The 61,285-nt window shown below is 39.8% G+C and overlaps 1 protein-coding gene and 1 non-coding gene across 2 annotated transcripts; both read left to right on the top strand.

The window, feature by feature from the left end:
• Nucleotides 1-33,765: 33,765 nt before the first annotated feature.
• ddx54 (DEAD (Asp-Glu-Ala-Asp) box polypeptide 54) lies at nt 33,766-59,166 on the top strand. The gene is made up of 20 exons (XM_057819566.1): nt 33,766-34,055; nt 35,355-35,481; nt 41,304-41,374; nt 41,465-41,653; nt 41,723-41,772; nt 41,854-41,895; nt 41,977-42,072; nt 42,157-42,278; nt 43,493-43,554; nt 43,639-43,770; nt 43,850-44,060; nt 44,589-44,720; nt 44,793-45,014; nt 45,089-45,162; nt 48,429-48,626; nt 53,413-53,564; nt 53,639-53,752; nt 57,690-57,800; nt 57,920-58,014; nt 58,094-59,166. The coding sequence occupies exons 1-20, from the start codon at nt 33,936-33,938 to the stop codon at nt 58,342-58,344; spliced, it is 2,571 nt and encodes an 856-aa protein (XP_057675549.1). The 5' UTR covers nt 33,766-33,935; the 3' UTR covers nt 58,345-59,166.
• trnac-gca (transfer RNA cysteine (anticodon GCA)) lies at nt 34,167-34,238 on the top strand. Its single transcript has one exon. It is a non-coding gene; the product is annotated as a tRNA-Cys (tRNA).
• Nucleotides 59,167-61,285: the final 2,119 nt, after the last annotated feature.

The raw sequence follows: 61,285 nt of genomic DNA, 5'->3' as shown, positions 1-61,285 counted from the left end.
CAACTCTTGTTGCCCTGACAAAAGTAACGTCGAAACCCTCCTGCCCAATCCACCCAGAGAATAATCCTAAGCAATGCCCAAACACACCCTTCTTCCGGACCACAGGCCACCTCACCAGAGCCTTTAAAAGACTGACTATTTAACTAATTGTTTTCATTTTTCTTGGGAATCTTTTGTTAACTTGTGATATGGTGACCCTGGATCCAGTTTGCTTCCTCGCCTGGGTCGCTCTGTGCTGTCTGATTGCTTACGACTTGGAATAAATTGACAACTTGTTTTTCGAAGCTTTTTTCCAGCTATTAAAATGCAGTTAGTGGTGTGCTGTGCAGGTTGGGGGGCTGCAGCTGTGTCTCGTGGGCCGGGTGGGTGGGGGTGCAGGGGGGGGCTGGCGGTGCGTCCCATCCCTGAGGGCCGGTTGACAGGAGCACGGGTGGCCTGGGGGACTACCCTGGATCCCGGGGGTTGACGATGGCTCCATTGCTGGGCTGCGGGAGGAGGGATGGCCTGCGCTGCTCCCCCCAAACCGCCCTCCCTCCCCTGGCTGGCTGGGTGGGAGCCGTGGCCCTGGGCTGGCGCCCGCGCGGCGCCTCTGCTCATCTGCATGGCTGTCGCGTGTTTGGTGGGGTTCACGTGCGGCTGGATGTGATTGGGCGCGCCCGGGTAGGGGGTCCCGGTGCCGGGATTGGCGGTTGGGCGGCATAGGGTCGGTTGCCAAAGGGCTTACACTCACAAGGGATTCATAAAATTACTGGGTTCTAGATCACAGAGTTGATTTGTGTACACTCTACCCCTTCCAATCACTTAGCTTTGAGACTTCCACCCCCCCCTCCCCTTCTTTCCCTGGTCAACAGGCCCCCCACATGGTGTCAACCGGAAATACATCTAGGTGACGATAGCACCAACATATTAATAGTTACTGTAGGCGTTCAATGTATTCCTTGTTGTTGTTTGTGTTTCTTTTCTTTCTTTTCTTGTGTTTCTTTTCTTCTGTTCCCCCATAACCCCTTCCTGTTCGCTGCTTTGTCATAATAAACCAGGTATGTTGAATGATCACGATGGGAGTATGTCATACTCTCAATGTGAAACATTAAAACAGTTCAGACCAACCGGACACTTAGACTTCCATTCTCCGTGTCAAACAGCTATACAGGACAGGTTAAAAATGAATAAATAAAATGGAGTTGGTACAAGGGGTTAAAACGCATGGAGTCTGGTCTTTTGGCCGGGTGGTCGTGCTTCCGCCGGCCCGGTTCGTTGGAATTGCGCTCCTGCGGTTCCGGCAGTTCGGCTGGCGTGATTCCGGCAGTCTGGCCGAGAGGTCAGATTCCCTCATCTAAAACTTCAGATTTGAAAAATGTGTCACCGTAGTTCCTTTAGTTCCGCCGGGTTGCGAATTTGATATAGAGAAAAGATTCTCTTTGCTGAGAGTAATGTGTATAGATACACTGCTAAACTCTCAGCAACCCCTCAGTCAAAATAAATTACTATTGGGTGCAGAAAATGTGAGTCAAGTAAATAGTTAAAAAGTAAGTGCGGTTTGATCTCCCTGCAATAGAATAACAAGAAATAAATCCTCTCATTAAGAAGATGAAAAGTATGAGGAAAACACACATCCATTAGGATTAATTCCTGATTGATAATCTATTGCTACTAACAATAGCCCCTATTGGACAATGTGTTAAAAGCCTCGCCTTCAAATGGGATTGCATGCGTGTCTGTGTGTGTGAGACTTTCAAACAAATACTCTATTATCTTGTGTATCGACACGCTTGAACACTGTGGAGGGACTTCCATCTAATCAAGAATTAAAAAGTAAATCCTTTCTAAGAGACTGTAATGCCGGCGGATAAGGCAGGGCTTTGTGCTAAGCTCCCTCCACAAGCAAAAACGGCCCGTCCACAGACCTCGCGCAGACTAGTTTGACCTCCATATGTTTGTATGTTGATGATGTTCCTTATTACAGACGATAGCAGCCAATCAGAGGCCTGCGCTCTGGAGCTTCGTCCTCATTTCGCTCGTGCGCAGCTGACGTCTTGTGTGCTCTCTACTGGTGAGTCACTTTTTTGTGTGAACGGGGGGAACGCGGTGAGTTATGCCAGCAGTGGGAAGCATATGGCGGATAGCTCCTGTTGATGCTAGATGGCACCTCACGAGCAATCGCTATCAGATTGCATATAACACACACACGCCCGAACATACATACACTCAATCAGGCATATTGTATTTTTTTATCCTGTTTTCTTTTTACTTTTATTTGCAAACATTAAAATTGTTTATGTTTACAGTTCATCTTCAAATTATGAGGATGTTAAAAAAAACAGCTTAATTTCTGATACCAACGATGAGTAATATTATGGCTATTGTTCTTAGTGTTACTCAAACTAAGCTTGCAGTGACCCTCAGTGCTTCCTGCTATGTTCTTGCACAACATTGGCAATAATGTGGATTTAAACTTCATTTTGTTTAGTACAATATTCACTAGGGGTGTAACGGTACACAGAAATCTCGGTTCGGTACGTTCCTCGGTTTTGAGGTCACGGTTCGGTTCATTTTCGGTACAGTAAGAAAACAAAATGCAACATATAAATGTGCAAGTTGTTTATTACACACCTTTGTGCTTTCAACAATAGGAACATTAGCCTATATAAAGCTAGAATTCTGCTCAAAAAGTAGCAGGTATTTAAAGATAATTCAACAACAATTTGCCTTTCAGACCCCGCGTATTGGTCAGCTTTCTTTCTGAAAGAAAAGAAAAAAGAAGTCCTGTGCTAAAGAGAGAAGCAATCCTAATGATAAAGATTTTAACATGTATTTTACAAATGAAATGCCTCAATGAATCATTTTTTCTTCTTATGAACGGTTTTCAAAAGCTTTATTGGTGGATTTTCTCAAGTTAAAGCGCCACACAGAAATGAATAAATTTAATTGTGTAAGCAGGATCTGTGTATTATTCTTATTATTTTAGCTAGTTTTAGCTAGCTAGTTTTAGTATTAGTTTTAGCTCATTTAAATTTTTTTAAATGGACTGTTATTTATTTTGGTATGTGTTTATATTTTACAAATGTGATGTAATATTCATTTATATAGTATATTTTATGTTGTATAACTTTAGTTCCTATGTGAATATTAGTTCCTACTTGTTTTGTTGTGGTAGGAGGGTTTGTATTGAACATGGGGCCGTGTTGGTTATTATTATGGCAGAGAAGACAGCAGTAAATCAACAAAGACAAGTCAACTGTACCCCGATCTACCACTCAAGAAATCTGATGGACTCAAAAAGTAGGTTATGACTGCATATTACAGTAGTTGAAAATCGACCGGATCCACCGTATTTTTACACGAGTGACATCCAGTCCGCCAGATCCTAGCTACCGGTAGTAGTATTGACGCAGGAGGGTTGCGTCTCGCGCGAAATAATAAACGATGCTGTTGTTTTCGCGTGAGTCGTGTTGAGCCGCTTCTGGGACGCGTCTAACACGCGCCCGCACTGCGACTGGTGTGGATTGACTGATTGACTTTAACACCAGCGTTTCACTGCGTTCTCGCGGCAGCCACGTTGTCGCGCTGTTGACGTTTCTGGGTTATACTGTCCTACCGTGTTGGTCCTCATTATAGTAGAGACGACGGAGTAAATATAATCTACACAAAGAAACTGTAACCCGATCGACTCAAAGCCTCAAAAAGTAATGGTTACATTACGTCAGAAACTCGTTCGGAACCGAGCACCACGTACCGAAACGTATCATTACACCCTTAATATTCACCAAAAATCATGAGCAGTCTAACTCCTGTAGCTCCTTCTTTGTGCAGTTTGGGTCTCAACTGTGTTTTTTTTTTTCCCTCTTTCTTCCTTCCCCCCACGGTGTAGCAGTGCTTATTTATACGATATTATATATTTATATAGTTCAGAGCCGCTCCATCCAGCCTTTGAGTGATGAAGCCGGTGAAAGAGCTCATAAGACGAGAGGAAGGATGGAGATTTGGAGGCGGTGAGGAAAAGGAGGAGGGTCCAGTGGTGCTCCGGTGATGAAAGTGAGTCTTCCCCGAGAAGCCGGCGGCTTATCTTGACGCACAATAGCCACTCTAAATTTCTCTCCTCTGCTATTTGGCGAGTGCATATACTGAGAATGACAAGAAGGGGAGAGAGCGGGGTTTTAAATTCTTGATGGAATTGCAATTAAAACAGCTAAGCAAAGAGAAGAAGAAGCAAGCCGGCAGCTATACAAGCAAGCAACAACGTGGTGTGGAGGAAATACATGAAAAGTTAATTTTGCTCTTTGGGCCTCCCTTCGTGTCATCGCACATAACCTTCCACTGCAAGTGTAGAGGGCATGATATTAAACACTGGTGTATTTCAACCTGCAAGTCATAATTAGCAGAGACTCTGTTTGACCACAATATTCGAAATTCAGGCTGTTTCATGAAAACAAAATGCATGTTGGAGACATATATCCTTAATGCTGCCACAAGCTGCACGACTGATGGTAAAAAGCAGCAGTGCTATTAAGTCATTGTGTGTTTGTACACCCGTTTGCAGTTTTTTCTCCTTACACAGCATGCAGGTCTGAGCTTTACTGGTGAAATGGTAATAAGCCATTCTGCCTTTATTGCTCTTAAAGGAGTAGACAACACATTTATCATGTACATACCAGCAGGAAGAATCTTAGTTAGTGAATTGAAGAAACAGAATTTAATTATTCTTATATGGAATAGTGGGGAAAAAAACTGTACAAAGTAAATAAAAGCCAGTTTTTCCCAGAAATGACCATCAAACCGTGAAGAAAATTAGTATTTGAACACCCTGCTATTTTGCGAGTTCGCCCACTTAGAAATCATGGAGAGGTCTTACATTTTCATTGTTGGTGCATGTCCACTGTGAGAGAGATAATCTAAAAAGAAAAATCCAAAAATCACAATGTATGATTTTTTTTTAAACAATTTTATTTGTTTGATACAGCTGCAAATAAGTATTTGAACACCTGAGAAAACAAATGGTCATTTTTGGTACAGTAGCCTTTGTTTGCAATTACAGAGGTCAAACGTTTCCTGTAGATTTTCACCAGGTTTGCACACACTGTAGGAGGGATCTTGGCCCACCCATCAGTCAGGTTTCTGGGCTGTCGCTGAGAAACACGAAGTTTGAGCTCCCGCCAAAGGTTTTCTATTGGGTTTAGGTCTGGAGACCGTCTAGGCCATGCTAGATCTTGTGATGCTTCTTAGGGGCCGTTTACATGGTGACTCTCCGAGAAGATGAAAAATTTCACGTTTGCATTTATATGGTTCCGTCTCCATTCGAACAATGTCGAAATTCTGCATGAAAACGATGTAGTATGCATGCCAGGCCCTAGGGGGCAGTGCAGATTTACAAGGCGACAGCGAATGGTGCACTTTGACCTCCTCAGCCCGGAAGACAACATGCCCACCCACTCCAAGCAATGGCATTTTCTTTTGTGCAAAAAGGCACAAAAATGGAAACAGTCAACATATTTAAGTTAAAAATATTATAAAAACAGTAAATTAAAGCTGACGTTTCGCCATATTTGCTGTTTTTAATGTTTAATAGCATATGAGTGCTGATGTTATCGGCGCGGTCCCGCGCCGCGGGAGCTTTTGGTATGCATGTGGAGCAATCCCCCCTCAAACCCTGCAATCGAATTATTCTACTTTGGAGGCAGGATTCCAAGGTTTGCGTCTTTGCCGACACCATATGAACGCGAGGCCACTCCGCAACACAGTCATTGCGTCTTCGTGTCGCAGAGTCGCCATGTAAACTGCCCCTTACGGAGCCGCTCCTTGGTTTTCCTGGCTGTGTGCTCCATTGTCATATTGGAAGACCCAGGCACGACAAATCTTCAATGCTCTGACTAAAGGAAGAAGATTGTTCCCTAAAATCTCACAATACTGGGCCCCAGTCATCCTCTCTTTAATGCATTGGTTTCGCCCTGTCCCATTCGAAGATTAACACCCCCAAAGCATAATGCTACCACCCCCATGCTTCACAGTAGGGATGGTGTTCTTGAGATAGTACTCATCATTCCTGTTCCTCCAAACACGGTTAGTGGAATTATGACCAAAAAGTTCTATTTTACTCTCATCGGACCAATAAAAATTGCTTCCATGACTCCTCTGCATCATCCAAATGGTCATTGGCAAACTTAAGACTGGCGTTGACATGTGCTGGTTTAAGCAGGGGAATCTTCCATGCCATGCATGATTTCAAACCATGACGTCCAGTGTATTACAGTAACCTTGGAAACGGTGGTCCCAACTCTTTTCAGGTCATTGACCAACTCCTGTTGTGTAGTTCTGGGCTGATTCCTTCTTTCTTAGGATCATTGAGACCCCACGAGGTGATATCTTACATGGGGATCCACCCCGATTGAGATTGACCGTCATGTTTAGCTTCTTGCATTTTCTAATAATTGCTTCAACAGTGGAACTTTTTTCACCAAGGTGCTTGGCAATTGCTCCGTAGCCCTTTCCAGCCTTGTGGAGGTGAACAATATTGTCTCTGGTGTCTTTGGACAGCTCTATGGTCTTGACTATGTTTCACGTTTGAGTCTTACAGATTGTATGGGGTGGACAGTTGTCTTTATGCTGCCATCGACCTCAAACAAGTGCATCTGATTTAGGCCTGTCGCGATAACAAATTTTAGTGTGCGGTAATTTATTTCATAAATTATTGCGATATGTGATATTATTGCACCCCCCCATTAAAAAAAAAAAATACAATAACACTGTGAGAATACAGTATATATTAATAGATCATGTACACCCATTTAAACGCAATAAATGTTTGCTCTTAAATTCAAAAATACTTTTTAGGAAATCACAACTAAAAACAATAGACCATGCCTCTTTTAAGTGAAAGACAACAATATTAATACTGCACAGAAACACAGAAGAAATAAAATGTGTTTTTTAAGAAAAATGAAATTCCACTTAATAATTTAAGCATCTAGGCCAGTGCTTCTCAATTATTTTCTGTCACGCCCCCCCAAGGAAGACGTAAATGTTTCGCGCCCCCCCAAACTTTCTGCCGCCACTGTAAATAGTATCATTTGTCTATAAAATTACTATTATAAATACGCATCTGCCTAACATTTTGTCTGTTTTTTTTTCTAATAAAGAAAAAAAGTAACATAGATCAACTTATAATAAAGTATAACTTTATTAACATTGTTTTGTTTGTAACAGAGAAGACTTGAGTGCATCAATTTGCCTGAATTAAAAAAAAAAGTCACAGCCAAACTGTAAAAAATACACTCAAGGTACATTTTTGACCATTTGATACAGAAAAATAAAATGTAATAAAATCAGTAAATAATAACAAATTAAAATTGATTAGAAACATTCACTCATGAGGACAATATGCCAAAAAAATTGACCGAAAAAACAAAACTGAATAAAAGAAAAAAAAAAGAGTGTCCTTGGACAGGACCGTTTTTATTTTTGCTGCTCACATTATTTACCTCCTTTGCAATGGTGTGGAGTTATTTTTCAATGAGCATGCTCACAATGCTCACTGGTTTACTGATAGAACACTGACAAAGCAGGACGATTGTTGGCAATATTCGGCACGTTTTCACTGAAAAACAATCAAGCGGATTATCAATGAGATTGGGGTCTAATGTCTTTAAGTGGCGTCTTAATTGATTTGGCTTCTGGCTGTCTGCTATAATTATTTTTAGACAAAGTAAACAGTGGTCTTTCATCATCACCCACTGTATTAAAAGTCAAAGCTAAAAGGCAAACGGCACGAAAAAAGCGCATTCTGGGCGGCCGAGGTAGAACCGTAGGTGAGGGCGGTCGTCGTGACGATCCCAAGCCGATAATGGCACTTCTCGAGCGGCGACGTGAGAACCGGACAAGACAGTGGGTCGCTGCGTGAGTGAGTCCGGTCGGAAAACGGCTTTCGAAAATGGCGGTGGCACACTTCTCTTCATATCTGTTTTCTGTGTGTGCTGAGTGCTCTTCCTTAGTTCAAAAATACTGCGCGCACTCTGAAAATGAGAGCGCCACTGCCACCTACTGAGTGGATGTGCAAGTACACTTTATTCCAGTACGGCAAAAAACAACAAAAAAAAGCATGTTCCCCGGGGTCACATGCGCCCCCCCGGCATCGCTCTGCGCCCCCCCAGGGGGGCGCGCCCCACTATTTGAGAAGTACTGATCTAGGCAAATGAAAACGTTTCCCCTCATAGCTTCTGCTATGGCGTTCCATGTGTAATACAGTGGTACCTCTACATACGAAGTTAATTTGTTCCAGGAGCTTGTTTGTAAGTCGAAATGGTCGTATGTCGAGCAGAATTTGCCCATAAGAATACATTATAATTCCAATAATTCGTTCCACAGCCCAAAAACCCACACTAGATCCTTAATAAATACTGCTGTTACTATTGCAAATAGCAATTACAAAGAGCAAAACAAAAAAAATATGAATAAAAATCAGAATAACAATAATATATTAATAGCAATAATAACAATAATAAAGTACAGTACCTGTAATAATGTAACGAATCGGCTTCTAATGTGGCGGACTTTTTTTGCTGTACCTGAAAGCACCGCGGGGCTGATGGTGAGCAGGAGAGCGCTATTTTACTTTGTTTCGATCCTGGCGTCAACAGCAGTGGACACTCGGCGAGTTGATGGAATAAATAATTTGAAACCTGACGAAGCTGGCAATTTCTCAGGCGATGTTACCACGATAAGAAGTGTCACCTTAACTTATAAAGACTGGCGAACGGAGGGGGACCGCCGGCCGAGATCGGCATTCTACGACCCAGTTCATGGATGCACACACCATGCTTATATTTTGCTATCATTCACATCTTCGTTTCAATGGTAAGTGTCACCTTTTCTTTTTTTCCTCCACCTGCACTAAACTTAAACTGCACTAAACTAAAAACAGAACTAAAATGCATTTTGAGTAGTTGGTAACAAGGAAGCCGAACTTTTAACAGCACGTCAGCCGCACGCGCACACGCAGGTGCACGCGAAGCGATGAATCGCAGCGGAAAAATTATCGCCTTCATTTTTATTTACCGTGCGATAAATGGAATTATTGCATATTTCGACAGGCTTAATCTGATTCAATACATAATACATGGAGTGGAGGTGGACTTTTAATAGGCGGACTAACAGGTCTTTCTGGGTCAGAATTCTAGCTGATAGACAAGTTTTCAAATACTTATTTGTGTGTGATCTTAGTCATGTTAAGTGGGATTGAATGTGGGGGTGTACTAATTTATTCATCAACAGAAATTGCATTTATTTAAAATGACATTTTACAGAAAGTAATAAAATATCTTTTTTTTTCAGTTTTAATTGTTTAGTTCTATTACTTGAATCTCTCAAGATTGTTAAAATATTAAATATCCATATGACCATATATGTTAGAAAACACACAGGCTTCCATAGGGGGTCCTTGTTATCGTCATTCCATCTATTAGCTTTGTAGTAAAACAAATGCAATGTGGTATACAGTGTAGTGTTGACATTTTTAATTTAATATTTTCAAAGTCTTTAATTTTTGGGGAGATTGGAATAACTGCCACAACAAGCGCACACGTGTGATGTGACCAGCATTAAGAATAATATAATCAAGTAGTAATACATAAAATATGTTGGTATATATAAAATCTAGGGCTGTCAAATTTATCGCGTTAACGGGCGGTAATTAATTTTTTAAATTAATCACGTTAAAATATTTAACGCATGCGCGGAACGACCCTACGCATGCATTGCCGTAAACAGACTACAATGGTGCCATCTTATGTATTTTAAGAGCTAAGAGGCAGAGATAATCAAGTGGAATGGACACAGGCATTCATTGGGCCCCCGCTATTTATTGGCACAAGGTTTGGGTTCTCTTCCACAACAATTGTAACTATTGTTGCAAGCAACGTGGGTAAGAATGACATGAGATGAGTTTTTCTTTACTCCCTGTATTGAACACAACGCAGAGAAGATATACCATTTGCAGCCACCACTGACAGTCATGGTTGCCCAACTTCCCAACATGCATTTGGGCGGAACAGTTAAGTTGCTACAGTATCATTTACTGAAAACACAACAAAAATAATATTCCTATCGCTCAAAAAAAACAAGTTTCACAAAAAGAAAAGCGCTCAATGCAAAGAGAACTGGCATTCCCAATCAAAATAGCTATGCAAAATAATACTCAGACTTTGTTCAAACTCTATTTAAACATTCCGTTTAACTCAGCAAATACACCAGATGGCAATATTTGGTCACGATATACAAACTATCAGAGGTCTCGTACGTTGTGAAGTCAACACTCAAATGAACGTAAGGTAAAATGCACCCGGAAACTACGGTGTCAGTCGATGGGCAAAACGCACTAGAAAAACTTGGCTAGATCTCTCATTAATTTAAAACTCGCCCTTGACACCTTGTGGTGTATTTCAATCAGTACCTTCCACAATGGCGACCTATTAATTTATTTTTTGATTGAAAAATTTACAAATTTTATTAAAACGAAAACATACAGAGGGGTTTTAATATAAAATTACTATAACTTGTACTTACATTTATATTTTAAGAATTACAAGTCTTTCTATCTGTGGATCCTTTTCGCAGAAAGAATGTTAATGTTAATGCCATCTTGTGGATTTATTGTTATAATAAACAAATACAGAACTTATGTACAGTATGTTGAATGTATATTTCCGTCTTGTCTAATCTTTCCATTTCAACAATAATTTACAGAAAAATATGGCATATTTTAGAGATGGTTTGAATTGCGATTAATTACGATTAATTATTTTTTAAGCTGCTAAAAATTTTAATCGTTTGACAGCCCTAATAAAATCAGCTTTTTAGTATCTTGTGTTTGCAAATGGCATCTGAAGACGGAATCAGTGGCCACATATTTTGTGCATGGCTGCTTTCTTTTTGTGCCCGGGGTCTCAGGGGTCCTGTCAACATCTGCCGCTGTCACTGAGGGTGGTCACATCACATTGACATAGTGTCATGGCCTTAACTTAGCGGGTTTCTGATCAAGAAGTATATTTAACACATGGTTAATTGTGTGCACCTGTATAAATTTATATCAAATATATACCGTATTTTCCGGACTTTAAGTCACATTTTTTTTTCATAGTTTGGCCGGGGGTATAATTTATACTCTGGAGCGACTTATGTTATTAACACATGACCATATCATTTCACATGTTATTTTCACACGAAACCCCAAGAAGGCCTGTGTTTAAACATTGGCAGTAACTTATAAAACCAATAAAAACAACTGAGAAAATCATATTCTGCAGATTAAAAGCTGCAAGTAATGAAATATGCCCCTGAAAACCGGCACTGATGGTTTGGTAAAATTGTTGGCATGTTCTTTATGCTATAGTTGTCTGAAAAACTAATAATGGCTACATTACGTTAACGTACCGTGCACGTTCTCAGTTCGTTGTTTATGCGTTTATGCGTTATGTAACATTAGCATACCGTACACTTGTTCAGCCTGTTATTCTCTATTTTTATTTAAAATTGCCTTTCAAGATGACATGTCTGTTCTTGGTGTTGGATTTTGTCAAATGAATGTCCCCCAAAAATGCGACTTATTCTCCGGTGCGACTGTTTTTTTTCCTCTTCATTGCGCATTTTTGGTCTGGTGCGACTTATACTCATGTACGACTTATTGTCCGAAAAAATACTGTAGAAATAAGTTGGATTTTCTTTAAGACCTGTTTTACGGAATCTCAAACATATGTAATTTGTAGAGTTTTTTAGTGCTGCCTGGACATATTTCCACTGTTATCTTTGAGTTTGCTATCTGAACTCTGCTGAGTACAAAGAAAGTGAAACTTGTGTCTTCAGATAGATATTTTTAAAGACCCTGTGAAATAGATTGTATTTTGCATCTTGCAGAAATGGCTGCTCATTCAAGGCTCATCTGACATTTTTCACAAAAGGTCACAACTGCTTAATGAGATTTGCAGCTCCAATAAATTGATATCTCCTCCCGCGAATCCATACTAAACGTTATGCAGAGCTGTATCAGATGTCTGGCTTTTATAAGCCCCTCAGACGACGCAGCGTCTGTCGTAGGGATGGGAATATTTGACAAGTTGCTTCGCTTTGGCAATGAGGGAGCAGCTTTAAAATCAGGTCAGTTGAAATTGTTTTTTTGGAAAATATATAAAAATAGCTCAATATTAGAAAAACAGTTAATGCTCATTCTAAAGGTGTAAAGCAGGGGTGTCCAAACCGGTCCTCAATGGCCAATGTGGGTCCCTGTTGTTGTTCCTACCGATCGAGCAATAACCATTTAACCAATGAGGTTTCTGCTAAAATAGGCAGCACTTAACTACAATCAACTGATTACACTTGTAAAACACCAGATTGGTGCAAAGGTGTCATCCTGTTTTGTTGGAAAGAAATCCAGCACCCACTGCGGCCCGATGTGGAATAGTTTGTGCATCTCTGGTGTAAAATGTGGAGCCCCTATGGTGACATGGAACAAGAAGAAAAAAAAAACAACAAAATGTCAAAACAAAAAAAAAACCCTAATTCTGCTATTTTTAAGCATTTGTTATGTACAGTGGGGCAAATAAGTATTTAGTCAACCACCAATTGTGCAAGTTCTCCTACTTTAAAAGATTAGAGAGGCCTGTAATTGTCCATCCATCCATCCATCCATCCATCCATCCATCCATCCATCCATCCATCCATCCATCCATCCATCCATCCATCCATCCATCCATCCATCCATCCATCCATCCATCCATCCATCCATCCATCCATCCATCCATCCATCCATCCATCCATCCATCCATCCATCCATCCATCCATCCATCCATCCATCCATCCATCCATCCAGATCCCGCATACAAGCGGCCGAAATGAGTTTCCTCCGCAGGGTGTCCGGGCTCTCCCTTAGAGATAGGGTGAGAAGCCGGGTCATCCGGGAGGGGCTTGGTGTTGAGCCGCTACTCCTCCGCGTTGAGAGGAGCCAGTTGAGGTGGCTCGGGCATCTGGTTCGGATGCCTCCTGGACGCCTCCCTGGAGAGGTGTTCCGGGCATGTCCCACCGGTGGGAGGCCCCGGGGTCGACCCAGGACACGCTGGAGAGACTATGTTGCTCGGCTGGCCTGGGAACGCCTTGGAATCCCGCCAGAGGAGCTGGCTGAAGTGGCTGGGGAGAGGGAAGTCTGGGCTTCCCTGCTAAAGCTGCTGCCCCCGCGACCCGACCCAGGACTAAGCGGAAGATAATGGATGGATGGATGGATGAGAGACAGAATGTGGAAGAAAAAACAGAAAATCACATTCTTTGATTTTTAAAGAATTTATGTCCAAATTACAGTGGAAAATAGGTATTTGGGCACCTACAAACAAGCAAGATTTCTGGCTGTCAAAGAGGTCTAACTTCTTCTAACGAGGTCTAACGAGGCTACACTCGTAACCTGTATTGATGGCGCCTGTTATAACTCATTATCGGTATAAACCTGTCCACAATCTTAGTCAGTCACATTCCAAACTCCACTACGGCCAAGACCAAAGAGTTGTCGAAGGACACCAGACACAAAATTGTAGCACTACACCAGGCTGGGAAGACTGAATCTGCAATAGGTAAAACGCTTGGTGTAAAGAAATCAACTGTGAGAACAATTATTAGAATATGGAAGACATACAAGACCACTGATAATCTCCCGCGATCTGAGGCTCCATGCAAGATCTCACCCCGTGGCGTCAAAATGATAACAAGAACGTTGAGCAAAAATCCCAGAACCACACGGGTGGACCTAGTGAATGACCAACAGAGACCTGGGACCACAGTAACAAAGGCTACTATCAGTAACACAATGCGCTGCCAGGGACTCAAATCCTGCACTGCCAGACTTGTCCCCATGCTGGAGAAAGTACACGTCCAGGCCCGTCTGCGGTTCGCTAGAGAGCATTTGGATGATCCAGAAGAGGACTGGGAGAATGTGTTATGGTCAGATGAAACCAAAATAGAACTTTTTGGTAGAAACACAGGTTCTCGTGTTTGGAAGAGAAAGAATACTGAATTGCATCCGAAGAACACCATACCCACTGTGAAGCATGGGGGTGGAAACATCATGCTTTGGGGCTGCTTTTCTGCAAAGGGACCAGGACGAATGATCTGTGTAAAGGAACGACTGAATGGGCCCATGTATCGAGAGATTTTGAGTGAAAGTCTCCTTCCATCAGCAAGGGCATTGAAGATGAGACATGGCTGGGTCTTTCAGCATGACAATGATCCCAAACACACAGCCAGGGCAACAAAGGAGTGGCTTCGTAAAAAGCATTTCAAGGTGCTGGAGTGGCCTAGCCAGTCTCCAGATCTCAACCCCATAGAAAATCTGTGGAGGGAGTTGAAAGTCCGTGTTGCCCAACGACAGCCCGAAAACATCACTGCTCTAGAGGAGATCTGCATGGAGGAATGGGCCAAAATACCAGCAACAGTGTGTGAAAAGCTTGTGAAGAATTACAGAAAACGTTTGGCCTCCGTTATTGCCAATAAAGAGTACATAACATAGTATTGAGATGAACTTTTGGGATTGACCAAAGACTTATTTTCCACCATGGTTTGCAAATAAATTCTTTAAAAATCAAACAATGTGATTTTCAGTTTTTTTTTTTGGTGTCTCTCATGGTTGAGGTTTACCCATGTTGACAATTACAGGCCTCTCTAATATTTTCAAGTGGGAGAACTTGCACAATTAGTGGTTCACTAAATACTTATTTCCCCCGCTGTACTTGTGGCTAAATTTCCAGGTAAACAATGGCAACCGTGGAGCTTTTTCTCCCGTGGGGTAGGTAAATTGAGTTTGACATTCGCCTAAAATATGATGACATAGGATCAATTATTGATATCAGACACGTGAGGAATATCTCCACATGAAGGATATCTCTTGACAGCAAGAACCATTCGTCCTCCATGACTCTCTTCGACTTCTAAAACTTCTGCTTAATTAGCATTAAAGAGTGGATATGTTGCGGTGTCCAGACTGACCAGGAGGCACAATTACCACACACTTTTTTTTTTTTGCTTCAACAGAAAAAAATATATTCTGCACTCTTTTTCTTCTTCAACTTCAACTTTTTTCCAATGTCTTTTTTTATTCTTCCTTAAGGTCCCCTTAGTGGCTCCATAGTAAAGTAATGCATTATTTAATGAAAACAAAAATCTTCAATGTTCTGTATGTGTACATTTTTGTCAAATGATAGAACAGTGATCCCTCGCTACTTCGCGCATCCAGTCCATCGCGGATTTTTTTTCAATTAAAAAAAAAAAAAATACAGATGAGCTGTCCCGAGCCGATCGCGTAGTCTCACTCTCCCTCCCTCCCTCTCCCTGCTCTTTGTTCGTCAGGCGTGCACTGGAGTTGCTTATTAAAGTTAACTATGGTTGACAGATGTTTGGGTTTGATGTCGCCAGAGACTCGAATGTCAAAGGGCCGCATGCGTCAATCATCGTATAACTTGTTAAACAGTTGCTGTGGCAACTCATTGTGTGTAAGTGAGCAGTTTGAGCGGATTTGAGTGGACGCACTCAATGAAGCATTTAATAAAACCAAGCGTTTTTCTACTACTTTATTCTTGTTGAGAAATAATTCGGTGGGACACTGACATGTTTAAAACTTACCTCAGTTAACTCATAATTATTACATATGAAGTGCTTAAAAAACATTTGTAATATATATATATATATATTAGTGCTGTCAAATTTATCGCGTTAACGGACGCTAATTTATTTTTTAAATTAATCACGTTAAAATATTTGATGCAACTAACCCGTTCATGCGTTGCCTCAAACAGTTTACAATGACGCCGTTTTATCAAATTGAGAGCGAAAAGGCAGAGAACTGCGAGTGGATACAGGCGTTCATTGGACCGTGCCTTTTATTGGTTTAAGCTTTGGCAAGTCTTTCATACATAGGGAAGAACGACAGGAGACGATCTTTTCCTTAACACGCTTAATTGAACACAACACAGATCATACTGTATACTGTTTGCAGCCACCACTGACAGTCATGGTTGCCCAACTTCCCATTATGCATTTGAGCAGAACAGTTAAGTCGCTACTCTATCATTTAGTTAAAGCACAACAAAAATAATATTCCTATCTCTCACAAGAGACGATCTTTTCATTAACGCGCTTAATTGAACACAACGCAGAACATCCTATATACCATTTGCAGCCACCACTGACAGTCATAGTTGCCAAACTTCCCATCATCCATTTCGGCAGAACAGTTAAGTCGCTACAGTATCATTTAGTGAAATCAAAACAAAAATAATATTCCTCTCTCTCAAAAAATGTTCACAAAAAGAAAAGCGCTCAATGCAAAGAGAGCTGGCATTCCCAATCAAAATAGCTATGCAAAATACACATAAAACTTCCTCAGACTTTGCCGTGGCTAGATTAATTTCACCTTGTGGTGTATTTCAATCACTACCTTAAGCAGTTAAAGACACTGTGGAAGAACGGCAAGTGACGTCCCGCTCGGCGACATCAACAATGGTGAGCTATTAGTTTATTTTTTGATTGAAAATTTTACAAATTTTATTAAAACAAAAACATTAAGGGGGGTTTTAATATAAAATTACTATAACTTGTACTTACATTTATCTTTTAAGAAGTACAAGTCTTTCTATCCGTGGATCCCTTTTACAGAAAGAATGTTAATAATGTTAATGCCGTCTTGTGGATTTATTGTTATTATAATAAACAAATACAGTACTTATGTACAGTATGTTGAATATTTATGTCCGTCTTGTGTCTTACCTTTCCATTCCAACAATAATTTACATAAAAATTTGGCATATTTTAGCGATTGCGATTAATTACGATTAATTAATTTTTAAGCTGTGATTAACTCGATTAAAAATTTTAATCGTTTGACAGCCTTAATATATATATATATATATATATATATATATATATATATATACAGTGGGGCAAATAAGTATTTAGTCAACCACCAACTGTGCAAGTTCTCCTACTTGAAAAGATTAGAGAGGCCTGTAATTGTCAACATGGGTGAACCTCAGCAAGATTTCTGGCTGTCAAAGAGGTCTAACTTCTTCTAACGAGGTTGACGAGGCTCCACTCGTTACCTGTATTTTGCCTCAAAACTGTATTTTAAGCCAAAAGAACTGTTGTGTTTGATGGAATAATATATTTATATGCTGTCATAGCAGATTCATGGCGCATTAAGCCCCCGAACCATTTTTAATTTGTCCGTTTTACCCTGGAAACCCCAGTTTACAGACGTCGCGCAACCGATTTTGTTTCAATCAAGCCATAAAACGAAGGTAATTAATTATATTTATACTACAGAAAATTTGAGGTGTTCAATAAACATCCCATGCCTGTTTTTGGAATGTGGAGGGAAACCAGACTACCAGAGAAAACCCACACAGGCAGAAGGAGAACCTGCACACTCCACAAAGGAATAACACAGCCCAGGGTTAAGCCCTTGATCTCAGAACTAAGAGGCTGAGGAATAAGTGTGGACAAAGGAAAGAAAAATGTGTCTTCCTCCGATGAGAGCAAGATTGTTTTGTTACCTCAGTGTGCATTACTTTCAAGCATTTTTCTAACTGATTCCTCATATGTTCTGAGCTACTTCCTAGTTTTTGTTCTCTAGTTTTTTTCCTGCTGATTTTGTACCCCTACTTGATTTTTTTTTTTTTTTTAAATCTTCTTTGTACTGAATACCTTTTTTGATTAAATGGACCGAACTTACCTTATACATGGCAATTGTGAACGATTTACAGTGTTCCCTTGTTTTTCGCAGTTAATGGTTGACAGGGAGAGGCGTGTGAGCCTTTTTGGGTTTCAGAAAGTTCCCCTTCACCCCGAGATCGGCCAAAACAAGCCCTACTAATGTTGGACCATTGGACTGACGAGGAAGTGAGTAGACATCGTGTTTTGTATTATGTCAAATACTGGGATCATAGTACATGGAGGTGGCTTACTTACATTTTGTGGCTGACATGCGACTTGTAAACTGAGAATGCCACTCTGCCAACGACCGACGGATTGTCGCACATCCCCCCGCAGGGACAGCGCTATACTCTGTTTATTGCCCTCTTCGTGTGCCCGGAGTTCTGTCAAATTTTCCACCCGATCAGAAATTGCAACTTTGTGTTCAAAATGGCCGCGAATAGAGCGATTACAAAGTAAACACTACAAACTTTCTCTAAATAAAGGATTATTTACTTACGTTTGATCATGGACGAACATGTAGAAACGTTCTCAGACACATTCTGCCATGTTAGCTGCACATCAACTGCACGCCGTGTCTTCACCGTGTAGTTAAGCATTAGTTTATGCCATATTTGTGCTGACCATGTAGCAGCTACGTGCTTCTCTGACGTCGGCCAGTTTGTCTTGCGGTAATTCTCTAGCTGCTTCCCCGGCAAACATGCTCTCCTGCCCGGAGCAGGGGAGGAGCTCCAACTTGCTCGCCGCCAGGCGGGTTGCCGATCGGCAAAGACAATCGACAACCCCGCCCCCGTGTGATATGATCCCGGGTAGTTTTGAGTGATTTTTTTGCTTGGATAGCCGAGAATAGACTTTAAAACATCACTCTGTTCGGGTTAGCATGTCAGCTAGCTGTGACACCTCCTGGTTTGTTTACGCTCTCCGAAGTCAGGGCAGGGAAATGACAAAAGCCAGACATACTCTGGTGGCATAAAACATAGTTTGGGATGTGCAAGAAGTGGACAGTTTTGACCATTATGGAGTAATTTTGCCATGTCGTACTTAATGAACAAATTTTTAATATTTCATATTCCATTGAGCGCAAGACTGTTATTTGTCATGACCATACCATTCATTTAGAAATTGGGGAAAAAATACTTTGATAAAAAGAATGTCCTGTAAAAATATTGGAGAGACTGAAACAATGACATTTTGCAGCTCTCTTCGTCGCATTTTCTCGTTCTGAATTATTCCCCCTCAGCGGGCTGAATACTAAATCAGATGAAACCATGACCCTGCCGACGTCATCCTCATGTTGGGGACGCTAGAGCCCTATAATGGTAGGCGTGGCTAAATGGCGGATTAAAAGACTAATTTCTCGTCATCTGCGCTTTGCCAAATTGTTGTATATAGTCGAATCGTCTCAAAATATGATTCTAATTCACATAATAATGCTAATTGAGACTTTTATCCTGTCATATGCACTTTAATGACATCTTTACAACATGATGAAGCCCAAGGAATGGTAAAAAAGTCCAGAGATGAGGTCATTTCACTTTGTAAGCAAGGATATGGATATAAAAAGATAGTAACGGGACTAAAAATTTTAAGAGACACAATTGGGAGCATAGTCCGCAAGTTTAAAGCTAAAGGTACAGTGAAAACGCTACCTGGGCTCGGTAGAAAGAGGTTACTGTCTGCAACTGCTGTGCGATACCTGAAGTGAAAGGTGGAGAAAAATCCCCAGGTGAGCCCAGCTGAGAAACTACAACAGGACATGTCATAGGAAGGTTTTCAGGTTTCATCCCAGACAATAAGACACACACTGCAAAATGATGGCTTCCATGCAAGAACTCCCAGTCGCCCCCCCTTGCTGACTCCAAAGCACAAGAAGTATGCCAAAAGCCCTGTGGACAAACCACAAAGGTTTTGGGATACTGTTCTCTGGAGTGATGAGACCAAACTAGAACTTTATGGGTCGATGGATCAACGGTACGTGTGGTGGAGAAAGAATGATGCCTATAAAGAAAAGAACAACCTGCTTACGGTGAAGCACGGTGGGGGTCAGTCATGCCCTAGGGTTGTTTTGCTTCTTCAGGTACAGGGAATCCTCAGTGTGTGCAAGGTATTATGAATTCAGTTCAATACCAGAAGATCTTGGATGCAAATGTCATGCAATCATTGACAAAGCTGAGGCTTGGGTGAGGTTGGACCTTCCGACAGGACAATGATCCTTAGCAACCTCAACATCTACCACATCTTGGTTGCAAAAGAAGTGCTTGAAGATTCTGGAGTGGCCGTCGTAAGCACGAGACTTAAATTCCATTGAAAATCTCTGGTGGTACTTGAAGAAGGCAGTTGCAGCACACAAGCCCAAAAATGTTAACGAACTGGAAGCAATACCTGTAGATCACTGTAAGAAACAAGCTACGCTTCACATCTAAAGGATATTATTGTTGCAAAGGATGTTGTACTAAGTAATAAAGTATGTTAACGAACTGGAAACGATACCTGTGGATCACTGTAAGAAACAAGCTACGCTTCACATCTAAAGGATATTATTGTTAACCAGTGTTGTCACAGATTACTTGGAAAAAGTAATTTAATTACTGATTACTGATTAAACCTAAAAAAAGTAATCTAGTTACTTTACTGATTACTTCATTATCAAAGTAACTAAGTTACTTTAAAAGTAATCTATCAGTTACTTTTTACCCATTTTTCTCCCTTTGCTGCCTCAAGATAAGAATGACAACAGAAAAATGTCATCACATGTAATTGACTTTCCGATGATTGAATTTAAAGGGGAATATCAGAATTTCGCGCTAGCTTAGCCACTCCGGAGCCCTGAAACTAACAAATATCTGACAAAACTGCTTGGAATTTGTTGAAATCAATTCCACCGACCAATTAAACCCTGCTAACTCTAAGATTAAGGCTAATGTCAAAACTTCTGAATTTCGGGTTATGGTTAACAGCATATCAGTGCCAATGTAAAACAATGCAAACTGACGGCACAATAATCAACAACACACAAGTGGATGTATCAACATAGTCGTTGCATAAAACCACTACCGGTATGTCTCGTAACATTCCATTTAATTTTCATTGTGCAATGAATTTGCAAGTCACATCATTTCCACCACAGCGTTTTGGAGTGTTTTTTTTTTTTTTTGGTTGTGCACACTAATAAACCGATCATAACCCGATTTCTGGAGTTACCAGATTATTCAAGTGGTCATGTAAAGAGCATGATCCGCTGTCCTTTATCTGATAAACACCGCTATTTTACATCTCTGAGCATGTGTACAAATGGAAAAACGGATGTCGCTAGAGAGGCCTCAGGGACGCCAAACTGATTCGCTTTCAGCCTATGGGCCTACTCTGCAGTTATCGAGCTTGTGTAACGCAATCGCCACACTCGCATTTGAAGAGGTTCAGTGGGACAACTTCAAGCAAGCATGGGTTTTTGGTAGACATGGAGGAAGGCCTATGCTGAGACCAAGAGTTTTACGTCATGTACTTGGAAAGAAATCGAACTATTGACTTAACATGTAAACCAGGTTTTTCCTGATGATCACATCACTGAAGTGCACGTAAATGCATCAAATCTCATTATTGTCATTACCTGGTTATTCCCAGTTATCAGATTATTGTAGTCATGTAAACGTAGCTGATAATAAATAAACAATTGTTTAAAAAAAAAACAAAAAAAAACATTCTTACCTGCAAGTGATGCGCGGGCACCATCTCGCTTTTTCCTCTTCCTTTTTTCCGCCCCGACTCTTGTTGTCTTTTCGATGACATTTCCTTTCAAGAATAAACTTCTGCCAAATTTGCAACTGAAGCATAATGGAGCAAACCACTAGGTAATTGGGGGGGGGGGCACCAAAGGTAGACTGACGAGAGAGCCGCACAGGAGATTCTTTATTTGTGTAAATAATGAGCCTATGTTACTTATATTTGTATTACTTGCATTTATCAGGCTTTACAAAGTTTTGTTTGAAATACTGTATTGGCCCGAATATAAGACGGTGTTTTTTTGCATTAAAGTAAGAATGAAAACCTGGGGGACGTCTTATAACTGCGGCCTAAAAAAAAACAAAAAAAAACTGCGGCCTAGACATATACCCATTCACGACGCTGGATGGCGCCAGTCATCAATGAATCGAATGCTGAACGCGACTCCGGCGGCCAAAGCGAACCCCTGACAGTTAGACAGTTACAGTTAGACTTCACTTTGATAATTAATGCAGTTATTGCAATTTAGTTTTATCACAATATTTTTTTCTTATTTATATTTCAAAAACCAGAAGCCATTCATTTATGAATTTGATTGCACTTAGTTTACATATTTAAATGTTAAATGTTTAAATGTTCAGATATTAAGTTTTGAATGCGAAATTAAATGCCTTTTCTCTCAAATATATTGTTATAATCATTTGTTTCAGATGTATTGTAATTATTTTCTGTATAAAAATTAATTTGGTGTTGAAAAAGTCTTTTTTCAAACTTGAGTCTTGAAAAAGAGGGGGTCGTCTTATAATCGGGGTCGTCTTATATTCGGGCCATTACGGTACTATATATTGTTGTTATTATTACAATTACTATTTTTTAGGATTTTTTACAAACTTGAATTTTTCTTGGTGCCCCTTCAGGCAGAGTTGGTGCCCTACACGAGGTGCATGTTATGCGTATGCGGAGCGCCGTGTCTGCGTGCACATTAACAACCCGGAAGTACTCCTCTCAACACAGACGCGGTCAATTTGGCCACAAAACGTGGCGGCAACTAAGCACTTTACACTCAGTCGGACTTACAACACATCCTACAGATGCTAAACAAACACATCACCTCACGGCATGAATGTGCAACACGCATATGATGTAAACAAAGCTTGCCAACTTGGAGCGATGACTGCCCGCAGTGGCGCCTCCAGAAATTTTTCATAGGGGTGGCCAGATGGGGCCACTCAAAATCTTGGGGTGGCCAAAACTAAAAGCCATAATTTCAGGTTTTCATTATGTTATTGCAGTAAAAAGTTCAGGGGGAAAACTATAAGAAAGACTTAAGGACACGGCTACTGATATACTTTGGTGTATTATGTCATATTTGATGTTACTAATAGGGCTGTCAAAATTATCGCGTTAACGGGCGGTAATTATTTTTTAAAAATTAACCACGTTAAAATATTTGACGCAATTAACGCACATGCCCCGCTCAAACATTAAAATGACAGCACAGTGAAATGTGTACTTGTTGTGTTTTTCGGAGTTTTGTCGCCCTCTGCTGGCGCTTGGGTGCGACTGATTTTATAGGCTTCAGCACCCATGAGCATTGTGTAAGTATATTATATTAGCATTAACAATGGCGGGCTACCAGTTTATTTTTTGATTGAAAATTTTACAAATTTTGTTATCTTTTAAGGATTACAAGTCTTTCTATCCATGGATCGCTTTAACAGAATGTTAATAATGGTAATGCCATCTTGTTGATTTATTGTTATAACAAACAAATACAGTAGTTATGTACCATATGTTGAATGTGTATATCCATCTTGTGTCTCATCTTTCCATTCCAACAATAAGTTACAGAAAAATATGGCCTATTTTATAGATGGTTTGAATTGCGATTAATTACGATTAATTAATTTTTAAGCTGTAATTAACTCGATTAAAAATTTTAATTGTTTGACACTCCTAGTTACTAATGATTTAATGTGCATAGTCCATAACTGTCCAGTCAACATTTTGAGTTCCACAACAATTTTGTTTTATTGGGTTATGTATATATTAGGCAGAAGGTGTACATTTAACAAAACAAAATAATTACTGGGGAAAAACAGGTGCTAGCAGATTTGAATTTGGGATGAAATGCATAATTGATGCTACAACAATCTACGATTTAGTGGCAAGCGGGGTGGCCAGTGGGGTGGCCAACAAATTTATAGGGGTGGCCGTGGCCACCCCTGGCCACCCCCTGGGGGCGCCACTGACTGCCCGTCGTTGCTACGGCAAAGCTATGAAACGGCCGCGCATGTAGGGGGTCCAACCTTTTGCTGATACCCTCCAGAATGAAGGAAAAATACTCATCTTCATTCATGGATATCCACAGATCAACATTACCTCGAAACGTCTCAATACTCGGCGCGAATGTCCACCCGCCTCAGTCCCACAACACGTGACGCGAGACCAAAACAGGAAATAGCTAAGAGGTTGTCATGGAAATACGTACCGGGAACCTTTTATTTGAGCATTTTCTATTCAAAATGCTCTTCGTACATGACTACAATATTCTTCATTCTACATACGTTATGAGGCAAGGAAAAAATAGTAACGCAGACACACTAAGGAAACTAACTTTAATCAGATTACTGGTGTAGAAAAATGAACGCGTTAGATTACTCGTTACTGAAAAAAGTAATCAGATTACAGTAACGCGTTACTAACTAACGCGTTACTGACAACACTGTTGTTAACAAAGGATGTTGTACTAAGTACTAAAGTTAGACATACTTAAGGGGTTCAATAATTTTGTCAATAAAGTAATCACAGAAAGGCCATAAATTGGAATATCCCCAAATATATTTTTGTCATTTCAGTTGTATTTGTCTATTTGACAAATACAACTGATTTAATGTCGATGTAAACAAGTTTAAAAAACAATGTCAAACTTGCAAAAACACTTATCTACTGTGGGGGTTGAATAATTTTGAACACAACTGTAACCACTAATTAGAATGTCCTAAGGATCATCTTTCTCAAAGCATGTGAAGGCAGCATTACACATTACAGGCAGTGGCAGAGAGTAACGTAATGCGGATGTCAAGAACGAACAATACAATCTGATTCAGCTGGGGCCATGCAAATGTGGATTGAACGTGAATCTCTTTACTTAAACTTCATGTATACGGATCAAATCCTATTCAATTAATATGATTGATTTCAATCAGATTGAGGAAAACTATACCCATGTAAACCATTGTTGCTTTTAGGTTTCAAATTAGCCAGGAGAGGGAGCCGGGGTGGTCGTAGTCCATTTTGAACTTGTCTATATGTGCCCTGTAATTGGCTGGCAACAAAAAAAACAAACCTCTGTTTACATTACTTAGTCGTAGCAACCGCTTAGCGTGAAATAATTACAATTTGGCTCCCGACCAAAAAAGATCGATGAGACGAATTAAACAACAGAGAGAGGCCATGCTTTGCCCGCCCTTGATCTAAACTGACTATTGTTTAATAGAGCCACTGGATGATAAACAAATCAATAGATTTAAAGCGAATTAAAACCCCCGCTATTTAAAGGTTCGCCCTTACAAATCACCAACTTTGCATATCTCTTAATTTAAAAAGTCCCCTCTCAATCTCAACGGCTTAGAGGCAGCAGCATCTGCTTGACACACACACACACGCACTCCGCATGGGAACATCCTAAAGTCAAATTTAACCTGAGACATGCTTTGACATCTGTTCCTCTAATGACTCGCATTCACGCACTTAGCCACTGGTGAGTGTTTGCGCATTAACGTGTCCTTGCTGACACAACTTGCGCTCTAGCTTTTTTTTAATTTTTTTTTTAAAGGTTACATACACTTAGTCGTAGCTCAGCATCCAGCTTAGCACGGCCTACATCGCCTCCTGATGAATCAATTTGTTATTCGTAGGTGTCGGGATGAAGGTGAAGGCTCCCATAAGGGGATTTAAAAGGGAAGAGACATAGCAAGCAAAACACGCTACATTTTGGATCTCCTTTTGTAGCCACGCGAAGCCTGCTCGGTGACTCATAAACAGAATCATGTCATTAAATGCCAGAGTCACACCACGTGGAAGTGATTCAAAAACCAAAATAGTCTGATCACCTTTTACACGCCTTGAATTATACAGCAACTGTTAAAAATAGATGCAATGTGACTGGTGTTGCTTTGTATTTTTTTTGTTTGGGGTGTGTGTGTGTGCGTTTGTGTGAGCGCAAAGGCTGCATCCCTCTCAGCCCTAGAGACAGATTTGGCTCCAGGCCACTGCAGCCGAGCTCTGCAGGGGGAATATGAATGGCATTAGCAGCGGGCTGTTGCCATGGTGTTGACTTATTTACTGTACATCAGCCCACTGACTTCAAACAGTATGTTTTGGCTGCCATATTAGTGTCAGCGTTATCATCCAAAGGACACATTTCCACTGGGTGATTTAAAAAAAAAAAAAAAAAAAATTCACTCTGACCGTTAACAAGAAAGTTGTGAGCTAAAAGTCATTGGCAGAGACAAAGTCATACTTTTATGTGTTCATTTATATTCAACATAAACTCAATAAATCATTCCAGTCACTGTCATGAAACATGTTTAATTGTTGCAATATATTAATTAATTACCGTATTGGACCGAATATAAGACGGTATTTTTTTGCATTGAAATAAGACTGAAAAAGTGGGGGTCGTCTTATATTCGCGGTCGAGACGTTATACCCATTCACGACGCTAGATGGTGCCAGATATCATTGAAGCGATGTTCTGTCATGATAGATCTCAGTTACTCTCAAGTTTAACCAGTTTGCATTATTTTATTGCAATGTTTTTGCTTATTCAGATTTGTTTCTACAGTTACAGTTAGACTTCACTTTGATGGTTAAGGCAGTTATTGCAATTTTGTTGTTTTATCACAATTGATTGGTTTATTTACATTTCCAAAACCAGAAGCCATTCATTTACGAATGTGATTGCACTTTAGTTTACATATTTAAATGTTCAGATATTAAGATTTGAATGAGGCAAAATAACATGCTTTTTCTCTCAAATATATTGTTATAATCATTTGTTTCAGATGTACTGTAATTATTTTCTGTATTAAAATTAATTTGGTGTTCAAAAAGTCTTTTTTCAAACTTGAATCTTGAAAAAGAGGGAGTCGTCTTATAATCAGGGCCGTCTTATATTTGGGCCAATACGGTAATTTTGTGTTGAACTGCCTTCAGGGGTTGGAGAAAATGATGGAAACACTTTGAAAAATCAACAAAAACTATCTAATATGGTGTAGGTCCAGAGGTGGGTAGTAACGCGTTACATGTACTCTGTTACATTTACTTGAGTAACTTTTTGAGAAAAATGTACTTCTAAGAGTAGTTTTACTAAGCCATACTTTTAACTTTTACTTAGTAGTAGATTTGTGAAGAAAAAACACTACTCTTATGCCGCTACTTTGGGCTACACTAGTCTGTTTCAGTTGCTGTTGCTGTCTCTTTATGTATTAGATTTATTTATTTATTTATTTTTAATTATTTTTTTTCCATCTTTTCTGGCAATTACAGCATCAATTCTCCAAGGTATTAATTCATGCAACTTGTGAATCGTTTCCAAATGAATTTTAAGCTATTCTTCAGTTAGAATACAGTCTAACTCTTTTGGAGACGATGGCGGTGGAAATCGACGTCTTAATTGAATCCCTAAAACTGACCATAAATGCTCAATAATGTTGACGTCTGTGGATTGTGCCAGGCCAGCCTCATTCGAATGTTCCTCATGCCGTTCTTTAACGATTATGTTCAATGATTATGATGCCAAAATGTTAGGTGTTTCCATTATTTTGTCTAACCCATGTAGGTAGAGTAGCCGAAAATGTTACTCAAGTAAGAGTAGCGTTACTTCTAAATAGTATTACTCAAGTAAAAGGTAAATGTAGTCATCCAAAAATTTACTCAAGTGCAAGTAAAAAATTATTCGGTGAAAAAAAAAAAACTCAAGTAATGAGTAACATTTTGAGTAACTGTATACAATGTCTTTTTTTTTTTCTTTAAACCATATTTTTCTTCTTCTAACTGAACTGGTAATATACTCTACTATAAGCTATTACATGATCATATTAGGCCAAAAACAGTACACAAAAATCATTGAATTCAGACTAGAACAACACTATAAAATATCACCCATCCAAAGAACATGAGTGCCCTCAAGTGGAGAAAAAAATATTTCCTACCATGAATTGAAAACAAATTTATCTACGGTTTCCTGCTGTCTATCGGTGCCAAATAAAAACTGAGCGAGAGGATAAAATCCACGCCTTTAAGGATTGTGGACTATTGTCAAATAGTTAAATTTTTACAGCGCTTTAAAAGCAGCACATAGTTGAACGGGCCGGCCGGCGTAATCCTAGGGATTCTGACTCGGCAAACTTGTGTGTGGTCAATGTCATATGACTGTATTGTTACCTATGATTGGTATAATGGAGTTATTGTTGCAACGTCACATTGGTGAAACTGATACAGCCACTGTCGGCATCTCTGGCAAAAATTAAGTCCATTAAAAGGAATAAAGAGGAAAAATGTAACAACTGTAGCGGAGTAAGAGTAGCAATTCTTCTTTACAAATCTACTCAAGTAAAAGTAAAAATTATTGCGTGGTAAAACTACTTTAGGAAGTACATTTTTTCTCGAAATGTTACTCAAGTAAATGTAACAGAGTAAATGTAACACAGTACTACCCGCCTCTCGTGGCTCTGCTCTGCTCTGAGTTACAATAGTGACCCCCCAAAAACAATCATATTATTTTTATTATTGATTAGTTAAAGGGACACTGCAGTCATTTTGATCAATTGTTTCTAAATAAATAAAATACATTTGAAGATAAATGCTGATAACATAATTATTGTTTACCATGCACTACAAAAGAAATAAACACTAGACACCATCCTCTCTTTGTACCCCCCTGACCCCTGCCCCTCTAATATACAGTACAATTGGCAGATTGGAGAATAAATTATCCTTCTATCAATTTTTATAGGGTAATAAAAAGAGTATTGGAAATACTATATATCCTTAAACAAGGACCTGCACTCTAATTGTACCACTATAAATTGTAGGGTGTATATACTACTTAGAAAAACTCAGTTCAAAGAAGTGCCTCCTTTTTTTGTTGTATTATTAAATAAACATAATACGTATAGTGATATGCTTTGTATATAAATGCCCCTGAATGACTTATGAACAAATAGACAGAGAGCTAGAAGATATCAACGTAAATATTTTCAGCCACAGTAGATTACCTAAATAATAAATAAACAACTAACAGCCTCATATCTATAAAGTAATAGACCTTTAAAAGACGTGTGTACTTGGTTAAAATTTGTAAATTTGGGCCTTCATCCATAAAAGGTACTTTCTCAAAAGGTGATCTCTGCTTTAATAGACACCAAGTCCTAATAAATTGTCCACTTAAGCGATTATCAAAAGTTCATCTCTACTAGATGCCTCTTTTGAAATTAATGTATCAATAAGCTATTAATAATTGACCATGTACCCCTAATAGCATAAAATTGGAGGTTGGACATTGTACTTCCAGGCTTGTATTTGTGTGCAATGTTGTGGCACATTTCAGCAATCTGGCCACACAAATGTGACAGCGGTTGCACGGACGGCATGGCTTTGGCCCACCCGCATGTCCTCTGAGGTTTCCTCATGGAAACGTGATGCAACATATAGAAATATTCCTGCTTGGTGAGTTTGCAGCAAAGAAATATGAACTCTCACCTGACATTTTCTCAGGTCAACAAGAACAAGATAAGCACAATGTTGGGAATATTCATTTTCTAATGGAAGTACTTGTACTGCACTGTTAACTTCACTCATTTTCACTCACCTTCAGACTGTAAGGTTCACCTGACTATAAGCCGTACCCACCAAATTTCACAATAAATGACATTTGTTCACATCACATATACACAGTGTATCACAAAAGTGAGTACACCCCTTGCATTTCTGCAGATATTTATATCTTTTCATGGGACGACACTGACAAAATGACACTTTGACACAATGAAAAGTAGTCCGTGTGCAAGCGTATACTGTATAATAGAGTTAATTTATTTTCCCTTCAAAATAACTCAAAATATAGCCATTAATGTGTAAACCCATGGCAACAAAAGTGAGTACACACCTTTGAAAAAACGTACATCCCTAAATGTTAGGGGTGTAACGGTACACAAAAATCTCGGTTCTTACCTCGGTTTTGAGGTCACGGTTCGGTTCATTTTCGGTACAGTAAAAAAACAAAATGCAAAATATAAATGTGCTAGTTGTTTATTACATACTTTTGTGCTTTCAACAATAGGAACATTAGCCTATACAAAGCTGGAATTCTGCTCAAAAAGTAGCGGGTATTTAAAGATAATCCAACAACAATTTGCCTTTCAGACCCCGCGTATTGGTCAGCTTTCTTTCTGAAAGAAAGAAGAAAAAAGAAGTCCTGTGCTAAAGAGAAAAGCAATCCCAATGACAAAGATTTTAACATGTATATTACAAATGAAATGCCTCAATGAAACTTTTTTTTTTCTTCTTTTTTTTTATGAATGGGTTTTAAAAGCTTTATTGGTGGATTTTCTCAAGTTAAAGCGCCACACAGAAATTAGTAAAATTGTGTAAGCAGGATCTGTATATTACTCTTATTATTTAATTACAGGTGTTTTAGCTCATTTCAATTTATTTTATTTGAATGGGCTATTATTTATTTTATTATGTGTTTATATTTTACAAATGTGATGTAGTATTCATTTATATTGTATATTTTATGTTGTATAACTTCAGTTCCTATGTGAATACTAGTTCCTACTTGTTTTGTTGTGGTAAGAGGGCTTTGTATTGAACACGGGGCCGTGTTGGTTGTTATTATAGCAGAGAAGACAGCCGTAAATCAACAAAGACAAGTCAACTGTGCCCCGATCTACCACTCAAGAGATCTGATGGACTCAAAAAGTAGGTTATGATTGCATATTAGTTTGAAAATCAACCGGATCCACCGTATTATTACACGAGTGACTTCCGCCCCGATCCTAGCTAGTAGTATTGACGCAGGAGGGCCGCGTCTGGCGTCAAATAATAAAGTCTTTTCGCGTGCGTCGCGTTGAGCCGCTTCTGGGACGCATCTACGCGGCGGCACTACAACTGGTGTGCATTGGCTGATTGACTCTAACGCCCGCGTTTCACTGCGTTTTCGCGGCGGCCGCGTTGTCGTGCCATTGACGTTTCTGGACTGTCCTACCGTGTTGGTCCTCATTATAGTAGAGAACACGGAGTAAATATAATCGCCACAAATAAACTGTAACCTGATCGACTCACAGCCTCGAAAAGTAAGGGTTATATTACGTCAGAAATTCGTTCGGTACGCGTCCGTTCCGAACCGACTACCACGTACCGAAACAGTTCAATTCTATTACATGTACCGTTACACCCTTACTAAATGTCCAAATTGAGTACTGCTTGTCCTTTTCCCTCCAAAATGTCATGTGACTCATTACAGGAGTGCTGTCAGCATTGCTGCAGAGATTGAAGAGGTGGGGGGGGGGTCAGCCTGTTAGTGCTCAGACCATACTTCGCACTCTACATCAAATTGATGTGCATGGCTGTCACCCCAGGAGGAAGCCTCTTCTGAAGACAGTACACAAGAAAGCCCGCCCGTCACATCAGACCATAGGACATGGTTCCAGTCATCCATGTGGTTTGTTGACATGTCTTCAGCAAACTGTTTGCGGGCTTTCTTGTACTCCTGTAACGAGTCACATGACATTTTGGAGGGAAATTATTTTGTTCTTTTGAGGGGAAAATAAATTAACTCTATTATATAAGCTATTTTATAAGCTGCACACAGACTACTTTTCATTGTGTCAAAATGTCATTTTGTCAGTGTTGTCCCATGAAAAGATATACTTAAATATCTGCAGAAATGCGAGGCGTGTACTCACTTTTGTGATACACTGTATAAGGCGCTCTGGACAATATACCACAGGTGTCCACATTTTGCGATGGGATATTTACCAAAAAGACATGCAGTTTATTAGCCTGTAAAAATCCACAAATGTTACTTGTATGTCAGCCCTTTTCCTCCATTTTTTTACTACTAAGATCATTATCAATATGAAGTGCCTGTTGGTGTTCTCGTCAGAAACCCAGTTGTCATGAAAATGTACACAAATATTTAAACTCTGATGTCTTATAATGAGAGAACAAAGAGTTTCACACAAATCTGGACAACAATATGTCTCTTAAAATGTGTTTCCTTTATTTTCTGTATATTTTTTCCTTTTGATATCGTTTGTACTATGACTGGCAGGTATTTTACCTAATACAAGAACCACAGGCTGTGAACAAGCGCCCCTGTACAGATTGAAGGGTCTGCATGGAAGTTTGTGGCATAGCAACTTAAGAATTGAGCCATGCCTCTGCAGAAATGCAAATTGTTTGGGGGTGTTTCTCAGTGGTGTTCAGTTATGTTCATTTGTTTCTCTTCAGGTCAGTCATTCTTCACTTTTGCAATTTACCATCTCATTGTATAGTTCAACGTTTGACTCACTCAGCAGAATTATCCACGGAGTTTAACTGTATCATGCCAAAATAATGGCTAATTTTGCTGTTTTGGTAGGTTCTGGTAGTTCCATCTAAAGGGGATAGGTCCTTTGGTATATATATTTTAATGTAATTTCTTTGATTCATTTAACAATCTTTTGACAATTTGTCCACTCTGTAGGTCCATCCTGTCAGGTGACTGTCGACTCTGTTATTTTCATATTCTAAGAAAATAAACTATTTATTTTCACAAGTTAGCAAACTTGTGAAAACTTGTTAGTAAGGGCCTAATACAACCCTTAGCAAAAAGTATGGAATCATCAGTCTCGGACGAGCACTCACTCAGACATTTTATCATATAGAACAAACTCGGATAAAAAGCTTGAAAAAATAATGAATTAGTTCAAAAGTGCCAACTTTTTAGCATTCAGAAACACTAAAAGAAATGAATAAAAAACATTTTGGTGGTCAGTAAATGTTACTTTTATAGAGGAAGTGCAGGGGAATATATAGGGAATCACTCCATTCTGAGGAAAAAAATATGGAATCATGAGAAACAAAGAAATAACAATTAAAACACATCTCTAGTATTTAGTAGCAACATCTCTGGCTTTTATGACAGCTTGCAGTCTCTGAGGCATGGACTTGATGAGTATTCTTCATCAATTTGGTGCCAACTCTCTTTGATTGCAGTTGCTGGATCATCCTTGCAGGTCGGAGTCTTGCTGTGGACCATTTTTTTCAATTTCCACCACAGGTTTTCAATAGGGTTGATATCTGGGCTATTTGCAGGCCATGACATTGACTGGATGAGTTTTTCTCCAAGGAATGCTTTAACAGTTTTAGCTCTGTGGCATGATGCATTGTCATCTTGGAAAATGACAAACATAGAGTATTTTCAATTGACGGGATAAGAAAGCTGTCTAAAATTTCAATGTAAACATTTATTGAAGATTAAAGTACAGCCATCTCCCCAGTGCCTTTGCCTGACATGCAGCCCCATATCATCAAGGACTGAGGGAATTTTGATGTTTTCTTCAGGCAGTCATCGTTGTAAATATCACTGGAACAGCACCAAACCAAAGTTCCAGCATCATTACCTTGTCCAATGCAGATTCTTGACTTTTGACACCTTGTCCAATGCAGATTTGTGACTCTTGACAATGGTTGGTAATGACCCACTAATTTCAGATAGACTTTCTCATATTTGTTTATTCTGTGAAGAAATAGAGGCCAGCCAACCCAGAGGTTGTGGCTTCCCTCCCGCCGTGGTGACCATGTTGAGGTGTCCTCGAGCAAGATACTGAGCCCCACATTGCCTCTGATGCTGCACCATCATCAGGTGAATGAGGTGAATGATGAAATAATGTCAAAGTTTACCATTCATAAAAATGACACTTTAACAATATTTTTGTATGTTTTTAGATCGGTATAGGGACAAAAATGAAGCCATCCTTGACTAATCAACACTTGTGGCACAATTAATATACACTTATGGCATTAATTGTCATAATGGCATTGATTTAATTGTCTGTTTTGGTTTTTAATTTTGTCTCCCTGCTTTTAATTTGATTTTAAACATGTCAAATTACGTTTTGTTGAAAATTACTACTCTGCTTTGCGACCTAACCAGGAAGATATTTTAAGATTTCGCGTCTTTCTACTCAAATAAAATCACAGACGGATATACCATTTACAGCCAATAGGTGGCAGGAAAACAGACAGCAAACTCCTAACTGTAGATAAAATAAAAGAAGAAGGAAAAGAGAGACGAAGAAGAAGTCCACACGTGTTTACATCATGTCTGCCTGACTTGCTGCTTTGCTTTTCTACCTAACATGAACTCGCGAAACTAGAGTTTGTTCCTTAAACAAGTTACTTGTAAAAGAAGATTAATTTTTTAAAACACGGAAATGGCGCAGAGAAAGAAGAAGCTAACCAGGAAAAAGAAAAACACGGCTGGTAAAGAGCTTGACGTGGACTCTGACGGAGGAGACTTTGAACTAGATGTCCAAATTAAAGACGATGTTTCCGTAAGTCTTAACTGTGTGTTTACACTACATACATTTAGATGCGATTGGATTTGGGCTAAGCTTTCGGAGGAGTCTTTCAGTATCAATTTGACCGTGCTGTTAGCAGCAATTGGGGGTATAGCTCAGTGGTAGAGCATTTGACTGCAGATCAAGAGGTCTCCGGTTCAAATCCGGATGCCCCCTTGTTTTTTCCCCTTTTCAATTAAAAAAAAACCCATTAAAAAAAAAAAAAAAAAACGTCATTAAAATGTCTCTCCAATTAGGGCTGTGATAAAATATCGACATTTTGATATATCGTGATACTTTGTATCCCAAAAGGTTATTGATATTCTCCTGCCAAGAATCGAGATAACGTTTTAAAAAGGTGTCAATGTCGAAAAAAATAAAAATAAAAAGGGACCAACATGTTGGTACCGAAATCTTCCGCCATAATAGTGTCTCAGTTAACTCTAAGGCTGCATTGACGGTGCACGACGCCCAAACCATTTAGACTGGGAACGTTCGTTCATTATAAACCAGAGCATTCACAGTCATTCTGTCTGATTTTCAGGGCATTTACAGGTCACTTGCGGTTCTTTTTAGGGCATTTACAGGCCATTTCCTGTTGAGTTTGAGTCACTGCCTATTTATTTGGGTGATTCCCAGGTCACTTCCTGTTCTGTAACTCAAAATAAACAGGAAGTGACCCATAAAATACCCCAAAATCAACAGGAAGTAACTGAACATCAACAGGTAAATGGCCTTAAATGGCCCAAAATTACCTCATTGGTTCGCATTGGCTGCCACTGACGACTGTAGACGTTCAATCCGTTTGAAATGGGAGGGATGGCAGCGAATGAACATTCGTTCATTTGCCACCCTCCCAGTTCAAATTGATTGGACTTCTACGAGTGATGTATTCATTCCAATTCACAGCAGAAGCTTGTTTTTCTGTTTATTAGTTGCATGTAGAATATCCAAGAATGATTTCCTGACCAGTGTATCGATAATCGTTGTATCGCCATATCGTCAGGTCATCGTTATCGTGAGCTTGGTATCACAAATTGTATCATATCGTGAGTTACCAAGAGGTTCCCACTCCTACCTCCAAACATACTTTATGCAGCACTGCTTTTAGACCACTGTTAACACAACAATATTGAATTTACAATTTTTGCAAAAGTCCTAACTACCAGACCCTCCCTGCTGCTTCAATATTCTATTTCTTCTAAAGCCCACACTCCAGAAAATTCAACATTTTTGGATAACGTTTATAATTAGAAAACTAAATAGATTTTTGTAATAATTATTTTCCAACAGCCCAGAGGGAAACTGTCGCGTTTTCCCATTGCTTCAGACTGCCTGTCAGATGTGGAGCCAGACACCAGGGAAATGGTCCGGGCCCAGAACAAGAAGAAGAAAAAATCTGGAGGATTTCAGTCCATGGGTGAGAGCTACCAGAACAAATCGAAAGTGGGGGGTGTTTTTCTCTTTCAGTTCAGATGGATTAGACTATTATCACACTCAGTGGTGGTAAATTAGTTGATTGGCAATGCACATTTATTTGTATAGCACAATTCAACACATGGCAATTCAAAATGCTTTACATCACATGAAGATCCATGAGCAGAGATAAAATGATTCATAAAAATCGCATTAAATCAAAAGAAAGTTAAAACAAAGACAACTGAAACAGGAAATAAAATTACACATAAAAATCACATTAAATCACGAATAGAATTAAACAACTAATAATGATTGAAATCAGAAATTGAAATAAAGCAGAAAATTAATAAAAAGCAAATAGCTTGAAATTTGAAATATAGACAGTTATGGATATGCTGTGGTAAACAAATGCGTTTTTAGCCCTGATTTAAGTGAGCTAAAAGTTTGAGCACACTTCAGACCTTCAGGTAGTTTGTTCCGGAGGTGAGGAGCATAATACAAGCAAATTAGCGCTGCAACGATGAATCGATTAACTTAAGTAATTCCATTAGAAAAAAAATATTCAAATTAAATGTCGCTGCTTCGAGTATTCGTTTAATTAAACTGCCGTTTTAATGGTTTATTTTAAAAGTGTTTGCATTTAGTTTTATTTATTTGTTCCAAGTGACTTCCTGTACATGTCGTCACTCAAAAATGGCCGCCACGTAGGCACGTCGCTACTACAGCTTGCTGTTGTTTTCATCGGACACTGCCTTTTGGCCTCTCTCGAATGCAAAGTTTCTCGTTTTTAAAACTTGTTGGTATTTTTGCCAGACTCCTGGCCTCAGCTTTTCTATGCCCGCGAGGAAAAATCGCTAACAAGCAAGTGAGATCGTGGACCCGGACGCTAGCTAACTGCCAAACCGAGAGCGCTAGCTAACCGGAGCTGGGCGCTAGCTAGCCGGAGCTGGGCTAATTAACTTCAAAATCACGAATCGATGGCTCCTCTGACCTCGCCTGGTTGCGACAGCTGCCATCGACTCAGTCAAAAAATCATCGAGCTGGAGGGAAGGATCTCCCTGCTCCACCTACTGAAGGAAGATGAACAGCTTCTTGACTCGATGGTCGTCGCCCTAGGCCCTGCAATAAATTCATCGCCTACTGCAGAACTCGACTCAACTGTCCCAATCACCTCGCCGAAAAGTCCGACCACCGCAGCAACGAATCACTGGTCCCGCCTCGGCGCAAAGCCAAAAAAACTGGCCAACTTCACTCCTGCTCCCGCATATAGTTCAGAACAAACTACATGTGCACCTCGCCATAAAAGTACACCGGTACCCATGGCAATCACACTATCCAACAGGTTCTCTATTCTCGGTGAGGATAACGGTGCTACGTCCCAAAATGATCGCCCGCCTCCTACATCAAATCCGAAGATTTCCACTAATCCTCCCCCCCAGAAACACCCGAGAATACCTCCACTCCGCCGATCTGCAACACCCCCACGCCCAAAGTCCGCTGCAGGGAAGCCTACTTACGTCACGGGAATCCCCCACGCCGCCATCACGTCTACTCCTCACAACGCCAACTCAGTCGCTGCCGAAATGATCTACCCGCAATCTACCTCTCGTCCCCTTTTCCCTCCGAACACATTAATAGTGGGAGACTTAATAATCCGAAATGTACGATTTTATAACTCAATCACAAAATGTTATCCTGGTTCCACAATTCCTGAACTACTAAATAAACTCCCTGCACTGTTACTCTCACTGCCATCCACTGTCAAAAGAATAGTTGTTCATATCGGCTCCAATGACACTTCCTGCAGAAACTCAGAAGTAACAAAAAAACACTTTTTAGCCCTTCTTGACTTTTTAGCTAACTGTGGGAAATCTGTTTTTATCTCTGGCCCGATTCCTACCTTGTCACGTGGAGTAGAGCGCTTCAGCAGAATTCTCAGCCTTCACACCTGGCTCCAATCCACCTGTTTCAGTCGCAGTGTTAACTTCATAGACAACTTTAATCTCTTCTGGAACCGTACTTCTCTTTTCAACCGTGATCATATCCATCCAAATATGCTCGGAACCAAAATGCTCACAGGAAATCTCCATTACGCTATCCACACATTCACACGTGCTTCCACAGGATGACTGATTAGCTCCCATGAGCCCTCCCCTCACTCCAATCCAATGACATCACTTTACTTGTTTCCGTCCATCAGCGCCTCTCCTCGGCCTCATCTAGCACTACAATCTCATCCTGCAAATCAAATTAAAACCATCATCAACCAAAGGCAGCGTCGCTTCGATTACACAAGACATATCAATACAGCCAACCTTCGTCCAATTCCCAAATCATCAGTACCCCTTATAAAACAAAATTATCTGAAATTGGCGTTATTTAATTCCCGATCAATCAATAACAAAACCCACACTCTTAATGAATTCATAACAGAAAAGAACCTAGACATTCTCTGCCTCACCGAAACCTGGCAAAAACCATTAGAATATCTCTCTCTTAATCAAACCACTCCCACTGGATTCACATACCTTGATAAACCCCGCACTGTTGGCAGAGGAGGTGGCATTGCTATTATTTACAGGAAAACTATCAAGACAACTGCCATCTCAATTCCGTCCGTCCCTTCATTTGAACACCTTGTCTTTAAACTCTCCGGCCCTTGCCCTCTGGTTACTGCTATTATTTACCGCCCCCCCAAACCGCACCCTTCTCTTATTTCTGACCTGACTGACATGCTAACCCAGTTATTTGCCATTTCTCCATCAATTCTCCTCCTGGGTGATTTTAATCTGCATATTGACGACTCTAGCAATAAATTGGCCACTGAATTCCTAGAACTGCTACAATGTCTAGATTTCACCCAGCATATTAACTTTCCCACACACAGTCAGGGTCACATCTTGGACCTCGTCTGCTCGTCCAACCTAAATATCCAGCAGATAAACAGCTACAACCTTCATATCTCTGATCATCTGGCAATAACCATGGACATTAACATTCCTATCCCTAGAATCAAACAAACCCGTACCATAACCTTCAGAACTCTTAAATCCATTTCTCCCACAGCCTTATCAGCCTCGCTCACCGGGTATCTGTCTACTTCACCTGCCCCGCCATCAAAGGACCCCACTGTCCTGGTAAATTACTACAACACCATACTCTCTTCCTGCTTAAATCAGCACGCACCTCTCAAAACGAAAACAGTTTCTTTTACACACTCTGCCCCATGGTACACGCCCATACTCCGCTCAATGAAAACCCGGAAAAGACAACTTGAAAGACTCCATAAGAAAACCGGCCTAACAGTTCATCTAATAGCATATAAGGAACATCTACAGCAATATAAAGAAGCAATCAACACCGCCCGGACCACCCACTATGCCAACATTATCCGCTCCGTCTCCAACAATTCCAAGGCTCTTTTTTCCACCATAAACTATTTGCTCAAACCCCATGACAACTCGTCAGCTTCATTCACTCCAGAAAAGTGTCAATTATTTCTTTCATTTTTCCAAACAAAAATAGACAACATCTACAGAAACCTAAATACCTCCAGGATCTGTCCCATTGCTTTACGTACCCCTCCATCCTTCCTTCCATCTGCCTCTATGCTCACTCCGATCAAGAAACTCACTCAACTTTCTCCAATATCAACCACTCAACTTGCCACCATAATGTCTGGAATTAAAACAACCACCTGCACCCTAGATCCCATTCCCTCTGTTCTAATAAAAGACTGTCTCCCTGTAATCTTCTCACTTATCACTGACATCATTAACACCTCCCTCCGCTCTGGCTCTGTCCCCCAAACTCTCAAAATGGCTGCCATCACTCCCATCTTAAAGAAATCTGGCCTAGACCCCGATATACCAAGCAATTACCGCCCCATCTCCAATCTCCCTTTTCTGTCAAAAATCCTGGAAAGGGCCGTGGCCTCTCAACTCAAAACCCACCTCACCAATAATAACCTGTTTGAACTCTTTCAATCTGGCTTCCGATCACAGCACAGCACCGAAACAGCCCTTCTCAAAATAACCAACGATATTCTTCTCTCCTTGGATTCCGGACAACTCACCATCCTCATCCTTCTGGACCTCACTGCTGCCTTCGACACAATCAACCACACCATCCTGCTCTCCAGATTAGAATCTTTACACATCACTGGTACCGCACTTTCCTGGTTTCGCTCCTACCTCACTGACCGACAACAATTCATCGCCATCAATCATTGCACATCCCCTCCTGCTCCCCTACCACAAGGTGTCCCCCAAGGTTCAGTTCTAGGTCCCCTCCTCTTCATTCTCTACATCCTCCCCCTTGGTCAGATCATCCGCAAACATGGACTCCAATTTCACTGCTACGCTGACGACATCCAAATTTACATAACCACACAACAAATCTCGCACAGCACCCAATCCACACTTCAAAACTGCCTCAGTGAAATTAATTCCTGGATGCAAGAAAACTATCTTCAACTCAACAGTAACAAATCAGACATAATCATCTTCGACCCTGCAGCCCACATCATAGACAGTCAATTCTCCCTCACCCTCAACAACTGCACCCTGCCTTTCTCAACACATTCCCGCAACCTTGGTATCATTTTTGACAATAAACTCAGATTCGACCACCACGTCAACCATATCACCAGAACTGCCTTCTTCCACCTCAAGAACATAGCCCGTCTTCGCCCCTCCCTCACCTTCTCTACTGCTGAAACCCTCATCCATGCCTTCATAACCTCCAGACTTGACTACTGCAACAGCATTCTCTTCGGTTCTCCATCCAAACTCATCAATAAACTACAATATATCCAAAACTCTGCTGCACGCCTTCTCACCCAGACCCCCTATAGGAACCACATTACCCCCGTCCTCCACAAACTGCACTGGCTTCCTATTTCATACAGAATTCAGTTCAAAATCATCCTTCTCACTTACAAAGCACTCAATAACTTGGCCCCGCCCTACCTCACAGACCTTCTCTGTCCCCACACCCCTTCCCGTCACCTCCGCTCTTCTAACAGAAACATCCTCGCACCGCCCAAACAAAGAACACACCGAACTAGGGGGGACAGAGCCTTCTCCGCTGCCGCCCCCTCCCTTTGGAACTCACTCCCAAAACCCATTCGTTCATGTTCAGACCTTCCCACATTCAAAAAACTGTTAAAAACTCACCTTTTTAAACTAGCTTTTAACTTGTAATTATTTTCTTGTTTTGTTCTGTCCACGTTGTTTGCTGTTTCTGTTCCTACTGTAAAGCGTCTTTGAGCATTGGTAAAAGCGCTCTACAAATAAAATGTATTAAAATGTATTATTTGGGCGGATACACTGGCCTCTAGTGGTAACAGTGAACTCATTTCGTATGGCTGAATCCAGCTGCTCCCTGTTAAGACCAACAAAAGCTAAGATTTTGTTGAAGCTAATGTTATTTAATGCATTCGTAATTTAGTTTATAGGTATATTTAACTTTCTTTGGTGGGAATATTTGTTTGAACCATTTGTTAAGAGCATTGTAAAAAAAAAAAAAACAAAAAAAAACATAAGCATTTTATAACGTTTAAGCTAGCGGACTTTTGCGATGTAAGTTAGCCAATTGTTCTATTGTTGTACTTAGATCCTCATTTATTTTTTAATACCATTTGAGGCTCAGCTCAGGTTTTTTAAAAAAACATTTTATGTTCTTTATCGATTACTCGATTATTTGAACTAACTAGTTCATCCGTTAATCGACTACTAAGATAATCGATAGCTGCAGCCCTCAACCAAATATAAACATCATACCTCCACCGTACTGACATTTCTACATCTTGTGTGCGATTAGGACTTTGTTACCCAGTCTTCAAGGGCGTCATGAAGAAAGGCTACAAGGTCCCGACACCAATTCAAAGAAAGGTGAACCAGGCCTTCCTCAGCATCAGCATCCTCGAACACTCTTGACATCTGTTGATACAATTTGGCCTAACTTCATACTCCACATATCAGACTATCCCAGTTATTCTGGACGGCAAAGATGTTGTGGCCATGGCTCGGACAGGCAGCGGCAAGACTGCCGCCTTCCTGGTGCCTATGTTTGAGAAGCTTAAGGCGCCGCAAGCCCAGACGGGAGCAAGAGCCCTTATCCTGACCCCCACTAGAGAGCTGGCCCTGCAGACGATGAAGTTCACAAAGGAGGTAAGATGAGCAGGACAGGTCAAAGGAAACAAAATTGGAATTAAATATCACTCAATTTGATCCATGTAGTTGGGAAAATTCACTAAACTGAAGACTACTTTGATTCTCGGTGGAGACAGGTGTGTAGTTCTTATCCTTAGTTCTCTTTTGCTTTGTAAGTGTTGTGGTTTTTCTCTTAAATTGATTTCTTCACCCTCTAGTTTGGAAGAGCAGTTTGCTGCACTTCATGAAAACCCTGACATGTAAGTACAAACAAAAAACAAAAAAAAGCCTTTGGTGTTGCTCAATATGTCCCCATCAATGATTCAATTTGTGTCTTCCAGAATCATCGGGACTCCCGGTCGTCTCATGCACGTCATCCAAGAAATGAACCTGAAGTTGAAAAATGTGGAATACGTGGTGTTTGACGAAGCCGACAGGTGATTCAAATGTTACACGTATTTTTTAAAACGGTTATCAAATTCCTCTTTCCATATATTTACTAATGTTTCTCACCTGTTTAGGCTATTTGAGATGGGCTTCGCTGAGCAGCTCCAGGAGATCATCAGGAGGCTTCCCGACAATAGACAGACCTTGCTCTTCTCTGCCACGCTGCCCAAACTGCTGGTAGAGTTTGCACAAGCTGGTGAGATCATGTTCACTGTAGTAACATTACATCAACAATGCGGGATTTTTAGAGTTAATTTAAAATAGTTTTCTACTCCACGCATGCTCCATTATTGCACTGATAAATACACAGAGGCCTTAGATTTTACGTAAGATTGCCCCAAAAAGCCCCTTTTTTTTACCTTCATTAGAGAGTAGGGCAAGAACTATAACTTATTTTTTACAATCGATTAGTCAGATGAATATTTAAAAGATTATGGGATAAATATCCTTTTTTCAATTACCTTCACAATTCAATTTGAAGTTGTTTTTGGCCTGTTGTAAGTAACAATAAAGACAAAATCGATGACTTTGTCTTTCAAAAATAATATTTTATTACAGCTTCCTGACTTAACTGTAGTCCACAACTGTACTGTTTTCAGTACGTAAAACTTGTTAAAAGTTTTTAATAAAGGCTCCAAGTATAAAACAAAAAGAATTCATTTTATAGCGTTAGCTGCTAGCGTTAGCCTGTGGCCTAGCTACCAGTAGAAAGCATCCTCTCCTGAAATCGTGAGAACTAGGGAGGAAAGCGGGTTAAAGCCCGTTTGGAGGCCGCCAAGAGCCTACTTAATGTCGGGTGAAAGTTTGGCGAAGCTCCCTTAAGCCCGACTCCATCACGGCTTCTGTTTGTTTGAGTTCCTGATAACCACGTGACTTCATATGTAAGCACACTGACTGCTTTCTTAAAGCGGAATGCACATAGCCGAACAACACAGAGTCAAAGTGGGATGAAAGCACGATATTTTCTTGTTTTATTAAATTACCGAATTTACCGACACGGTCAAAATTATGTCGGTCATCGTGAAGAATTTAGGTAACGGTAAATTGTCGGTATCGCGCCTGGCTCCAATTGGAAGGCATTTTTAAGATCATCTCTGTTTGGCTATCATCACACATCATAAAAGCAGCAGTGAGACACCTTGCCTCATCAGCCTTACTGAGATGAGATGGTGGTGTCTTGGATAATAATTCAATTGCTTCCGATTGCAATTTTGCTCATTTGGAGAGCAGTTTGACGTCCAAAAGCAATTGCAAACAAATCACAAACCACATAGATGACATCATCCAGGTCACGCACTAATTTTGACTTATTATTATCTTATGCATGAAATAGTGGGCGAAAGAAAATGAAACTTTAACTATAAATAAATAATAAATATTGAATCGTGTTGGATATATATTTGTTCCCAGGGCTAACAGAACCAGTACTGATTCGTTTGGATGTGGACTCTAAACTTAGTGAACAGATTAAGGTAAAAAAAAAAAAAAAATTATAATTTAAAAGTCAATGTCTGTTGTGCCTGCATATTGCAATAGCCTTGTCGTCTATCCGCCAGCTGTCATTCTTCCACCTGCGAGTGGACGACAAGCCAGCGCTGCTGCTTCACCTCCTGAGGCACGTGGTCAAACCTCAGGAGCAGACTGTGGTCTTCGCTGCAACCAAACATCACGTGGAGTACATCAGGGAGGTCAGCGTAACGCCACGAAACCTCTCAAAAGAGTCACGTGCTTTTGAGTAACATTCTGATGTCAGTCGCAATTGTGTAGCTGTTGTCGTCAGAAGGGGTGGAGTGTGCCTACATCTATAGCGCTCTAGATCAGACGGCTAGGAAGATCAACATTGGGAAGTTTGTGCACCGCAAAGCCATGGTGCTTATTGTGACGGACGTAGCCGCTCGTGGAATAGACATTCCGCTGCTGGACAATGTCATCAACTACAATTTTCCCTCCAAATCGAAACTCTTCTTGCACAGAGTCGGTGAGTTGAGACTTTTAACATTTAAGTGAAAGGCTCCAGTTTAAAATACAAAATATTTTTGTCGCAATGGAATTCCCATTTTAAATTGCAAGTAATGCCAAATACCCAATTTGAATTGAAATTAAATTAAATTTAGTGTGTGTTTGATTATTTGTAGATATGAAAGTATTATTTAAAAAATATATTATTCATTATTATCTCCAAAATGTGATAGTTATAAGAATTTTTAATTTTAATGTGTTATCAAACCAATCTTTTTTTAAGCATTTTTTGGGGGTGAATTTTCTATCAGTAAACTTTTTATTTCTTGTGATAAAATTTGTTATAATTTATTAAGATTCCCTCATATGAAATTGTTTTTATTTGTAAAATAGTATTTCCTTCTGTAGTTTGTGTGTCCTTAATGTGGGGTTTCTTTCTAAGACACTGGAGGTTTCCCATTTTAAACAATAGAATAATTCTATGAATCCAAGTGTTTTTTTAACTTGAAAAATGTACATGCTAACAAAAATTTCTTTCGCTCCTCAGGTCGTGTGGGCCGAGCGGGGCGCAGCGGCACGGCTTATAGCATGGTTTGTCCAGATGAAGTGCCTTTCGTCTTTGACCTTCACCTTTTCCTAGGAAGACCCCTGCAGCTGGCCACACCAGAGCACATGCCAGGTAGGCTAAGATGTTTGTAGAAGGCATAACCAGAAAATCGATTTGGACAGTTGTGAATTGTCCTTCTCGTAGACTCAGACGGAACGTTCGGTCGGGTGCCTCAGAGCATCCTGGATGACGAAGCCGCCAACCTCATCACGGCACACAACAACTCGCTCGACCTGCAGAACTTGCATCGCGTCTCAGAGAATGCATACAAGCAGTACCTCAAGTCTCGGCCGAACCCCTCGGCGGAGTCCATCAGACGAGTGAAGAACATGGACATTTCCTGCATGGCAGTCCATCCTTTACTTGGTCAGTTTTTGACTGAGAGGAGCTTACAACAACAGTGCTCGTCAGACACAAGAGTGTGACTGTTTTTGTTTTAGGGTCTGGATTGGAGAAAACTGAACTGGAACGCCTTCAGATAGTTGATGCCATCAAGGGCTACAAATCCAAATCGGTGAGTGTGCGTCTTATATTAGGGATGCTTTTTGGTCAACTTGTGACACAGTGTTACATTTGGAGATTGTCAAACACATTATTTTGCTGACCTTCATGCAGTGTTGTTTATGGCAGCCTTTTAAATTTTCGTTTTAGTCTTTTGCACGATAATACTTATTACCGTAATTTTCGGACTATAGGCCGCTACTTTTTTCCTTCATTTTGAATCCTGCGGCTTGTAGTCCAGTGCGGCTTATTTATTGATTTCTTTGGTTAATAGGTGATACTTTATTTGACAGCAGTGTCATAAGACAGTCATAATTATGACATGACACTATAGTGGGCATTATTGAATGCTTATGACAGATGTCATTAGGTGTCATCCAGCAAAAAAATAAAAAAAAAATAAAATAAAAATAAAATAATTATAATAAATAAATACATAAATAAAAAAAATTAAAAAAAAGTGTCATCCAGCAAATTATGTCACTAACTCCATTGTCTAGCTTGGATCTCTTGCATCCATTCAAAAGTGAAATCATTTGCCGGATAACACTTAATGACATCTGTTATAAGCATTCATTAATGTTCTTGACAGTGTCATGTCATAATTATGATTGTTTAACAGTCTCATGGTGCCACTGTCAAATGAAGTGTAAACTGGAACAGTAACTGAAGAAATAATTAGCACAGAACGTGAATTTTGATTGTTATTTACTTCTGTAGTGCTGCAATGCATGCTAGGAGGTATGTTGGACAACAACAGTATTGACAGCAGGTGGCAGCAGAGGTTGACTGCCTCCTTCAAGGGAGCAGTGATAGTTAAATTAAGCTTATTGAAGCAATGAAGCTTTGCAGCCAATTGGTTTTATTGTGGTTCAGTTGGTTTTATGACAGTCGTATGATGCCGCTGTCAAATAAAGTATTACTGGTTAGTATCTTTGGTTGTAAATGTCCCATAATACAGTGAGGACAGCTGCGGCTTATAGTCTAATGTGGCGTATCTATGAACAAATGCTGTTTTCGTGCGAATTTGGTTCGTTAATGCGATAATTTTGACAGCCCTAATTTCAATATAATGGTAAATAATACACTTTAACCAATATTGGCAGAACAACGACCTATATGCCAATATATACCTTTTTTTGTTTTATTTCTATTAGAAAAATGTTTCAGTAAAATGTTACACCTTCTTGTGTATTTGCTTACTTATCTCCACAGTTAACATTGAGACTTTGGGCCTCTTTTGACCTCCTTGTGAGTTTGTAAGGTTGTGACTTTTGATTAAACAAACTCGGTGCCAATCAAAACGTTTGTTCTTCTTTTTCCCCAAATTAGAATCGATAAGAAGATCGATATGGAATCGAATCGTTAAGGAATATCAATAATGGAATTGGAATCGTAAAAATCGTATCAATTCCTATCCCTACCAGTGACTTCATTTTCTTCGATGGGGGGATGAGGGGGGGCATTTTTGCATTTTTGGGACATAAAAAAAGATAATACCGGTATGACGGAAAATTTTTGCGGTTTTGAAACCTTGACGTTTTAATACCACGGTATACCTTGAAACTGGTAACATGCCTAGTCTTAGTCATATTTTTGTCATTTCAAAATGTCTTGTTTTAGTTGACGTTTGCTCGATATTTTCGCCTGTAAAATTCGAAAGTTTCACTCCCAAAAAAAAAAGTATTTCGAATGAACATTGAAAGACGAGCACATATTGTAGCATCTACAAGCATCTGTAGATCCACGTGATAATACACATTCAGTAGGAAACAGTACATTATTTTCAATTAATAATAATTACCGTAATTTCTGGACAATTAGGCGCCATTGATTACAAGCCTCGCTCAGTACATTTTTAAAGGAAAAACCATTTTGTGCATATACAGTATAAGCCTCAAAGTTTTCAAAATTTTAATAATTCTGTCCAAACAGCACCAGCAACACGGCAGTTATATAGCAGCGACACGGAAGTTACATAGCAGATATACAGCAATACAGCGTTAACTAGGCTGGTTATTAGAAAGATAAAAGTCTTGGTTAGCAATCTTCATCTTCTTTCTGTGCACTGAAACCATGGAAGTCTTCACCATCAGTGTCGGATATGAATAGGCTCAGATACACTTCGCGGTGCACCTACTCAGTCTCTCCTTCACTGTCGCCTTCAATGTCTCCCATAATGAGGCAAATTCACCCCTGAGGCCGTGCCATCCTCCTCGTCACGCAGCAGACCGGCTCCTCGAAACCCGTTGGTGATGGCGGACTTCTTTCACACTAGTGAAAGTTCCTGCCAGGACCCACCGGCAGACCTGTGCAAAAGCTGCTCTTTGCATGCGGCCAGTATAGGCAAACGATCTCTTGCCGCTGGTCATCGAAACCTACCATTCAACTCGGAGTGCCACTTTAATTTCTAGCATTTTCCACGATGCGGGTCTGCAAATTCTACTCACGCACAAAGACGAGGGTCCCCCGCCTCTATTCATGCACAAAGCACAAAGTTAAACCACGGTAATAGTGCAAACTAGCGTCTTCCTCGACACGTATATTCCACATGCCTCACTGCCACATTGCATGCTCCAGCGCCCCTGGCGGCTGTCAGAAAAATGCACAAATTGGCCGCATCATAGTACATGCCGCAGGACCCAAAATGAGGAAAGAAAGTAGCGGCTTGTAGTCCGGAAATTACGGTATACCCACTTGGACACCACGAATTGTATGTAAAAGAAAAAAAAAAAAAAAGTTCGAGAGTTTAAGAGGATGCTCGCCGTTAGCAATAGCCTAATCCTAGCGCGGACGTGAGTGCTATGCCAATACTACGAGTTACATTTAGTGTGTGATGATCACTCAGCTCAGACCTTTAAAGGCTAAAGCAACATTGCATGTTCTCTCTTGCCAAGACAAAAAGTGGAGAGGACACTGGTGGGTGAGTGGTGAGTTGGGGCGCAGCACCTCACATGAGTGACACAACCAGGCACTGCTTCGATGCAGGCTAACTGCACATAAAATGTCACACATTGTGAACATGAGATGGAAACTATGACGGATTTTCATCTCGTTCTCATCAGACAAAAACTGGCATTCGCTTTCTTATGTTTTTGTATCCCAAGACAAGTTTTTAGCTTGTTATCGTCTCGTCGTCGTCATGTAAAAATTGTTCGTCAACGAAATATTTTCGTTATAGCCATCATTGACGAAAACAACACAGCCTTTACGTTAAAACTCCGGGACACCCCTGGAAGAAGCGAATCTCTGCTATAACGTCTATTTTTCGTCTTTCAGACCATCTTTGAAATCAATTCCAATAGCAAGACAACTGCCAGCGAGGTAATGCGGGCCAAACGCTCCAAGGACTCGCGCCTGGTGGATAAATTCAGCAAAGACAGGGAAAGTCTGGCTGCTGAAAGACGCCTCCGTAAGCCTGTCAACAACCCGACCGGCGAAGACGCTGGTGACGCAGACGAGGACGACGCGCTGCAGGTAACAACATCAAGTCCTACTGTCAGTATTTCTCACATTGCATTTTCTAGGTAAAGTGGTCTCAAAACTTGATTCCTGCCTGCAATCCTTCTGCTCCTGTTCCGGAGTACAGGAGACAGAGAGAGTTGCCAGATTGAGGGGGGGTTCCTGCCCAAGTGAGCTACTTCTAAAAGACTCTGGGCGGGAGAGAAATTCATTGAGCGGGTTGATAAAATTTAGGGTACTTTTGAGAAGATGTTTTTTACGGTGTGATTGGGCTGGAGACAGTCTTTCCGATCTGGCAACCATGGCAGACAGCGGCCACCAGTACTCATTTTTGGGTGTTCAACCATTTAAATTGCGAAGACAGGGTGGGGCCTTGACAAGATGTCCGCTTTGGACGGAGTTTTAAAATAACGTTTTTAGCCCTTCCAAAATCTCATCTCCGCCTAAATGATATGGACATTTGAGAAAGGGTTTTGCGTTTTCCTCTTTATCACGGCCCCCTAATTTATACTTTCTCATGGTCAGCCCTTCATCTCCTTCCTATCTGCTCTTTTTACGTAGTTTCCCCTCGTCTCCATGGTCAGTGTTGTTCTTGGCAACCCTTTTAATTCTTGTCTTAGTGTTTTGGACGAAAATACTTATTAGTCTTCGTCATATTTCAGTAATTTCAAAATGTTTTAGTTTTGCCGACAGTTACTCAAAATGTTTACGTCTGTAAAAAGTTTTATTCCGAAAATAAATGTTTCCATCAATTTCAAAGTAACATACAGATGAGCACATATTGTAGTGTCTACGAGGACAACGCCAACTCTGTTATGATAATACACACTCAGCAGGAAAAGCAGTACATTATTTTCAATTAAACCTACCTAGAAACCACGAACTGTATGTAACATAATAATATAAATCAACTTAGAATAAAGTATAAATTTATTAACATTGTTTTGTCTGTAACAGAAAAGATTTAAGGCGAATCAATTTGCCTGAATAAAAGTCACATCCAAACTGTAAAAATACACTCATGGTACATTTTTTGACCATTTGATAATGAAAAATAAAATCAATTCATAAATAATAATAAATAATACTAATAAATTAATAAAATCAATCAATAATAACAAATTCAAATTAAATGTTAGTGTCATTGGACAGAGGGACAGTTTTTATCTTTGCTGCAGGAAGAATAGGCTCCTTTGCTATGGTGTGGGATTATTTTACACTGAGCATGCTAACAGTGCATGCTGGTTTACTACTGTAACATTGACAAAGAGGGACGATTGCTGGCAATATTCGGCACGTTTTCGCTGAAAAACAATCCAGCGGCTTATCAGTGTGATTGGGGTCTAATGTGTTTAAGTGACGTTTTTATTGATTTGGCTTCCCGCTGTTCGCTGCAAACATTTTTACACGGTAAAGAGACTGGTCTTTCCTAGTCTCCTACGATCCTACTGTATTCTTTTCTGTTTGCTTTTGTTCTGTGTAAAAATAATGCGCACACTCTGAAAATGAGAGCGCCGCTGCCACCTATTGAGTGGGTGTGGAAATACACTTTATTCTCGTACGGCAAAAAAGTATGTTTCCCCAAGGTCACATGCGCCACCCCCGGCATGGCTCTGCGCTCTGCTGGGTGATATGGCCTAAAGTACACGGTAAATTGAGCAGTATTAGCTCGATAACGATAAATGACGATAAATTCGCCCAAGCAGACTGTTATATAATTTGACAACCTGAATCATTGCGTGAAATACAAATTAACTGTTTCTCGTTGATTTAGTTACCAGATTTCAATTTATTATATTTAAACAATTGTACATGCAGTCTAAACATTAAGTATATAAAAATTTCTTGTAAACCATAAGAATTCAAGTATGAACATTTATAACAGCTTGTATGACTTGAACAATGTATAACATTACAAAAATCAATACAACGACTGTTCAAACATGTAATTGTAACACAAATGACTTACAATTTGAACAAAACACTTCAGACAACTTATTGTTCATGGCTGCTGTGACTTAATTACTAAGGGTGTAATGGTACATGTATTCGTATTGAACCGTTTCGGTACTTGGCGTTCGGTTCGGAACGGAGGCGTACCGAACGAGTTTCTGACGTATTGTAACCCTTACTTTTCGAGGCTGTGAGTCGATCGGGTTACAGTTTCTTTGTGTAGATTATATTTACTCCGTCTTCCCTACTATAATGAGGACCAACACGGTTGGACAGTAAGAAACGTCAACGGCGCAACAATGTGGCCGCCGCGGGAACGCAGTGAAACGCGGCCGTTAAAGTTAATCAGCGAATGCACACCAGTCGCAGTGCGGCCGCGTGTTGCGTCCCAGAAGTGGCTCAACGGCTCAACGTGATGCACGCGAAAACAACTGCAGAGTTTATTATTTGACGCGAGACGCGGCCCTCCTGGGTCAATACTACTAGCTAGCAGACTGGGCAGACCGGAAGTCACTCGTGTAAAAATACGGTGGATCTGGTTGATTTTCAAACTAATATGCAATCGTAACCCACTTTTTGAGTCCATCAGATCACTTGAGTGGTAGATCGGGGCACAGTTGACTTGTCTTTGTTGATTTACAGTTGTCTTCTCTGCTATAATAATAACCAACACAGCCCCATAGTCAATACAAAACCCTCCTACCACAACAAAACAAGTAGGAACTAATATTCACATAGGAACTAAAGTTATACAACATAAAAAATACAATATAAATGTATCCTACATCACGTTTGTAAAATACAAACACATAGTAAAATAAATAATAGCCCATTTAAATAAAATAAATTGAAATGAGCTAAAACACCTGTAAATAAATAATAAGACTAACACAAATCCTGCTTACACAATTAAATTTATTAATTTCTTTGTGGCGCTTTAACTTGAGAAAATCCACCAATAAAGCTTTTGAAAACCGTTCATACGAAAAAAAAAATTCATTGAGGCATTTCATTTGTAAAATAAATGTTAAAATCTTTCATTGGGATTGCTTTTCTCTTTAGCATAGGACTTCTGTTTTCTTCTTGCTTTCAGAAAGAAAGCTGACTAATACGCAGGGTCTGAAAGGCAAATTGTTGTTGGATTATTATCTTTAAATACCCGCTACTTTTTGAGCAGAATTCTAGCTTTGTATAGGCTACTGTTCCTATTGTTGAAAGCACAAAAGTGTGTAATAAACAACTAGCCACATTTATATTTTGCATTTTCTTTTCTTACTGTACCGAAAATGAACCGAACCGTGACCTCAAAACGGAGGTACGTACCGGACCGAGATTTTTGTGTACCGTTACACCCCTAATAATTACGTAACACAAGTGTTTACTTGAAGGTTTCAACACATGCACCCCCCACACAGACACCCCCCACACACACACACACATTAAAGCGGTATTGCTCTTTTGCCAATGAAACATTTAAGATTTTATCATGGCAGTCATGACACAGAATGAAGCAAGCACATACAGAAAAATAGCTGTGGCCAATAAATGGTCATAATTTAGGCTTCACTGTTGCATTATAATTTATGCTGAATGCTTTTCCCTTATAAAAGATATCAAAGAGATCAACCCCCCCCTCTACACACACACAGATACAAAATAACATGACATTCTAATTGCTAGATGCAGTCCGTGCCCCATCCACTCATTAAGTTCAGCCGTTTTGACAAGGTTAGAGCCGCTATCCGACTCCATCACGTTTATTTTATAGCGTTAGCCGCTAGCGTTAGCCTGTGGCCTGGCTACCAGTAGAAAACATCCTCTCCTGAAATCGAACCAGGGAGGAAAGCGGGTGAAAGCCCTTTTGGAAGCCGGCAACAGTCTACTTAATGTCAGGTGAAAGTTTGGCGAAGCTCCCTTAAGCCTGACTCCATCATGTTTGCTTGTAGCGTTAGCCGCTAGCGTTAGCCTACCGGGCTTCTGTTTGTTTTCCTGATAACCACGTGACTTCATACGTAAGCACACTGACTGCTTTCTTAAAGGGAATGAACAGAGCCGAACAACACAGAGTCAAAGTGGGATGAAAATACTATATTTTCTTGTTTTATTAAATTACCGAATTTACCGACGTGATCAAAATTACGTCAGTCATCGTGAAGAATTTCGGTAACGGTAAATTTTCAGTACACCGCCCGGCTTTACTCGTACTGCTCTAGGCCTACTGACCAGAAGAGCCAAGTGGCTGTGCTTTAGACTGGTCAGTGTTTTAAGAGGATGCTTGCCATTCTGAAGCTAATGCTAACGCGAATACTTCGCTAATGCAAGGAGTTATATTTAGCATCTGATGATTACTCAGCACAAACCTCTAAAAACTAAAGCAACATTGCATATTCTCTCTTGCCAAGATAAGAAAACAAATCTTACCGTGTTTCCAAGCAAGCAAGATGGACCGCAGCCTTGCTTCATATACATCCTAAACTCCGGTGAGGAGAATGAGGGAGGGGCGTCGCACATCTCACATGAGTGACACGACCCAAACACTACTACGATGCAAGCTGACGTACCCCACTTACAATATGACAATGTCACGCATTGTGAATATATGACAGAAACAGCGTTGCATTTTCGTCTCGTTGTCGTCTCATCAGACTAAAATTGGCATTCGTCTCGTTATGTCCCAGTCTTCCGAGCCATGTTTTTTGCTCGTCATAGTCACGTCTTTATCATGAAAAAAATTGTTCGTCGACGAAATATTTCCGTTATTGTCATTGTTGACGAAAACAACACCACATAACCGAACTGCCTTTGTGTTACAGTTTGCATTTAAGGGCAATATGCTTCCTTTCCTTAGGAAGTCTTCTCGGAGGTGGTCGGTGGAAAGAGGAAGTGTCATCAGGATGGAGCAGAAGAGCATCCAAAGAATAAGCGAGGCAAACGCACGGCGACCAAAGACGAGGAGTACTACATCCCCTACAGACCCAAAGACTTCAATTCAGAGCGAGGGTAACATCCTCTTTTAGTGTCACATGAATGAAATCTCAGAAGTGAGTTTCACATTCTTTTGTTGTTGCATTTAGGTTAAGTCTGGGTACAGAGGGCAGCGCCTTTGAAACCCAGGCATCCTCGGCTGTCCTTGACCTCATGGGAGACGAAGGGGAACAACTCAACCAGCACAAGAGGATTACGAAATGGTGACGTATCAGTATTGTCATGTTTTATTCAGAGTGGGAACCTTTGGGTACCTCACGATTTGTTACGATTTGCGATATTGCGATATAACTATGCATACATAGATTAAGAAATAATTCTAAAGTATTAAACTATACAAGTAATGAACAGAAAAACAATCATCCTTCTGCTCTAAATTGACTTGAGTTTATCACTAGTAGACTTCCAATTCATTTGAACTGGGAGCCACTGGGCCATCCCTCCCACTTCAGACGAATTGGACGTCAATGGCAACCGATGAGTTTAATTTTGGGGCCTTTCAAGTCGTTCACTGTTGATTTTCAGACACTCCCTGTTAATTTTAGGGCATTTCTGGGTTAGTTGCTGTTGATTTTAGAGGTTGTATGGGTCACTTCTAGGTATGTGCTGGTATGAAATTTTGACGGTATGGTAACCACAAGCAAAAATCCCGCAGTTTCACGGTGTCACGGTTTTGCAATTATGGCTGTAGGATTTGTTATCTTGAGAAAAAATTCCACTGAACATGTTTTTTCGCAAATTGGAACATCAACATGAATATAATGTTAAATGAATAAAATAACAAAAAATAAATAACTGAAATATTATGAATAGAATTGAAATAAATAGAACTTAAACTAAACCCACAGCCACAGCTCAAGTTACTCAACAATAGAACGAGAACCCTTGGTAATATAGAACTGGACTTGAACAAAATATGATCAAATGGATTTTATGTAAAACACATACCACTACTCCTATTAATATTAGTTGAATAATAATGGAGAGTAGGCCTGAACGATATTGGAAAAAACTATTGCTGCGATTTTTTGGGGGGTTTGCGATAAATTGCGACATCATATTGCGATATTAAAAATTAAAAAAAAAATTTTTTAAAGAAATTTTTACTAGATGACTCGAATAGCTGTTTGGAAGGGCTTTGGATGACTCATCATGACCACAGTGCACAGTATTCCATTGTTTTTCGCAGTTAATAGGGACCAGAACCCGCCGCGATAAGTGAAAAACCGCCAAGTAGTGCATACACCCCATTTTTTTGGTGTGTGTGTGTGTGTGTGCGTGTGTGCGCTCAATGTATTTATTCAGATCTAGCACTGGAAAGAGATACATATAAGACATGTTTTTTCTCACGTTTTTCCCCCCCAAAGTATGATTTTAAAAATTGTATATATATATATTTCAATAAATGTTTTTTTTAAGCACTTCAGATGTAATAATTATGATCAGTTTTAAACATAACAGTCCCACTGAATCATTTTTAAACAAGAATAAAGTACTGTAGAAGAAAAATTGGCTTGGCTTTATCATATGCTTCTGTTTACCTAACATGGCTGTGACTCTTGGAGTGACATGTAGAAATTAAAAACTCATAATTACTTCTGGCGTTTATTTTATATGTCTCGAACGTCTCCACATTCTCCCCCCACAGACACACACATTCATTCCAGCCCGCGCTTTCTTGCAGAAACTGTTAAACAAGTTAAACGATGATTGACAGATTGCTGCCCGGCTTCTTTGGCCAGGTCAAAGCCATCGTTAACTTTAATAAACAAGTGCCGCAGCGACTGAGAGCTGGGAAAGGGGGTGAGAGAGGCTGTGCGAGCGAATGAAGCAGAACAAAGGTTTGTGGATTGGGAAAAAAAAAAAAAAACTATCGCACGTCCTTGCGATGGGACTGTCGCGCATGCGCACATCGCGATGGCGATGTTTAAACGATATATCGTTCAGGCTTAATGGAGCGTGAGAGCAAGAGATGTGTCTGTATGACTCGTATCATTAGTTACACATTATACACACGCACACCGACCCCCTCTCAACACAGAAAGAAAAAATGAGAAAAAAACACCACAGGCTGTATTAAGAAAATGTTATTTTAAGCAGATGTTTACAATTGCAGAAGACTTTAAAAATGTCGGCTAATGGTAGAGAGGAAACTAGTTAGCCATCTTGGCATGCTAACTAGCCACGTTATCTGCCTCGTTAACAAGCTTACGTTATAGTATTTGTTTTACCATCGCTAGACACACTAAACACGCTGGAGTGAACTCTCAGAGCTGGTGGGAAACGTTCATGACGGCGTTTACTTACATTAGATTTTGTATAACGTGACGGATAATGGTCACGTTAATGTGAAATCATTTTGCTGTCCTTCCTCCTCTAAGCCGCGGCCGTTTGTTTCTTCTGGGTAGCCGAAGTACTCCATACTAGTGACTTTGTCTTTTTTGACGGGGGAAAAAACTCAGGTTTAGTTTCAACACTTTTAGCCACTGTGTCTATTCTATGGCACAGCGACGGACACAGGACAGAGCAACAACCGGAGGGGGAGGTGGTGAGCGCTGCTGCTCCAAGCCACGGATTTCTCGCTGCATAAAAAATAGCTAATAATAAAAAAAAAAAATATATAAAAAAAAATATATATATATATATATATATATAATTAAAAATAGCTAATTATAAATAATAAATGACATAAATAAATAAATAAATAAATAATGAAAAACGGTATGATGGAAAAATTTTGTGGTTTTCAAACCGTGATGTTTCCATACCACAGTAAACCTTGAAACCGGTAATCGGCATATGCCTAGTCATTTCTTGTTGACTTTGGGTTACAAAACAGGAAGTGACCTGGGAATCTCCTCAAATGAATAAGTAGTTACTAGAGGTGTGCGAAATTTCCGATTCTTAGATTATTCACGATTCGGCCGTGAAAGATTCGAGAACGATTCACAAACTTCCAAATTCCGATTATTGAAATATGTCAAGCGGAAGTAAAACACACTCAGCGCGCCGCGCGGTCTTCGGGACGCAATGAGGAACGGAGCGAGAGTAGCTAAACATCATGCTTGTCATTACCCGGCTCAACTCACGGCTCTAGCTCAACTCATGCCGCGAGATAAAAAAACAACATACCTGACAGCTGCCGAAAGCTGCTACAAAGTACGTCCACATAATGTTAAGGTAGATATCGTATTTATATAGGACTAGATACAGAATAGACTCGGTGGCGATAGCAGCACATGTAGAGAAAGCTAGATGCGGGCGTTAGTAAACAGCCGCCATCTTAAAGCAGTAAACTTCCCTGCAAGGCTGTTGTAGCGAACCTTCCAAGCGAACCTAATTAACTTTTTATCTAAAATACTCCTAAATCGGTAAAATATTGACTTGAATCTATCTTTAAAATAGTTTTAAAACTTTCACATGTTGAAAGTAGACAAAAGGGAAATTATGGAATAACAGGAGCAATTTTAACAACTTTAACGGTTGATTGACAACATTAAATTAATTGAATGTAGTTTAAAGCTGCTGATACAGAATGGGGATTTGAGTATATTATTTATTGTTTTTAACTGTTAACTTGATACTGAAATAGTCGTTTTTTTAAGCCTGCGAGGCTTTTTTTTTTTTTTTTCAGTTTTTGTAACTAATGTACAAAACATTAGCAGCTAATAGCGGGGGGGGGGGGGGGGGGGTCATCAATAATCGATTTATAATCTAATCGTAGCCTCTGAATCGTAATCGTAATCGAATCGTTAGGTGCCCAAAGATTCCCACCTCTAGTAGTTACTCAAACTCAACAGGAAGTGATCTGTAAATGCCTAAAATCAACAAGAAGTGGCGTGAAATGCTTTGAAAATCAGAAAGACTGGCTACAAATGCTCTGGTTTTGAATGAATGAACAAATGCTCCCAGTCTAAATGGACTGGGCATCTAGCGAGTGAGTTAACAGATCGCTATACTTGTGGGAGATTTTGGTAGCATCTTGGTTCCTTCCTCTTTTTTTCTCTTTAAAACAGTGACGCCTTTTAAAATGATACATCGATCCTTGGCATATAGATAACATTACGGGATACAAAGTATAACGATATATAACCATTTCAATATTTTGTCACACCCCTATGTTTCATACTGAAATATTAGGGATCGGAAGAGAAAGCGCTTCGTAACAGGCACGGGCAAAGAGGACCAGAAGAAGAGAATTAAACTTGATGGCGGTCAAACCATCAATAAGAAGAAGAATAAGAAGAACTTGTATCCTTTGGACATTCATCTCATGTCTACTAGTCATCATTGACTTTTAAGTGCAACTGTTGAGAATCTGAATTTCTCCGGATGCTAATATTTTGCGGTCATACTTAACAAGCACTTAGCTATGAGGAGTGGAAGAAGAAGTACAAAATTGATGATGTAGCGTCTGGCTCAGATGGAGAAGGAGGTGGCGGAGGAGTGAAGAAGATAGGAAGAGGTATAGTGTATATTGTAGTTTTATTGCGTTATTATAAATACTGGACAGTATTAAATCCCATTTTACTCACATACTTCAGGTCGTGGCCGTCGTCAAGGCCAGAGTTCGGGGGGTCCTCAATTCATGCCGAACGGAAAAAGGGTGCGTTCCGAGCTGAAGACCAGTCAACAGATATTAAAGGGGCGCAAGAAGCAACACAAGCAGCGCTTCCTGCAGAGCGGTGGCCTCAAGAACCTACGCGCCAAGAACAAGAAGTGGCTGGGAGAGGTGAAGAAGTCTGGATTTGGTCGAGGCAGTCAAAAGAAGGGGAAGATGAGGAAGAGGATGTAAGACTGAGCAATGACAAATCGTATAGAAAGATTTAAGTTGCAAATGCTCATTGTGATTTCCCGTCATCACTATGTGAACTCTCAAAATGGGAATGTATGTGAATGACTTGTTTTAGGTGCGCTTTTGAGTTCCCTCTGTTGTATTTAACACAATTCTTTTGTCGAAATAAAACATAAAAAAAGGCAGTTTTTTTGGTGCGTGTCTTTATTTAAAAAAAAAAAAACCAAAAAACGTCCAGGTTATTTTATATTTAATGCTTGTTATACTGCAGAGTACCAAAATGAAGAAGTGCAATAAACCTGCAATCTTCCTTTCCCTAGAATGGCTTCCTGTCTACCTGTCATCTGTTACCACACATCACCAATAAGTCTTTATCCGATCGTTGGTAGGGTGCACAACTTATGAGAATGTGAGAGCAAAATGAGAAAGTTAAATGACAAAGCTTGCTGTGCTGCATATTGTGACAGTTTCCTATGTATTCTTACTACTGATGAATATTGACCCATAATGTAACCTACCGTATTTTTCAGACTATAAGTCAGTTTTTTTCATAGTTTGGCTGGGGGTCCGACTAATACTCTGGAGCGACTTATGTGTGAAATTATTAACACATTATTATATCATCTCACATGTTATTTTGGTGTTTTGGAGTGACACTGCTCGTTTGGTAAACTTGTTGGGATGTTTTTTATGCTATAGTTTAGGGCTGCAGCTATCGAATATTTTAGTAATCGAGTAATCGACTGAAAATTCTATTGATTAATCGAGTAATCGGATAAAACAAATATATTTTTAGGTGAAGAGCAATTATAAATATACATGAGAAAACAAAACATTTCATCTAATTTTGAACCATTTTCAGTCAATGTCTTTATTTTCGATGTATATTGTTGAAAACAGCCAACAATTGCATCTCAGATGTAACTAGAATTAAAAAAAAAAAAAAAAAAGACATTCACTGCTTTCACTCAAAAAACTTTAGATCTTATTACAAAAAAATATATATATATCTGACCTAAAAATGCCGTTACGCTTGATAACACACATCACTTAAAAGTTTGGATTTTTTCCCACGTCTTTCAATTGAATTTCTCTTTGTGTCAAGCCATTTTTAAGTTCTAGTTAAGTTTTAAGTTAGTCTAAACTGTAAGTCCTGATAGGATTTAGAGTTTTTGCAGTGTTCAAAATAAATGTATGATACAGGCTGTATTGGAGCACATTAGCACCAGTGCTACTTGGTGTTTTATCCAGCAATGACTACTGAGCATCTAGTTCAACATACATGTGATCTCTATGAGACGCATGAGACGCTACCTGTACCAACGTAGCATCGTATGGGCTAGTATTTAGCAAAGTCGGCGTTGTTTGTGGCGGCTGTCGGCTGCAGTAAGTTTTTTTTTTTCCCCCCTTCTTCCTCTCCGCACGTGACAGCGCGTTGTCCCGCATTAAAAGTAGTCCGAGCAAAACGTGATGCTGAGAGCTGTCAAAATAAACGATTACTCGAGGTGAATAAAATTACTCGGATCAGTTTTTAAACTCGAGTTACTCGAGTTGCTCGAGTACTCGTTTCAGCTCTACTATAGTTATCTGAATAACTCTTAATAGCTATGTTATTTTAACATACCGGCCACGTTCGCATTTCGTTGTTCATGCATAATGTAACATCATACTGTACACTTATTCAGCATGTTGTTCTCTATTGTATTTTTATTTTAAATTGCCTCTCAAGATGACATCTGTTCTATGTTCTATACACCATGAAACGCCGGAGAGCATCGCCAAAATGTAGAGCGGAGTTTCAGTTTGCCCCACTAAAGACGTTAATTGTACAAAAGAGCCCCAACCAGGCTTACCATATTCAATGGATGACGATCTTGGCCAAAAGCATAGTTGTCTTTGGCAGCCTGATTTAGAATTCCCCTAAAAAGAATGGGAAACAAACAAACAAACAAACAAACTAAAAAACCCGCTCATTTTCAACCTATCATAAATATTCCTGGCTGAAATATTCAGTCAAAAAGGATGCAGCGTCGACTTCTTCACGAGGTAAGACAGAAAAACGCGCGCGCTCACGAATGCACACGCACACACACACAGCTGGGATGCCTGTATATATGAGCATGGGCTAAGCTACTATCCGAGCATATATCTTGTAAATTAATTTTATGCCGACACTGCATTTCGGGGTCATGAACATGTTTTGCCCCCCCCCCTTGCCACAAAAGTCAAACTCCGCCTATGGTTTAAAAAATATCACTGTAAGCAGTTACTTACAGTTACCCATTACGAGAGTATTCTTTTCACTAGATACTTTTTTAAACTTGTACCTCAGTACATTTTTTGGATGACTACTTTTACTCGAGTAATAGTATTTTGAAGTTACGCTACTCTTACTTGAGTAAGAATTTTGGCTACTCTACCCACCTCTGCAGATAGAAAAAAAATGCTAAAAGTTGTTGGAAAATTTTTTTTTAAAGCTAGTAAATAGTAGTCAACTCTTGTGGTGTTTTGAGCGAAGGAGTTTTTAATATGTTCATTTAGGAGTTATTATTTAAAAAAAAAAAATCTCCCAGTTAACTCGCCGATTTTGATGTTTTTTTTAAAGCATCTCTAGTAATAATCATTGATGCCACCAGATGACGCTGTTGTTTGCTGATCCTCATTCAAAACAGGTAAGTGATTGCAATATTAAAAAAAACATACTGTGACTTTAAAAATAATACACAGCAAAAATAATATAAGAAAATTTTGGTCATACCGTTGAATAGAAAGAGTTATTTTTGGTCTGAATGTTTTATTATTTTTACAGTTTATTTGATTGAAAATATTTAGCAATCATTATGCCACGACTAATGTAGTTGTATCACATTTCTTTGCACACATTTTCTGAAGTTTTGAGTGACATGTACAACACAGTAAACACATATACGTACAGTATATA

The sequence above is a fragment of the Corythoichthys intestinalis genome, chromosome 17 (assembly GCF_030265065.1).
Source record: "Corythoichthys intestinalis isolate RoL2023-P3 chromosome 17, ASM3026506v1, whole genome shotgun sequence".
NCBI classification, from domain to species: Eukaryota; Metazoa; Chordata; class Actinopteri; order Syngnathiformes; family Syngnathidae; genus Corythoichthys; species Corythoichthys intestinalis.
Note: the sequence above shows the minus strand (reverse complement) of the source record. Positions and strands in the feature narration are given on the sequence as shown.

Coding starts and splice junctions, on each gene's coding strand:
- ddx54 (XM_057819566.1), top strand. CDS start 33,936: ATGGCGCAGAGAAAGAAGAAGCTAACCAGGAAAAAGAAAAACACGGCT. Junction 43,771..43,849: donor ACGTGGAGTACATCAGGGAG/GTCAGCGTAACG, acceptor GCAATTGTGTAG/CTGTTGTCGTCAGAAGGGGT. Junction 45,163..48,428: donor AGGGCTACAAATCCAAATCG/GTGAGTGTGCGT, acceptor TTCGTCTTTCAG/ACCATCTTTGAAATCAATTC.